Raw genomic sequence first — 59018 nt, 5'->3', positions numbered from 1 at the left:
AATATAGGGGGTGCTACAAGCAATTAGGCATTTTGTGCACCCTCTTACTCGAAGTCTCAAAATTGTCGTTGAAAGTTGCTTTGCGAGACGGCTAATAGTCTCTGACTTGGTCTTCAGATCATAAGTCTCAACCCGTTCTTTGGCTTGCTCTTTTGCCAGTTTGATCTTTCTACATGATTAAGTAGTATTCCAGGTGAATAAGAGTTGGTTTTAAATAGAATAAGTACTTAAATGGAGACGAAGTTCACAAGTTTTCCTTGGTCCAATTACTAGGAAAAGACTAGACAAACAAGAAAGAGAAGGTAAAGTGATGTACAAAAGCACAATGTTGGTGTTAAAGTTGGGTAAAGCTATGAGTGTGAATTTGAACAGGAACAAATAAGAAAAGATGAATGTTTTTATTAGAAGGAATAATAGTACGGGGGAAATCATTTTCCCTTATGGTACGGCATGTCACGCATGCCTCAATCCAACAACCAGTAAAGTCGACGTCTTCTTTTTATATGTTTTCACATCTTAACCCAATTTGGAAATGAGACGGCATTTTTGCTTTACCCTCAAGTAACCATCCCAAGACATGACTCTTTTCGTACCAATCCAACCACCAAATGTCTTCAATTGTACATTCTAGGGCGATATCATGTCTTTCCACAAAAAGGAGTGTGTTTTACTGAACCCATAGAACAACTGCTACCCATAGAAAAAAGGAGAGCCTCGTTAAATCATGGGTGTTTCACAACCAGTAAAGTCGACCATGGAGTTCCGATCTCCCATTTTACGTGTTATCGTCGGATGGAATCGGTCTTATACCCAAAACTATTTATGTAACAAGAAACCAGAGAAATATAAAAATATCCGCTAGCACTAGCTGGTTGAAGAACTTTAATTATTTATTTTGGAAGATAAATCTTGTCACCTCTTAACAAGAAATAAACAAGAATTCTAACTTATAAAGTTTAAATCCTAGATCATTGTTTGCGGTGAGGTAATGTGGATGCACCTAAGATTTAAAATTTTGTTTCATCATGTATCATCATCATCTTCATAGATCTGACAGTTCTGAGTGAAATGCTTTACTAATTTAATTTCGTCCGTTAGGCAGTGACTACAAGAGGCCATAGAAACCCTAAAAACGAAGCAAAGGTTAAACTGAGGATAAATGCATGTCAGTGGCAGTGAATAATGCAGATATAGCAGAGAAAGTGAACTGCTACTGCATTTCCCTTATTGTCTTCAGATATCTAGACATATTAAACAACATTTAAGACTTTTTTGTCTTTCTTTCTGTATTTTCTCGTCCTTCGTATAACTGACCCAAAACTTATTTGACATTGAAACCTTGTTGTTGTTATTTCTACTTTTATAATATTTATCAATATGAGATGAGCTTATATGCCGGGGCGCAGACACCTTGTTCCGAGCGGTGTCACGTGAGACTAACTTTATCAAAATTTTGCATAATATGTATGTATATATAATAAATAACATTAAAATATTGGGTATAAATATTAAAAAAATAATTCCGTTTGTTGTTACAATAATTTATTCATTTATTTACTTTTTTAAATATTGACACTGCTTGAAAATTCGTGCCTATGTCATTGTTGCTTAAATGGAGCGACGAGGACCAACCCCAACTTACAATTGAGGTATAATAATAGACTAATAGTGGTTCTTATTCTGCTTTGAGACTTTACATTTACCAACAGATAGAAGAAGGAGCTTGGTAGGAAAGAGCTGAAATATCTGAAGGGCAGTGGGTTATCTTCTTAGCTACTCACTAGGAATAAATTTTAGGAATTCTTTATATGGATTGAAAATTTTGAAGCTGGTGTCATTTAACTAATCATCGAAAGGGAAATATGCCTGACAACAATGTTTTTTCTGCAGTCAGAAATAGTAAAATTAATTTCCTTTTTCTGGACATGTTTCATGACTGTTGCATGGACAGCAAATTTACTAGATGCTTCCAATCAAGTGATTTTTTTTTAACCTACTGACATGCACAGGCATGAATCTTGTTACTACGATCAATCATCTATACACACACACTCCTCTTGTTTGAATTTATGGAGATGAGAATGCAATATTAAATATATTTGGAAACAAGAGATTATATCAGACCATTTATTTCCCCTCTTTTAGTTATTTAATACCGTCAAACCAAAAATAATACTTTACATAAGGTAGGGGACATAATGCTTTACCTTTGCAAAGATCGGAAGGAGTCAATCTACTAATCCCACTAATTCAACTTCGCAATGCATAAATTCCATTTAGGGGGAAAAGCTCTGTCAGGTGTTCTTCTGATTTTCTTATCATATTTGGTTTTCCTATCTTTTGAACGAAAGGGCAATATATTTACCATAATTAGGTTTTCCTTCTTGTAGAAGGAAATTATAAATCTCTCATATTTGGCTAGTCGCTTTTCTTGTAGGAAAATATTTGGACTTCTATAAATTGAGGATCCTTCTTTTTAATTCAGTAGCATCCACAATGTAACCATATGGGGTTTGAGAGTCATGTTTAAGGGGAGAACTTTACGGGACAAGCGTTAATGTGTCACTTGTGTGTTTGCCTCTTCGTGAGGTTGTTCTATCAATATTTTGTACTCTCTTTTATATAGTTGATTGCTCATCTCCGCCCGTGGACGTAGGTCAATTGACAGAACCACGTTAAATGTTTGTGTTTCTTTTGGTATATTTCTCGTTTGTTGTTTGATTTATCGTCGTTCAAGGTTTGCTTACTAGCTTTCGCATGACACCTGATTATTTTCGATCCTAACAAGCTCTCCTTACAAGGAATTTCTTCACTTGCGCACGGAATTCAAGTTCGAGACCACTATTAAGGGTGGAGTGTTAAGGATCAAAATAATCAGGTGTCATGCGGAAACTAATAAATCAAACCTTGAACAACGATAAATCAGACAACAAAAAAGAAATATACCAATTTATTTTTTACGTGGTTCGGTCAATTAACCTACATCCACATGCAGAGATGAGTAGTCTACTATATACAAAAGAGTAAACAATATCGAGAGAACAACCTCACAAAGAGGCAAACACAAGTGACAGACTAACATCTGTCCCGCAAATTACCCCCTAAACAAGACTCTCAAGTCTCATATGGATGAATGAAAAGAAAGAATCCTCAATTTATTGAAGTCAAACCTTTTTCTCTAATAAAAAGGACTAGCCAATATGGTAAATATGTTGTCCTTCCTTCAAGGAATAGAAAAATCAAATATGGTAAGACGGTGCAAAGATACTCTTAACAAGGTGTGATATTATTCGCTTTGGGCCAAGTCCATAAGGTTTTTCCCAAAAAGGCCTCACGCCATTAAGAGTATCTAACTCCTTATAAGTAGCTTCTTTTTCTTTTATACTTTCCATGAGTGACTTTGTTCACACACACTCAGCAATTCCACGGTGATGAGCTACTACAAGAATTAAAAGTACTTATCAAGTTATATGCTCCTCTTTCACTTTATTATTCTACGTCTTTAAACACTGACCTTTCGTTCCTTGCTACCTTCACCTTCACCAGATAAAGACTTAAAGTGATTCATAACATCCTACACTGTATATATTCTTTAACCTGATCTTCTTAGTTATCTTCTTTATCTTTTACCTGATCCTCTTAATTAAATTCTTTATCTTTCACGCGCACATGGAAATAAATAATGTGTAATTAGTAGTAGAGATAAATGTTAACAATTGAGGACAAATTTATGAGCGATCACATTGTTACCCACATAAGGATAGTTATTTGTTCAAATTGAAAGTGAATGTCAGTAGCAAGAACTGAGAATTCTTCTTTCCATTCCCAATTAAGAAAATAATATCAGGTCAAAATCTTATTCCATTTGGTATTCCTCATAAACTTCCTTGCTTGCTGTCACATGGATCTGCTCTCCGATCCGTTATCTGTTGCATCGCTTGAACTTTTCTAATCAAACACACCCAAAAATGTTTTATATGCAATCACGCAAAATTTTCCTCAAAAACTACTAGTAATAACATTGGCCTATTAAATACAAAATTAAATAAATAAAAGTGTGTTTTCTCTAAGTTTAAGTTTTTGGATGAGACGACTGCATACTTCAACATGATATCAACACAGACAGAGGTCTTGGGGTAATTTGAAAAAAAAAAGAAGAAGTTTCCACGTGTTTGACCTATCGGAAAAGAATCACACCCATATGTGAGGAGCATTATTAGAGACAAAATTAAATAAATAAATAAAGCATGCTCTCTTTAATAATTTAATCTTTTATGAGATGATCACAATAATAAGACTAACTTTAGTTTAAGCTTTTAGATAACATGATTGTGAGAAAGCACGGGAGAAAATATATTATTGATATTAGATAAAGAATATAATACAAGAGGTCTTTATTTATCGCTATACTCTATAAGGACATATTACTCATATTCCAATGTGGGACAAGACTACATTATGTACATATCTGTAAACTAACACTCCCCCTCAAGCCGGTGCATACAAATCATATGTACCGAGCTTGTTATATATATAACTAATACGGGGACCAGTGAGGGACTTGGTGAAAATATCTGCAAGTTGATCATTCGACCTTACAAACATTGTAGCAATCTCTCCTGAAAGTATCGTTTCTCTGACGAAGTGACAATCAATCTCATTGTGTTTAGTTCTCTCATGGAACACCGGATTTGATGCAATATGAAGGGCAACTTGATTATCGCACACAAGTTCTATCCGACTGATTTCACCAAATTTTAACTCCTTGAGCAATTGTTTGGTCCAGACTAGCTCACATGTTGCCATAGTCATTGCTCGATATTCTGCTTCTGCACTAGACCGAGCAACTACATTTTGTTTCTTACTCTTCCAAGACACCAAATTTCCTCCTATTAAAATATAATATCCAGACGTAGAACGTCTATCAGAAGGTGATCAGCATCTGAGTATCCAATGATCTGCTCATGACCTCGATCCTCAAACAGTAACCCTTTGCCTGGAGCCGATTTTATATACCGAATAATGCAGACAACTGCATCCCAGTGACTATCACAAGGAGAATTCATAAGCTGACTTACAACACTCAAAGGATAAGAAATATCGGGTCTAGTCACTGTGAGATAATTTAATTTACCAACCAGCCACTTATAGCTTGCAGGATCGCTAATCGGCTCCCCTGTCCTGGCAGAAGTTTAGAATTTGGATCCATCGGAGTGTCAACAGATCTTCAACCTATCATCCCTGTCTCCTCAAGAATGTCTAAAGCATATTTTCTTTGAGAAATAATAATACCTGAGCTAGACTGAGCAACCTCAATACCTAAAAAGTACTTCAATCTGCCTAGATCCTTAGTTTGGAAGTGCTGGAAGAGATGCTGCTTCAGATTGCTAACACCATCATGATCATTGCCAGTAATAACAATATCATCAACATAGACTACCAGATAAATACAGAGACTTGAAGCATAGTGCCAATAAAACACAGAATTATCAGCTTCACTACGAGTCATGCCAAACTCCTGGATAACTGTGCTGAACTTACCAAACCAGGCTCAAGGAGACTGCTTTAGACCATAAAGTGACCGACGCAAACGACATATAAGGTCACGAGACTTCCCTGAGTAACAAAACCAGGTGGTTGCTCCATATAAACCTCATCCTTAAGATCACTGTGAAGAAAGGCATTCTTAATGACTAGCTGATAGAGAGGCCAATGACGAACCGCAACCATGGATAGAAAAAGGCGGACCGGTACGACTTTAGCCACGGGAGAGAAGGTATCTCTGTAATCGATCCCAAATATCTGAGTATATCTTTTGGCAACAAGACGGGCCTTAAGTCGATCAACCTGTCCATCGAGACCAACTTTGACTGCATAAACCCAACGACAACCAACAATAGATTTACCTGAAGGAAGAGGAACAAGGTCCCAAGTACCACTTATATGTAAAGCAGACATCTCGTCACTCATAGCCTGTCGCCATCCTGGATGAGACAATGCTTCACCTGTAGACTTAGGGATAAAAACCGAGGACAAAGAAGATATAAAAATATAATGGGGAGATGACAGACGATGATAACTTAAACCGACATAATGGGGATTAGGATTAAGTATGGTCCGTATACCTTTCCGAAGTACAATCGGTGTACTAGGAAGAGAAAAGTCCGCAGTAGGAGCGACGAGAACCAGTTGAGCCTGATGTAGGGCGCGAACGACGATGATAAGTCAAGAGTAGTTTTCCTGTGACTGAGGATCTAGGAGGAATAACACTAGACTCCTCAACGATTGGTATGGGTGAAACTTCTATGGTCGAAGGTGGAGGAGGAGATATAGTAAACTCCTCAGGCTCCAGCGACCAAACCCCAGTCAGCCCCACCGAAAAATACACATCCACGTGCCCTCACGCGCCGGAAAAGGAAGAAAATATTCGGCGAGATCTGACCCACGCGCCAGCGCGTGAGCCCTGTTCCGGCCAGATTTTGAAAAAGTTCCAGTTGAACAGTCGGATCGCCTAGTAATTCCTAGTCTACCCATACTTTTTTCGTTTCATTCCAACTACTTTGATTTTTTCCGGCACTTATAGTAAGATTCCGACGACTACAATATTCCCTTATTCTGTGTCAGTGTTTCCTTACTCTGTTTTAGTGGATTACAGTTGATTCTTTCTCTTATTTGGTAAGAATTTGCAATGATGTCTTTGGGATTTGATGTTTTTGGGTCTAGAAACATGAGTTCTGGAAGTTCTAGTGTTATGATTACCTCGGAACCTTTAATAGGAAGTTCAAACTACTTAGCTTGGGCTTCATCTGTTGAATTGTGGTGTAAAGGTCAAGGTGTTCAAGATCATCTAATCAAACAGTCTAGCGAAGAAGATGAAAATGCGATAGCACTTTGGGCAAAGATCGATGCTCAGTTATGTAGCATCTCGTGGCGATCTATTGATTCCAAATTGATGCCCTTGTTTCGTCCATTCCAGACATGTTATTTGGTTTGGGCAAAGGCTCGTACCTTATACACTAATGACATATATCACATCTATGATGTGATATCGCGGATGACAAACTTAAAGAAGCAAGAATTAGATATGTCTACTTACTTTGGTCAAGTACAGACAGTCATGGAGGAATTTGAGAAGTTGATGCCAGTTTCTGCTAGTGTTGAAAAACAACAAGAGCAGCGACAGAAGATGTTTCTAGTTCTTACCCTCACTGGACTTCCTAATGATCTTGATTCAGTACGCGACCAGATTTTGGCTAGTCCGACTGTCCCCGCAGTTGATGAATTATTCTCTCGATTACTCCGCCTTGCTGCAACACTAAGTCATCTAGTGATCTCATCACATATACTTGATTCGGGCGTCTCAAACTATGAAGAATAGACAAGGAGGTCGTTTTGGAAGATCTAGACCCAAGTATTCTTATTGTCACAAACTTGGACACACTCATGAAATGTGATATTCCTTACATGGTCGTCCACCCAAAAATGCTTACGTTGCTCAGACCGAGACTACAGGTAATCAGGGATTTTCTTTATCTAAAGAATAATATAATGGTGTTGGTTTTTGCACAGCACCAATAAAAAGTGATTTGCTTACGGACAACCTTCTAAGTCGCCGAAAAATTGCACGCGAAGAGGTCTTTCTTCTCGGAAGTCGCTGGAATGATGCACAGCGACATGTTTCTCACTAATGCTCTGATACCATGTGAGAAAGCATGGGAGAAAATATATTATTGATATTAGATAAAGAATACAATACGAGAGGTCGTTAATTATAACTATACTCTACAAGGACATAGTACTCCTATTCCAATGTGGGACAAGACTACATTATGTACATATCTGTAAACAAACAATGATTATAATAATTAAGACCAGTAGCGAAGCCAGAAATTTCCTCAAAGGTGTTCTAACTTGAAAGAAATGAAAAAATTCTCCTACAAAAAGTATTCAATATATGTTATATACCTCTAAAACCTAATATTTTACCTATATACGCAGTGTAATTTTCCGACGAAGAGTGGTTGGTTGACCCGCCTTTAACACATGTAGCTCCGCCCTTAATTAAGACTAACTTAAATGGATCGGAGTAATATGAGAAAAAAAATTCATATAACCAATCTCAACTTGATTTGAAGACTACTTGTAGCTAGCAAGCGCACTTGCAAGTCCAAGATGGCCCCTCCCCCTTTTAATTTGCATTCATAAATCGTCCGCTTTAACTATAGTTTGGCCAATCTCCCTTTACTTTTCGCCTGCAGCCGTATATATTTATCACTGATTAAAGGATGTCAATATCATGATATATTGAGAGGATACAAAACGCTCTTATCCTATCCATGTTACTCCTAACACTTATGAACTACTGAAAACAACAAATAACTAACGTCAAGGAGCACAAGCAGAAGGAAAACAAAGACCTAGTAAAGGAGAAGTTGAATACGGAATCGAATTCATAATCCATCATATGATAAAGGTGTAAAAAAGTATTTCAACATTTTCAGTAAAGGGTCGGTGGAACTTGCGGCTGTGGACTGGAACAAAATTCAATTATTTCAAGGAGAATCAGACGATGGGGATATGCATGTATTGCCATTAATATCAATGGGATGAGCATTAGTACTCATTAGCCAGCATTTAGCTGCTCTGAAGAAAGTAAAGTCTGACTAAAGGACTTCCTCTGAATCTGCCCCGGGACCATTGAACTGGCAATTTTAATCACGTCCGTAACGTAGCTTGTCCTAAAAGTGTTAAGTTCTATACAATAAACTATACAAATATTTACACAATCACAAAAAATTAAAAATAGATTTGTATGATAAATATTAAGAAATGGTAACCTGCAAAAATGATGACTAAACTGTTATTACATGTTACATCACATAGTGTAAAAGTATTTTGAGATCCTCCACTTTTTCCCTGTTCATATTGCAGGGTAAATAGACCTTTTGAGTCCTTACATGAATATCAACACCTCTTTCTTTTCTTGCTAACCTTCGGTAGTACTTGCCATTTGCATACAGAAAATGACAGAACCCTATTCCCTTGCTCTCTCGCGGTATAACAATCAGTTTAGGTTTGTTATCCTAAAAACTTATAGGTGGTGAAATTGGTGTTTGATGCTTCAATTAAAAAAGGCTGTATGCTTTCCTGCACATAAGATGTACAATTAATTCACAAAATTATGTAGTTTATTATGCCGTCATATATTAATCTTATATGTTTCTTGTTTTCTCTTTCAATAGAGCCATGAGTTCTTGTAATGTGAACCTTTTTATGCTACTGCCAATTTCTCTTTCTTTGACTTTCTTGAGAACATACCTAAAAAACAATCTCTTCTGCTAGCTAGATGATTAATTAGAAAGTCAAGTTCCTCAGTGTTCGAAAACTGGCGTTCTTCATAAATATTTACATTTCTACATGCAATATGCATTGTTGAAGTGTTTTACAATCTCATCTAAAAGTTTAAGTTGTTATAATTAGTCAGAGAGATGACACTACTCTTAATTATCTAATTATATCTTTAACATCCCCTTATATGCCTGATTAATTTTCATAGGCAAAACACGTGATTTTTTTTTTTAATAAATGATTGGCAATAAGACTCGAAACGAAGACCTCTATAGGCTATCAGGGCGAAGCTAGTAATTAAGAACGAAGACGTTCAATTGATAACTCGTTCATTGAAAAATTATACTGTGCAAATTGAGTAAAAATAACTTTTTCGTTATATATAAACATTTGAATCCTCTTATATAAATTTGTTGCTCTCTAATCTTATACTATGTTGAAGTGTGGTATAATTTCAGCTAAAAGTTTAAAACATTAGCGAGGGACTCGTAAGTGGGGTCTTTGCGTGTCGATGGTGTAAGAAGCTATATTAGCGGTAATCAATGCTAGTTTTAAAAAAGAACTAGTTTAGTTACTTAGAGAAAAGCTAAAACGGACATCTAAAGCTAAAAAGAAATTAATCCATTCTCATTTCTTTTAGCAGATAAACCCAAATATTTTACTTTTTCTCTCTTTACGGAGTGAATTGCTATGGTAGATATATTCAATTTTTCGGTCCGTGCAAAATCTCTCTGCAATACAGTGCGATAGGTGGTCCTTAATCTATTGAGTGGGCATTGTAAAGAAAATGATCAGTTTGGTCCCTCCCCTTTGGAAAGTCTTCTCCTCTCCCTTTCATGTAGCTATCACAATAACATTTGCAATTGCAGTAAAAGCAAACATCATCTTATCTTCGTAATTAACTTTTCGTTTGTGCAATGATCTTTAGATTCTTCTGTCTCCTAGTACTATTAAAAGAGTTTTTATCAAGATTCCTAGATCATATGCAACTAATATTGGTTGTTAGTTATAAATATGAGCTAGCAAATGATCAAAATATAAGAGAAAATCGAGCATAGCAACTTCAAGAAACTATGCCCACTATTGTGTAGCATTATTTGTTGAAGTGTGTTATCGACATCTCATTTAAAAGTTTAAACCGTAGAAAGATTATATGTTAATTAGTAACTTAATTATATCATCAATATATCCCTTTACGTGCTGACCTTTTTTTTTTTGCATCACGAGAAAATTCTTTTTTTTTTTTATAATAGGTGGCAATGAGACTTGAATGCAGATCCTCTGTCAGCTCATACCATATTAAAAAATGAACCTTTTCGGCCTGACTCAACCTAAAAGACTATTTCATAATGTGAGGATAATTGTCCTACACAATATAAGAAGACCAATTCAACAAGGAGAACTAAACATCGCCGAACGCCCAGGCCTGGCAACTGAAACATGGGCAACATAATATGAGGGCTCAATATCGGGTGAACCAAGTATTGATGTGAGTCTTGTTTTGATACTATGTTGAAGTGCATGTGATCAGCTCATCTGAAATCTTAAGTTAACTTAATTTCTGTTGAATACAAACTTGAAGATTAATGTTGACATACTTGTGTATGTTGAGCTGAATTTTAGGTCAATTGGTTTTTTGGCCTTTTACAAATTTATTATTAATTTTATGACCCTATCTCTTTTTTTTTTCATATGAGAGATTTACTTTTACACGTAAGAGATCTAAAAAAGACATTTTCTTAAATTCAATATTATAAAAGGCCTTGTACGCCTGAAACCTCCTGAATTTGACACAAATATACAAACAAACTTGAGTTTCTGATATATGGTGAGAGACTTTTAACTAATCACAGTAGGAAGGCGTGCTTCTGTCGACCCATGTGATATATACGAATTCAACAAAAATGCCTGCCTTTTGTAGTTGTCGATAAAGCATCACGGCCAACTTTTCTCTATGTTAAATAAAAACGGTCCCCAAAACATTTGAAAAGATAACATCTTTGCTTCATTACTAATTAAGGACTTGTTTCTTACGGGTAAAATTACTAATCTTGGCAAAATAAGCAAAGGAAAATTGAGTTATTATTCATTAAGCTAGGGCCATGATAGCTCAGCAAGCGTGATGAGAATTTGATAGAAGAAATTGACGGGCACATTATTTATCTGTTAGATGCCAAACTATACGTGGCAACCTGTGGTCCATTGCTTTCTTTCTTATGTAAATGGTCGGTTGGACTCCAGCATCTAGCTTCTCTTTCAACTAGCACATCATCTAGTTTCCATATAATGTTTGTCCTCTGAAATCAAAGAGAGTTTCCTCTTTCAAAACCTTCATACAAACTTGGAACTGTTTACAGAATTGAGGAAATTAAGCACTACCCCTTCAGATAGAGCAGCTCTCTTTACTTGATTGAAGCGATCATCAAACTTATGGGGTAAGCCTGTGTCTAGTATTTCCTGTTCTTCTACAAAAAGTTAGGGCATGTCAATTTTCAAGCTTTACCTTAATATCACGTATTTCTAATTAAAGCCAAGTTAAAGAGATTTTACTATAGCTAGTTATATCTCATTCTCAGTGTGTTTGTACATGATTTTTAAATGCTTATACTTGCAATTTCATGATTTCCTTTTTCTCTTTTACCCCCTTCTTTGAGTTGCTGGATTAAAAAAAGAGGATTACTTTTATGATGATTTTTTTTCTTTTGTAGATATAACAACGATTATGACTTAATCCTAAACTGCAACTTATTTGAGATTGAGACGTTGTTGTATAAGTGAGCAGAAAAAGCTTTTAGGGTATTAATTGGTTTTACTTCTTGTCTATACTAAATTATATGTACTTTTATTTGTTTTTGTCTTGGAGTATCAAACAGAAATCACGGAGCTAGCATACTGAACAAAGAAACTTTAGTCTGAGTAACAAAACCACAGAGATATTACAGGAAAAAAGGAGTAAGCAATTTACCTTTTTGTTCAGAAGATCATATCCCTAGGGAAACTGTTTTCCCCTCAATTATGAGAAACATTATAAGATGATTACAAGAGAAGTAAACAAGCAAGAGGGAGATCCAAATAAAGATGGCAATAAGAGCACTCCAAATAATAAGGCTTCTTCTTCATCTAATTCAACAACATCATGGACAAGACTAAAAGATCCAAGAATTGTTCGTGTTTCGCGAGCTTTTGGAGGAAAAGATAGGCACAGTAAAGTTTGCACTGTAAGAGGGCTAAGAGATCGACGAGTAAGGCTTTCGGTTCCAACTGCTATTCAATTATATGATCTTCAAGACAGATTAGGGCTTAATCAACCTAGCAAAGTTGTTGATTGGTTGCTTAATGCAGCTAAGCATGAAATTGATGAATTGCCTCCATTGCAAATTCCACCGGGGAGTTTGAACCCAAATCTTTATTCTATGTTAGGAATTGGAGGTTCTCAAATTAATAAAGAGGTCGGTCTTAAGAACACGAGTAGTACCAGCATCAATTGGGATGTTCCATTGGAACCATCAAATAATGTTGCTTTACCATATAATTCTAATTTCTTGAAATGGGATCCTTCAAATTTATCCCTAGCTCATTCAGAAAATCATCATAATGTGACTTCATCATCTCATCAACATGAAGATATTCACAACTTCAATGTAATGTCTATGCCAATAGGTTCACAAGTTCTTGTTTATCCACAAGGATTACCACAATCATTTTTCCATCCACATAATATTAATGCTGGAGCATCATCAGATCAGTTTGATCCGAGAGAAATCAACTTTCAAATGTTGAGTTCAGAAAATCCCATGTCAAGTGCTAATTCCTTTAGACATTCTATTGACTCCACTAACCAATCTCATGTAAGACCTTTCCATTTTCTACCATCTCAAAATAGTGAAGGAAGGGAGCCTAACGAGGATAGGGAGTTTCATAATTCCAATTGAGATTGTTGTTGATGATCCTTTCTGTTGAAGACAGTATTAAGTATAAAACATAGTGTGCGTCGTCTTTCAGAGCTTGAGCTTTTACATAAAATGATTACATACTTGAGCATAATATCAGAGCAAATAAAGATCAGTGATCAGACAGAGTGATTTTGTTATACTTCGGATGTTTCATTTTTATGAATTAGCTTCATTAAGCTGCGGGCTATTCAAGACTAGAGGTATGTGACTCATTGCCTGAACAGTTCCATACCGGCATTATAAAATAACAAATATGGGTTCTTTTTTAAATTCTGCTGATAATTCCTATATATGAAATCCATTGGTATAATACCCATGAATGGAAATCTCCATGTTTGAGATCACTTGTTTTATTTCAATGTACACCAAGATCAGAGTTGTATTCTTATGTTATATTATAGCGTTGTAAGGATAGAAGGCAATATATATATCTTTTTGGCATCAGGCTATTCCTTGGTTAAGTTGCTATGGATTCATCGAGCTTTTTCTGAATGCACAATAATGCTAGCAAGGAGCCCTAATTAATTAGATGGAAGCTAATGATGGCTTTTTCTTCCTTGTTTTCTTTTTACAATTTCGGCATGTTTTTCATCTATAAAATTATGATTTAAGGTATATATATACAGATAATATATAGTGCAAATCTTTGCATTATTGGTGTAATTTAACTGGTTATATATGGTAATTGCTCTATTTGCCAAATTACCTTGTTAGACTTGTTATTAATTTTTTTTTGTAGGCCACTTGATAGTTTTTCTATAAAAAGAAAATTATACATGTTAGTGAATAGAACTTAAACTCTAAAATTATCTCAATTTTAGAACAATGATGAATGTGGTAAAGTACAGGGAGGATCTTGCATACTACATTTTATGGGTTCATCGAACTGATTAGCTTTTGCTCAAACCTTAGTTATATATTAAAAAAATTACTAAATAAGTATAAATCATAGATTTGGAACCCAATAAATCAAATGAGATGGGTTAGAACCCCCAACTAAAACTCATAATGCTCTGTGTTGCCTAGGAGAAGAAAAAAAAGACGAAAGATAGGAGTAGATTTAGTAGAAGATGGAAGGGGTGCCGTTGTTGAAAGAGACAAGTGAGAGATGGAGATTTGAGGCAATTGTTGGAGTTTCCTTGGGATCCAACAAAAAATATGTTGTAAGGAGGAGTTAATCCTAAGCTAAAAATGAAAAAAGATAGTTTGTGGTCCTTATAAATCATGAAAAGGAGATGACGAACTCAAGACATGTGGTACAAAAGATAATTAGGGTTTTGGAAGCTTTTTTGATCTTTTTATCTCTGTGTACGAAATAGGAAAAATAAAAGGACCACATGCATGCAATGCTTTATAGGCGGGTCCCCAGTAGGAAACTTGCATTATAAATTTAACCAATCTACTTTTAGGGTTTAGTCTTCTCCCACTTTTTTTTTAAATCTCACTTTAAATTTTGATATTTTATACAGCTGAATTTTATATATTTTTCTTTGTCTTTTTTGCTCGTCGATCAGCAATCATGTCAACACATAATTCCTTAGTCATTACAATCTCATACATATAATAATCTCTCTTTTTTTTTTTGGCCATCTGATCCCTTTTCTTTCTTCTTCTTATGTTGCTTCTCCAGAACATATCATCTTTTTAAGAAAATTAGATAATGTCAACTAATTGCTAAGTATTAGTATTATTTTGCCTACCTAACCCTAAAATCTCGTTTCAACGTGTAATAATATATACAATATTCTTAATCTATTTAAACATTATAAGTAGAAATTTATTACTAGCATGCAGCTTTTCTTTTGAGCCTCAGTCTATGATTAAATGTCCAAGTATAGAATCTAATGTTAGTTAATTAATGCTCGGAGTAGAGAAGTACACACAACAAGAACAAATCCAATCTAGTGTAATACCACAAAAGGTCTGAGAAGGATTGTATGTAAGCAGATTTCTAAATTATTGTTGACAAATTACCCTAAAGTTGAGGGGTAATTGGGAGTCTAAATATATTAATCTGCTATTTGATATCTTTCATCTTTGAAAATTGATAAACTAAAAGTCCACGCGGCACATCAGCTTAAAAAATGCTTAATTTGATATAATTTTTCGTGGATTATCTAATTATTGTAAATGAATTCTTAGGTAATCAGTGCAATATAATTTTTTAATCGGTGCAATTTTACTTGCCTTATTTTCAGGTTTAATTGCTTTTCATGAAGTAATCTGAGAGTATAAAATAAACCCTAATTTCTCTATTATTCCGTGAATTCCAAAGGAAATGCAATAATTACAGCACATCTACAGGTAAGACTGACATAAGTACCCTTTACTTATTTAGCGGAGTAGTTGATAGAAAAAGTTAATTAAGGCAGTCGGCGAGTTATTCCAGCTAAATTAAACTTTTAAGCCTGCAGTAATTAGAAGTGTAAATTAACATGCTGTCTAAAGAAAATCTCTGTGATTAAATATCACTAGCTATTTGTTTTCTGTGGACATACATGGTTAATTGTTGCTAGAATTCCTACTGCATTTGTTCTAACAGTTTTAGATCTTTCTTTAGTGCCAGACATATTCAAGTACTCTTTTCTACTTTTTCCTAGACGTGAAATCAAAGGACCCCGTTCTAGTCTAACCGTTGTGGGCGTATATAGGTTGGGTTGGCTCAGATTTTTCAATTATCAAACCAAACCAATGATGTCGAGTTTTTAAATTTATAAACCAAACCAAACCAACAAAGTCGGATTTTTCAATCAAAGCTTTTCCTCGGGTTTTTCGGATTTTTTCGGGTTTTCGGGTTTTTTTCCGGTAAAGTCTTCATAGCATAAAATATGTAACTTGTGCTCCAAATATTTCTTAAGTCCTAGTAAAATACAACTATATAATGTGTTTTTCAAGAAACTAATACAATAATATGAGATAAGTCATAGCATTATACTATAATATTCAATAACAAAGATAAAATAATAAAATTACATAAAATAAATATTGCTAATTAATAAGCCATAATAAAAATTAACATAATCTAAAAATACTATATAGGTCATGCTAAAATAAGTATAGCTAATAAGTACTAATATTAATTATATAACTAAACACTAAAGAAAAAGATAAACTAAGTTATGCATTTTCATTATAAACCAATGTAAAACTAAAATAATTATCCAACACTATCGTCATTCCTAGTATTAAATTGAATTTCTTTTGTTAGCATTAGTATTGATTTGAACTTTGTTTGAGTTACTACATTTATGGCTATAAAATTTATTTACCATTCAAGAATATTAAGTCTAAACTTGAAATAATATGTTAAAAGATAAAACTGTGAAAATGTTTAAGAAATATTTATAAATTACATTACAATAAATATTTATATGTATAAAATATTTTAAAAAGTTATATAAATATACTATCGGGTTGGTTTGGTTTCGGTTTGACTTTTTTTTAGTTAAAACCAAACCAAACCAATTATGGTCGGGTTTTATTTTACAATACCAAACTACATCGGATTTTTTTCGGTTTAATTTGGATTATCGGTTTGGTACGGTTTATTGATTTTCTTTGTACACCCCGACTAACCGTCCTATTTTGTAGCACATACGAGTAATTTGATACATACAAATATATAAAAGGCCTTTATATTTCATTTCGAGGAGGAAACTAACATATGGAAGTATCTATGTGATTAATGTTAATTCTATAATGTTAGGAAAACTGCTCTAGACAGCACCAATGAGTTTAAACGAAAATTAGCAACAAGAAAAAGAATATATATATATATATATATATATATATAGGAAAAAAGGTTCTTTAGTGATTCTTGGTACAAAATAGTTTAATTTCTCTAGACTAGACTATATTATACAAAAATTATACTATCAAATCACTTTGAGTAGTGATTGGAAAAACAAGACAAGTAACCTTTTACAAGACATGTTAAACAAGACTCATAATTAGTCTGAGTAGTAACATGTTAAGTGATTTTGATTGTGCTCAAATTCATTTAGACTATCAACACATATAAGATAAATAATGTGAAATCGGGCATGCATAGCCATGTAGCCCAATCTACAGCTAGAAATGTCACTATATAAGATATGCACAGAACTAGGCAATCCTAGAAATATTTTGCTCACAAATTTAACGGGTAAAAATCAGCTACCTACTTCTTGCAATAGAAAATGATCTAGTTTATTTTCTTTAACTATTATAATGGGGGAAATTTAGTAAAAGAGTCTATACGGTGCGGACGGAATTATGGTACTACATGAGAGGGTAGATATGCAATTGCCTAACCTGCTTCTTTCGGACTGAAACTAATCAACTATAATGTCTATTCCTTGTTGAGAATATAAAGACTTAATCTCAATTAGCAAGTTATGATTCTCAGATTCATCACAAGATTTAGGGTGTGTTTGGTACGAAGGAAAATATTTTCATGGAAAATGAGTGGTTTTATCACTTATTTTTCCTTGTTTGGTTGGTGAGTGAAAAAATATTTTCGGAAAATATTTTCTAATGTTTGGTTAGGGAGTAGAAAATATTTTTTAGAAAAATAATTTTTATGCTACTCTCCTCACCCCCCCTTCTCCCAAGTCCCCATATTTCTTGTGCTCTAACCCCACTCCACCCCCACCCCCACCCAAAAAAAAATACCCAACATTTTCAGGACTCTATTTTTTTCAAGATTTAATTATTCTTCTAAAAATTCACACAAAACCAAAGGAACTAATGTGTTATTTTACTTTTTTACGCAAAAATAACATTAAAATTTACGCTCCATAACAAAAAAAAATACTCTTTTTTTAGTTGAAAAGAAAGTACTCTTTCTACAACATGAAAATAAAATACTTATTTTGTTGAAATAAAATAAAATACTTTTTCTAGATCATGAAAAGAAAATACTCATTTTGTTGAAATGAAAGAAAATACTTTTTACTACATCATTTTGTTTAAATGAAAAAAAATACTTTTTACTATATTTTGTTGAAATCAAAGAAATTTTTTTTCTACATCATGAAAAGAGAGTACTTCTTTTGTTAAAATAAAAAACTGTATTTTTTGTATATCATGAAAAGAAAGTACTCGTGTGTTGAAATGGAAAAAAAAAAAGATACTCTATCTATAACATGAAAAAAAAGTATTATTAATAACATTTCTATTTAGGGTGGGAGTTGGGAGTGGGGGTGTGTGGGTGGGGGTAAGTAGGGTGGAGGGTGGGTTGGTGGGGATGAGGAATAGGGTGGGAAAAGTTGAAAAACAGTTTGAAAAATATTTTCCCTTCTCGTGATAGGGAAAATTTTAAAATATTTAAGCCAACCAAACATGAAAAAATTGAAAAATATTTTCTTTCATACCAAACACACTCTTAGTGTGATCTAATTAACTTTGAGATGAGCGAGTTCGACCGTGTGTGTGTATATATATATATATATATATATATATATATGGATTAAAATAAAAATCTGCAGGTCAATTTGAACGAACGAGTTAACCCAACCAGCTCCATGTCGAACTTAAAATTATTTTAATTTGTTTATTTTTATAATTTATTTAAACCCAAAACAAAGTAATCAGCATTTCTTTATCAGGATACATCAAATAAACCAACACTCCAAAATTTTATTTTTTCAATGCTTTGATAAGTTTTCATATATATGAGTCAATTTATGCTACTTATGCCGCTCAAATAAGCCCAAGTTTTTAGATGTGCTAATTTGAATTACGCTCAAAATAACCGACCAACTCGTTCAACCCTCCCAAGTTTAATTTGATGTGTTGTTTTTTGGGGTATTATCACTTTTAGCCCGCGTAAGAAACTATTTACATCTGGTAGCCGTAAAAGTATATAAAACTTATATAATTTTTGTATATACCATACAAAATGTATTATATATATATAAATTTTATATATTTTTTGGGCTATTATTTTTACAACGGCTATACAATGTCATTTTTCCGTTGTTTTATCATGTGGCCAGACTCTGGTTCCTGGGAGCCTTCGGATCAACAAAAAATGAAATTAGAAAAACATCGTAACCTGTTTTTATGGTCAGTATGACCAGCCTCATGCGGCAGTTAGGACATAAACTGTGCCATTTCCTTTAACTATTGCACCCATTCTTTCAATTATATAGTAGCTTTGCAAGTTTTTTTGCAAACTAGATGTCCAACATATATATGTTAGAGGTGCCTATATGCTCAATTGATGCAGCATATACATATGTATCTCTGGCCAGAAAATTAGAGACCAATTATTTCCTTAACTTCCTTCCCCCGCTTTAAAAACTGAGTTCAGCACTTAGATCCTGATGCACAATTAAAATCCTTAACCCCCTTAAGGGCAACGTAAAAAACAATTAGAAAACGAAAGTCCCAAAAAACTGGGTATGTTGTGCATTATTTAGCTCCCGGCGAGGATCGAACTCGCGACCTTTCGCTTACGAAGCGAACGCACTACCACTATGCTACGGAAGCTGGAACGCTAGCTCCGTTTCATTAGTTAAATTACATTTTCAAATTTCAATTTAATTCCATGGTTTTGATTATAATTTGACCTCTTTTTTAATTTCGTTGTTTTACTATAAATTTACTCATATAGTACTTCTTTTCCTAATCCAATATAGACTGGTGTGAAAATAGTAGAGACTAAATTTTGTTGTCATATATAAGAAAAGTTGTCTTGATATATCTTATCCTTGTACTAAACTAGGACTTGCATTAGTTAATTCTCTATCATACACGATGTTTTAAAAGACGTGAGCGTAAGACGAGATATTTTGCATATGCCTCAGCGAAGCGTAAGCTCCGAGGCACGGGGCGTAAGCCCCATAAATATTTAATTTTTAATATTTTATAAGATAATATAATTACAATAAATATTTATAATCAGGTAAAATTGCATAAACAATGAAGAATGATATATATATATATATATATATATATATATATATATATATATATATATATATATATATAGATTGTTTTGACTAATTTTTGTGTAGATGTGCTTCATCCCCACAAAAACTAGTCAAAACAATCTATTATACGCTACTTAGAAGCTCAAGTAACTTGAGTCGAAAAAAATAAAGTTTTCCACATGGAGGAACAAAAAGGATGACTAACCTTCAATTTGAACTTTGAACTTGCTGCTATGAAGAAGAATGAAGTTCTCTTTGTATTTGTAAAATAAAAATTGAATATTCGTTGCTTTTGGGAGATATTAGCAGCGGACAAGATAAAGAATTGGGAAAGACCATGAATTGGGGCTTCAATCAATAAAAAAATATCTTGAATTTTAAATTTAATACATTTCAATTCCTTTTTAAAACTTTTGAGTAATTACCAAGCTCAATTTTGAAAATATGGGTATTATATGAAGTACTTATTCAAAAAAAATTTATTTTAATTTGAAAAATTCTTTGGGGCTTATGCCTCACTAAAAACACTCGCCCCGAATGCTTGGGCGTACGCCCCGAATTGATGGGCGTACGCCTCTTGAGACTCTCGCGCCCACACCATCGCCCCGGAGCATTTTTGGTACGCCACACCCCAGGACTCGCCCTAAAAACGCCTTTTAAAATACTGATCATACATACTCGGCTCTTTCGTAGGTGTAGGACTCTAATCCCGTAATGATTAATTCCTGCACGTAAATGTTCTCAACCAAGGAAACAAACTATCGCTTTCAGAGAAATAAGCGAATGAAAGACTTGCCGGAGAAAGAAATATGTAAGACTCGAGTACTTAAAAATATTAATTTTTTGTTGTTAAATATTACCCAAAATAATTTTCAAGTTAAAATTGATTAACATTGACTCCTAAAGTTAAATTAACTAAACTTACTAGGGGGCATTGTATGGGTCAAAAATCGCTCTTTATAATATTTGAGGCAAGATAATACTAAAAAAAATAATTCTCGAGTCGTCGATAGTCGAGATGGGCCAAGAAGTAGAAAGATCCGCAGATGAAGGGACGATGAGAGTCGTGGTCGAGATGTCAACAAGGATCGAGGTCGAGGTTGGATATTGATGATAGGAGCTGTAATTTGTCAGGATAGGACATTAAAAGGGAATATTCTCGTGGATATTCTCTACTCTTGTACTATTAGGGTTTCTTAGGAACATATCCCATATATATAGAAAAAGAGACAATGATGAGGGCATGTAATATTCACTTGTAAGAACTCACTTTGACAAAAAGATTCTTTCTCTCTTGCTAAGATACAAATATCACATTTTCACTAAGATTCTTGTTTATACTATCCCATACATTTCCATCAGATCCGAGAATAACTCGAATATTCAAGGATTTGTCTGTCATTTATCATTGTCACGAGGAACATCCATCTATTTCATCCTTTATTGGGTGAATCATTCCTCCTATTTACTTAAATGTCATTTATTGATATTCATTGCTATTGAATGCTACATTATTGCTCATGTTTTTAGAACAGTTATTGCATGTTGTGTTACTATTTGACCAAACCCATATATTGTTTATTGCATCCCTGAAAGTTTTATCTAGAAATATTATTGTTAACTAAGTTTAGCCCCTAATTACATAAATTTAATTATTTGAACCAAGATACATATTTTTTTGTCAAATAATTTAGCGCCGTCTGTGGGGATTTCTTAGTTAAAACTTTTAGTTTCTTCTAGATCTACAACTAGCACGGGTCACTAACGTAAAACAAAAGAAGAAAAAACAAGATCTCCTTTCTTTGTGTACACAAATTCCTACATGGCAGGTAACCGAAAAGAAATGACGAGAATAATAAATGACCTCCCAACCAACTTTATGAACGTCATCAATGAAAGTTGTGAAATGGCATACGAAGGCGCGACGCCCAGTGCCTCCCCTAGGCGAGATGGGTCATCGCCCCTCACTGCAGCATCATAAAATCTCATGGTAAGGGAGCCTCCACATCTGTGGGGGAAGAAACGCCCCTAGCTGTAAAAAAGCTCCTCGAAGCGTGGCTAACTGACACGCTAACCAGCATCCCCAACAAGCCCGCTCGGGATACGACTACAGAAAATGCAAGGACTTGCACGATACAACAAACGGATGAGCAGTGCAACCAACCTTTTCCTCCAACTATAGGTATTACTCACAATGCCATTGATGTGCAGGTGACAATGCCCTTGCAGCCATTCCGAAAAGGATGGAAGAAATGGAGAATGAAAACAAAGCGCTCCGGGATCAAATGAAAGAACACCAAGAAAGGGTCAATAAAATACCGGGCGCCCCTAAGCTGCTGCCGAAAAGGGATGCTGGCCAGTTTGTCAAACAACCATACAGTGATGACGCAGCTCCACATGCTATTCCAAAAACCTTTAAAACGATGCCCTACCTCAGGATATATGACAGTACAACCTACCCTGAAGATCATGTGACTCATTACGTCACCGCCGTAAAAGGCAACGACCTCGCCAAAGAACATGTGTCTTCCATCTTGCTGAAGATATTCGGCGAAACTCTCACATAAGGGGCATTAATCTGGTATTCTTAGCTACCAACACGCTCCATAGAAACCTTTGAAGAAATGGTCGACATGTTTGTAGCAGCCCGCGCCGGAGCTAAGAAGGTCGAGGCAAGAGTGAACGAAATATTTACTATTAAACAATCTCTAGGAGAGGGATTGGGGGACTTCCACAATGCTTATTGTGCCGAGGTCCGTGCTGATGAGGACGACCTCAATGGGATAAACCACCGACTAACCTCAGTACAAGCGGAATCAAGAAGGATCGAAGAGACAATTCTAGAAGAGATCATCTAATTACGCAACCTAACAGGGAACGACATCAACCATATATCAAAACGGTTGTCGCCCCCTCCCGCCGCTACGAAGAAGGTCCATCCAGACCAAAGATGGGAACCTGTCGAAACGACAGAAGTATGCCCCCTATAATCTGCTCACAATTTTTGTGTATCACCTATAGAAATAGTCTACGCCGTGAAGAAGCTCGAGCCACAAGTGAAGTGGCCGCTAAAGATGAGATCGGACCCTAACACCAGAAAATCTGACGTCCTTTGTGAGTTCCACCAGGAACGAGGGCACAAGACTGAAGAATGCATCACCCTAAGGCAAGAAGTCGTTAATATGCTACGACAAGGACACCTTAAAGAGCTTTTAAGCGATAAGGGAAGAACCAATTTTGCAAGAGTATGCGAATATCAAGGGCTGCCTAATCCACCCTCACCAGATCGTACCATTAACATGATCATCAGCGATGATGCCTCTATCAACAATGTGAAGTTCACCACCACCTACAAACTCAAGGGATTTATCAACCGCGAACGGTACGATAAACTTGAAGAAAGTATCATCTTCGACAAGTCAAACATCGATGATTTGTCTTTTCCTCATAATGACGCCCTCGTTATTACTCTGTGAATGTTAGATTATGATGTTAAACACATTATAATAGATGACGGGAGTGGCGCATGCATTATCCATCGCCGAGTACTTACCCAAATAAAACTTGAGGATAAGATAATATTGCACTGCATCACGTTAACTGGTTTTAACAATGCAGTTGAATGGACGTCCGGGGAAATTACACTCCTCGTTTTGGCCGGCGGTGGACTCTGGAAACAACATTCCACATCATGGACCAAGACACCGCGTACAACGCCATAGTGGGACAACCGTGGATACACCCCATGAAGGTCGTCCCCTACAGCTTATACCAAGTCGTCAAATTCCCAACTCCATGGGGAATATTCAGCATACAAGGGGAGCAATGTATGTCCCAGGAATGCTACTGCATTGCTTTAGATAACACATCTACCCAACAAAGAAAAAGAGGCATAACAATCAGCAGGGTCGAGATCGGGGTATGAAGAGATCAGGGAAGGCATCAAAGATCCTGACATAGTCAAAGTCGGAGGATCGAACATAGAGGATCTCGACCCTATTCAATTAGACCTCAACAAAAATAGCAAGAAGGCCAATATCAGTTGCAAACTTTAGGACCCAAGTAAATTTAATCAATTCTAAAAAGCTAACGCATATTTGTTTACTTTCACCATGAAGATATGTCGGGCATCCCAAAGGAAATCACCACATACAAATTAAATGTCGACCCCTTCCACCCCCCGGTGAGGTAGGTCAGGCGTAAATTCAACTCCACAATCAATGACGCAGTGCGCGAGAAAGTGGAAAAATTGTTGGAAAATAGTTCCATCAGGGAGTCGAAGTACGCATTCGTTCTCGCTGCCTCACATCGACCAACTTATTGATGCAACGGCCGAGCATGAGCTACTAAGCTTCTTGGACGCTTACTCAGGCTATAATCAGATCCCCATGGAAGAGGAAGATAAGGAAAAACCATGTTCATCACCCACCAAGGAACGTACTGCTACAGGGTCATGCCCTTCGGACTAAAGAACGCGGGGCAACTTATCAGAGGTTGGTGACAAGGATGTTCAAGGATCAACTCGGTAAAATAATAGAAGTATATATATACGACATACTGGTCAAGTCCAAAAGAGGAGAAGATTACATTGACCATCAGAAAGAAACTTTCGACATATTCAGACGGTACGGAATGAAACTAAACCCAAAGAAGTGTGAGTTCGACGTCGCCTTAGGAAAGTTCCTAGGTTTCCTCGTATCACAGCGAGGGATCGAGATCAAACCTGACCAAATCAAAGCCATTGAGGTGATCTCCGAACTCTTGACCACCAAAAAATATGTTCAAAGGTTGATTGGCCGCATCGCCGCCCTATCAAGGTTCATCTCGCGGTGCCATAAATTCTTTGGCGTACTTAAGAAAGATAATGGACTCCAATGGACTTCAGAGTGCGTCCAAGCTTTGAGGGAACTAAAGGCATACCTGTCTCTGCAGCCCTTGATTTCAAAACCAGAGTCGGGGGAGCGTCTCCTCATTTTTCTAGTTGTATCCGAGGTAGCTGTAAGCACAGTCCTAATTCGAGAAACCAAAGGTACGCAATCTCCCATCTATTATATTAGCAAAACACTAGTTGATGCTGAGACGAGGTACTCGCACCTCGAAAAACTGGCTTTAGCCTTAGTCGTAGCTTCACAGAAGCTTAGACCATATTTCCAATGTCACCCCTTCTCGGTCGTCACGACATTTCCCTTAAGAAGTATTTTACATAAAACCGAGTTATCGGGAAGGCTGGACAAATGGGCCATCGAGCTAAGCGAGCATGATATCACGTACGAGCCACGAACGGCGATAAAGTCGCAAGTGCTCCCTGACTTCGTCGCCGACTTCAGCGCAAAAATAATGACTCAAGTCGAGAGGGAAGCCGTTCAAACTTCCCTCCAAACACAAGACTAGCCGCAGCCACCAAAAGCATCATGGCAGGAGATAAAAACGTGGTCCATCTACTCAACTCATCCCTAGACCAAGTCGAGGTAAGAACCATTAACTTAACTTGGGACTAGCGCAATCGTATTATCGCATACTTGCAAGACGGAACACTCTCGGGCAATAGAAAAGAGGCCAAGAAACTAAGAATGCAAGCAGCTCGATACAATATTCTCCACAACGACCTGTACAATAGAACTTACGGTGGCTCTCTAGCGAAGTGCCTGGGCCCAAACCAAACTCGACGCGTCCTTGAAGAAATCCACAAAGGTCATTGCGGGGCTCATTCCGGCATTCGAGCATTGGTCAGATGCCTCATACGGGCGGGATGTTACTGGCCCACCATGAAAAAGGAGGCCACAGATTTCTTGAAAAGATGCGAGCATTGCCAGAAGTATGCCCCAATAATTAACCAAGCAGGCGAAAACCTCCACTAGGTCACCTCACCTTGGCCGTTCATCAAATGGGGAATGGACATCGTGGGCCCCCTTCCGGCAGGGTGAGGTAGTGTACGAATCCTTTTGGTTTTAACTAACTATTTCTCTAAGTGGGTGGAAGCAGGAGAATTCACACAAATATGGGAACAAGAAGTAATCACCTTTATATGGAGAAATATCGTATGTCGGTTCGACCTTCCCAAAGAAATCAGTTGTGACATAGACCCTAATTCACGAAAAAGAAAACCGCCAAATTTTTCGAGAAATGGCATATCAAAAGAATACTCTCAACGTCGTACCACCCCGCTGGAAATGGGCAAGCAGAGTCCTCCAACAAATCGATACTAAACATCATGAAAAAGAAACTTGAGGACGCTAAGGGACTGTGGCCGGAAGTACTACCAAAAGTATTGCGGGCATACCAAAAAACTCCGAAAACAAGCGTAGGAGAGACGCCCTACTCTTTGGTCTACGGGAATGAGTCAGTATTACCAATCGAGGTAAGAGAGCCTAGTCTAAGGTACTCCGATGATAGCAGTGCAAGCAACGACAAGAGCAGAAGGCAAGAACTCGACGAAGTTGACGAACGAAGAGATATGGCCTATATAAGAATGATCACCCAAAAACAGCAAGCAGAGCGCTATTATAACAAGAAAGTAAAGTTCAGGCAGCTCAAAATCAGGGATTACGTATTGAAAGCTAAAACTCAAGCCAACAAAGATCTCAGGGGAGGCAAGCTGGGAATAAATTGGGACGGTCCGTACGAAATCACAGCAAAAGCAAATAAAGGATCATTTCAACTAGAAACAATAAAAGGAAAGCTACTACCAAACAACTAGAATATCAACCACCTCAAATACTTCAACTTCTAAAAGAAAAAACGCCCCCAAGTCGTACTCTTTTTCCCTCACTCGAGTTTTATCCCGATTGAATTTTCTCAAGAAGGTTTTTAACGAGGGGACGAAGGGAACACTCCAAGTTAAAGTATGCGAAGGCAAGGCCGTGATCACTATTTCATTGCTCGACCTCTCATAACTCTCCAAATCGACCAATGAATGGACTAGATAGACTGGGACTAGGATTGGAACGCCAGCCAATGCCTAAAAATTTGTAATTGTTTCCAAGTATGTAACAATAGCAACAATGTCAAGGCAATAAACTTTACACTTATCAGCATATCTTCCTTAAACTCGGGTTATGTTCGACTTCGCTCAAACTAACACCTACCGGCCCTCGGCCATAATAAAATACAAGTTACGTTTGACCTCGCTCGAACCAACACCTATCGGCCCTCGGCCTTAATTAAATACAGGTTACGTTCGACCTTGCTCGAACTAACACCTATCGGCCCTCAACCATAATTAAATATAAATTACGTTCTACCTCGCTCGAACTAACACCTATTGACCCTCAGTCATAATTAAATACAGGTTACGTCCGACCTCGCTCGAACTAACACCTATCGGACCTCGGCCATAACTAAATATAGGTTACGTTCGATCTTACTCAAACTAAAACCTATCGGCCCTCGTCCATAATTAAATACAGGTTACGTTCGAACTCGATCGAACTAACACCTATCGGCCTTCGGCCATAATTAAATACAGGTTACGTTCGACCTCGCTCGAACCAACACCTATTGGCACTCGGCCATAATTAAACTTAGGTTATGTTCGACCTCATTCGAACAAACACCTATTAGTTCCCGACCGCGATTTAGCGAAGAGTCACCACCAAACAAGTCGACGACCTTGGCCATGTCTCAACGCACACAAAAAAAAGAAAAAGAGCAAAGCAACCAAACAACAGAAGCAAAAGACATACAAGCAAAGAAAATAAACCACAGGAAAGGAAACAGATGCAGAGAACAACCTTGGCATTTCATACTTAAACATTTTCTTTACAAAGGCTCGTGAAGACGCCGACAATAATACACAAGTTCACAAAAAAGAAGAAGAAAAACTACGGATCACCACCGTTGTGACCCCCTGCACCTTCACCACCCTGACCATCGATGCCCAGGCCGTCTTGATCCCCTTCATCACCGACACCTTTGCCCTCAGGGTATGCAGCATCATACCAAACATTCTCCTCAAGCATATCCACTCCCTCGTCATCGTCGGCCTCAGCCATGGCAGGATCATATCCATAAGTAATCCGAGCCTCATGGGCCTTAACACGAACAACGTCAAGGGCGGCCGTTGAAACAGAACCCGCCTTTTACAAATCTCAAAACATGTCCAGATGAGCCTCAGGATGAATCCATTCTTCATATAGGTCCCAAGAAATGTTGGGAATTCCAAAGTACGAGAAGAAGACAGTTGTGCAAGCAGTTGGGCCTTCTAAACTTCTAAAACGGCCACCCGATCATAGAGGAAGGAATTTTCTTTCTCCAACTCTCCGATACTCTCCTCTAGTAGATCCTCTTTTACCTTCGCTGTGGACTGATCAATCTCTCTCTCAGCCCGTAGAGTCATATTCGCCAACTCTAGCATCTTTGATTTCCTCCAAGCCTCAAAACGAGAAGACTCCGCCTTCTCAAGGTCGCTCTGCTTCTCGGCAACTTCACCATTAAGGACCTCCATCTGAAGCCGGCATTCTTCTAATTGCCTGCATAGCTTGACCACTTGTGCCTGAAGGTTGTCGCACTAGGCCTCTACGACTCTGCTGACCTCAAGCTCCTCTTCCTTACTACTCAACATCTCTATAAGGACGCTACACTTCTCAATAACTCTCACCAACTCGTCATCCTTCTCCTTCAACTCATCACGAAGGGCCTTGTAGCACCCCAAAAAATTTTAAAGTACTTAGGCCTTATTAAGAAAGTTGGTGTGCGCTAATTATATTATTTTATGTGCAGACGAGGACTATTAATTTAATGGATATTAATTGGATATGATAATAAGTATAGGATGCATATTATAAGTGATGTGGGGTCTAAGGAGAGCCCTAAGTCTAAATCAAGTTGGAAATTACATGATGGACTAAAGTTCTAAATGAGTACGCTCAAGACCAAACTTTGGACGAGTATATCTACATATATATATATAAGGAGTTATATGATGTAAAACCTATCAAATGAAAGATTATCGAGTCTAGTTTCTAATGCTTCAAACCGTTTATCATTTGGACAAGTTATGACCAAATTACCAAAGGCTGGCGGAGGAGTCTACGGATGCGAAGCATCCGAGGCCGCGTTCGAAAGAGAGGCTAGCAGTGAAGTGCTGCCATAGCGTCCAGGTCCGCATCCAAGCTTCAAAGATGAGTGAAGTGGGGATGCGAAGCATCCAGGTCCGCATCCGAAACCCAAAAATTTGGGCCTATAAATACAAGGTCGGGGGAGGGGAGTATTTTGAGTATTTGGGGGTTAGGGTTCTTGAGGTGAAGGGGAGATTTTGAGCTCAAATCAAGTCCAATCAACCAAGGTAAGTTGTTAATGATGTTTTGGGTTGATTATTACTCAATATACATGAGTTCTAACATCATTCTTGCATCCAACCTCCAAATACTCATTCTTGCATCCAAATATATTGGGTTGATTATTACCCAATATACATGAGTTCTAACATCATTCTTGCATACAAATACTAGATTTCTTCATCAAATCCTTAAGAACACAAAAATCACCAAAGTTATAATTTTTCAAGATTTATCTACTAGAGGTAATTCCAATGCTTCAAACTCGTTTATTATGAGTAGTTAGAAGTATTTGAAGCATTTGTTACAAGTTTTAATGGTTGAAAGATTGGATTATAAAACTCTAGTTCATGGCATAAATAGTACTTTTGATAAAATAAAAGAGAAGATGAATGGTAATCTTGACGATGAAATTTATGAATACAATAAACCTATGGAAATAATTGTTAGCAAAATATGGAAGTGATCAACTAAGTAATCACCTGAATTGTATATTTTGCAAATATTGATTATGGAAGACGATGAATAGTAACTTGGTGGCAATGGACAATTGATGTAGTATCATTAATAACTCCGAATGGGTATTAAAACATAAGAATGAAGTTAAATAGTCTAGCATATAAAACTATTTGGCGATTTGAGTTGTTGGAGGCTTGTAACCAACTTGTGAGCCATATATTGATGTTGATCAATATCTTAGGTCATATTTTGATGTAATTAGGATATCTAATTGTAGATATCGATTTGTTGGTGATATTGAGCATTTTAATCAACATTGGAATTATGGAGGGGGATTGAAAGCTTGTGAATGTTAATAAAGCGAAAGCGAGGTAAGTTGATTAAAACTTACTCTTCTTGAGGGACTTTCTCTAAAAGCATGTTTGGAGTTAATACTTAAGTTGTTTGCAAATGTGCTTTCGTGCTTGTGGGGACAAACAAGTACGGATGTCTCCATGTACTAGAATATTATGTTGCATATGTAGTGTCATGCCGTTTTATATAATTTTATTTTAAATTTTGTTGGCAAAGTGACACTCAACGTAAATGTTATAAGTTTTTATCAAAACTTACGTATTGACAAGAGTATACATATTTGAGTGCTAAAGATAAGTTTTCATGGAAAGTATTTCTTTTGAAAATTGACAAATAGAATAGCACTTGTGGTATCTTTTAAAGATTGGTGTTAAATTGCTAAAGGCTTTAACATGTAAAAGGTTATTTATTTAAATTTTGTTTAAAGGATTTAGATTTTCTATAAATGCTCTGATTTGATAAAAATAGACCATTTGAGGCTACTATGCTATGAATCTATTTTGAAGTTTCAAATGTTTTGGGAGTTACTTGTGTTCACCGAGATTGACATCGGATATATCATGTTTGTTGTCATGAAACTACACGTGCCAGTGTAAGCGTAAATGGCCACTTTTTGGTATAGACTACGGAAGAGTGCTCTCCCGAGAGAGAGTACTATTTTGTGCTATTATTAGCATGGCTGAGTCGATTCGTACGGGACTACAATGAGATGACCTGAGCAAGTAGGGTATATGATACTTGCCGCTAGGTACATAACCTAGTTGACCTTCTAGTGTCGGTGATGATATAGTACTCCCAGTGAAAGGTAAGGATGATTTTCTTATGTGTAGGCCTAAGGAGCCGAAAGTGATTTCGATGACTTCAAGCAAATGGAATGATTCTGTACGATTTTATCCAAAATCTTGGATTGATGTAAATGTTTTAAAAGTTTATATTGTGGGTTATATTTCACTTGATTGTTATTTAAAATAACAAGGGTCATGAATTGATAAAATTTCTTATTGTTTTATATCAAATATTGGTGCATTGTTTTTATAAAGTTTGTCCCAAGAACTTGAGTTAAAGAGAGTCTATGACACTTATTGAGTACCGTTGTGGTGTACTCAGCCCTTAGGCCCCCCCTCCAGGGCCATGCTTACTTTACATGCTTCAGGATGATGTATGATACTTGGCATGTGGTCAGGCCAGGATGATTCTCTTTCCGAGGTATTATGAAGCACCACTTTTATTTCGTGGTAGCTATCTTGTTCTTCCTTATTTTATTTTGTTGGAACTACTCCAACTGTTGGTTCTATTCTTTGGTATAGAGGCTCCATAGATAGTTGTGAGAGGTTATAATAACGGGGTTGTACACGACATACATGAAAGTATATTTATTTTACTTAGTCTCATTGTTATTATCATGAAAGACATCATGTGTGATTTTGAATTGGAAAATATTTTATCATTTAACTTGAAAATGTATATGATTTTAAAGGAGCTTCCGCAGTTAAATTGGTCTTCATGGATATGATTTGGGTGCATCACATGGTTTGGTTCGCTCGGGTCGGGTAGTGTGCTGGGTGCCGGTCACGTGGATTTTGGGTTGTGATAGGCCTGCAAATTTTCGTCCTCACCAAACCGCCTGCGGAACTTCGATAATTGCCACAGTACTCGAAATATTTTCTTTTCAACCTTACAAATATTTCCGAGTGCTTCTCCTCCCTTCGGGCACTTTCAATCTCCAAAATCACAGTTTGCAAACACGAAACAAAAAAAAGAAGTAAAGCAAACATGAAAACGCCCCTACTAACAAAGGAAAAAAGAGAGGGACAAAATAATAAGCACTCTCCTTGAGAGCAAGACCATCTATACTTCTCGACAAGGTGACATCGTCTAATTCTAGAAGGATCTTACCCTCTATGTCGGAGCAAAGAGAGCTGAGGGCAGGTACCATGTTCTCTGTGTTCTTAAGCAAGTCGCGGTCCATAGGGATCGCAATGGTCCTTGTAGACCCCTCCAGCCTTACCTCCAGTTGGGTAAAACCCTCATCCATCATCTTCAGGTCATCTGCGTCAACGTCCGACCCCGACTCATCACCTTCCTCGGACACATCCTTACCTCTCTCGTTGGTTGGCATAAAAGTATCAGTGGCCGGCTGAGAAGTCGATGCCTCCTCTCGTCTTGAAGTATCGAGAATGTCGGCAATCGATCCCTCCACCTCTACCGCCATAAAAGGCATATCCACTTCGGCTTCCTCAAACCTCGGATTCCCGGACTCTGGCTTGATGTCATCCCTAATGATAATGGCCACTGCCTCGCATAGTGAAAAATCACCTACCACTGAGTCAACGGCCCGGACAACCCCGTTACTGGCATCCACTGATCTTCTCTTACGAGGCATCAAGTCCCTATCGCCTGACAATGATTCCTCTTCTTCATCTATGAGACGTTACAAAGGAGAAATCGAAGGCTCTATGGCCGAAGTCTCTGCGGCTAAATAATGAAAAGATACCGGAGCAGAAACATGAGGGACCGATGAGTGAGCAGAATTAACTGCATCCATAGAAGGGGCGGTAGCCAAAGATGCAACAGCTTTCCTCTTACAGAACGCGAGTGCGGGAGCTCTAGATCTCCTTGAAGATCCCATGGTCGAAGCTGAGAAGAATACGAGGAGAGAGGAAAGTCAACAAAAATGAACAAAAGAAAAATAAACCCAAGATGCCAATAATAAGAGGAACTTACCAGTCGAGATAGAAGCAGGTCCACACCTCTTCAAGAAACCCGACCACTCGCGAATCCCTACAATATGAGGAAGAAGTCTACCAACCCAATCAGAAATGTCGGTGACCGAAGAAGGAGGCGTAGTCTTGGCTACACAAGTAAGGGACATAAAGTCAAAACCCATGGTCGGGCACAAGGAAAAAACACCGTCGATATTGGCCACCATGTCTTCGGTCTTGACGAAAAAAAAGTTGAACCAGAATTGGCGGTTGGCCTTATCATCCATCTTCACCACCAAACATTTACCCCCTCAATGGAAAATATTTACCATCGTCCCCCAATAAAAACTAGGAGCAAAGAGATGTATCAAATGTCGAAGCGTCAGTTCGACCTCGGCCAGCTCGGCACATTTGGTGAGCATCCGGATAAGTTTGTAAACATAAGGCGCGAGCCAAGCAAGGCAAATGCCATAATAACGACATAATTCCTACGCCAATGGGAGAAGAGGAAGAAGAGTGTAGCCAACTTGGAACGGGTAGCCAAAAAAGACACAGTACCAGGACGGTGAGTCATCACGGCGTTCCACCCCGCCAGAATCAACTCAACATGATTGGGAATATTGAATTTAGCCCTGAGCTCTTCCAATTCTTTCACCGTCATCACTGACCGAAAAGCCCCAGGTTCGGCGTCAGGGGACTTGGTGAAATCAGACAGGGAATCAGGGTTGTGTGGAATTATCTCTTCCACCAACGGAAGGCTCCGTCGTCAGCGGTGGCAGGAACACCCTCCTCATAAGGAGAATACGCCACTGCCAAGGGGGAACATAACTCCCCTCTCCGGACTCAGAAGGTATGTTAGACATCGTTTTCAATAAGAGAATAGGGTTTCGAAAGAAGAAGAAGAAGAAGAAGAAGAAGAAGAAAGAAGAAGAAGAAGAAGAAGAAGAAGAAGAAGAAGAAGAAGAAGAAGAAGAAGAACGAAGAACAGGATAAGCCTCAGAAATAGAAGAAAATGAGTGCTCTACAAAGTGAATAAGGCAAGCTGGTGGTAGCGGAGAAGAAGGAGTTTGAAAAGTTCCAAAATCGGAAAAGCTCCCCTTATTTATAAGTTTGAGAGGCACCCGAATCGAAACCTTATGGGACATAATTAGCACGAAACTCGAACCGACAGAGCCAATCAAGAACTCCACTCGAATCGATGCAATGCATAGGGAAAAAGGCGTCATTATGACGCACGTGGCTGTTCATTTCTTCAGGTATCTGAATCATACAATTCTGAGGAGCATTTGTAGGTGGCTGTTTAAGTCCGCCCCAAATAACGTTCCAGACTTCCGAGGTGAAAAAGGACTTTTATCCCTTAAGTATGCTAATGGTCAACATCAGTAATAAAGTAAATTTCTTTTTCTTTTTTCATAAAAATATTGTACTTTTAATATTATAACTCAATATTTTCTAAAAAAATTACATAAACCTAATTTACTAAAAAGTGGGGTCTCCAAACTTAAGGGGCTAAAGCCCTAGCTTCACCCGTTTGGGCCTATAGCCGCCTCTAGTATAAGACTATAAATTATGTCGGAGGCTATGTGTTATTTTATACGAGATAAATATGAAATAAGAATGGAAATATTAATAATACATGGATGAAAATAACTAAAATAACAAGACTGAACATCATAATAAGTGGAGTAACTTTTATTTTGTTTGAAAAGTAAATACATATTGTTAAATATACTAATTTCTAATACATCAAACCAAACATCTAACCGAATTAATTAATATCTGAATTATAATCTTACACTATTAAATCTTGCATTATTAATCCTCAGATAACTAATCCTTCATAATTTGTATTTAAACCAAACGACAGCTTATTGCTTGCATTAGATGGAAGAAATTCTTTTTCGGATGAGAAAAAATAGATATTTGACAAACTATACAGTGTGGCCCAAAAGAAGAAAAAAACGAGATGTAAAGCCTAAATTGTCCTTTAAATTTAATTTGAAGTTGCATTAAATCGCTCTATATATTCATCAAATTTGTCCAGATTTTTGACGGTCTCTAAACACATGATCGATTCAGTGATCACGCTACCCAGAAAAGAGGGGACGGATTCGAAGTTTCAAGGCCATAATTTGCAGAGAGGAAGAGCTAAACTTCTGTGCAGGGATTAAAGGATTTCTATTTCCCTCGAAATTTCATACTTAGACGTTTGAATTTATGCGGTTACAATGCAGATGAGGTTTTACTGGGTATAAAACTAGAAAGTAAGTGGAGTAGTAGATCAATTGAAGTAAACGCAAGTACATATTATATAAACAAAAAGAAAGAAGAAACTGGAAAGTGCTCATTCTTTCCTATTCTTTATTTGGGCTTTTCGGTATGAAAGTATAGATTACATATTCAAGGTCAAATATATCTTGGATATATTGTTTGAAATTGCATGTACTTTGGCCCATTTAAGAACCGAAGCAAAAACATAGGAACCCAAGCAAATGTGAAGAATCTCTTTCTGCAAATAAAACAGCAAATATTTCTATTTTCCTTTGCCTTTATTTAATTTTGCCTTGATAAGCTGATAGGTAACTTTAGCTAGCATCTCATATGTCAAATATTGCATTTTGTATATGAAAGAAAGGAGAAAAATGTACATACTTCTACATTATGGAAAAAGAGAGCACAAGAAACTTGACAATTTACTTAGTAAATAGTTGTCTACAATGCCTTCTTGGTCTTATCTGCTGCTCTCTGGCTTCATCACTAATTATTTCTGTAATAAGGTCTTTATATATTAAGCGCTCGACATCCAAAATCAATGCTGGAATCTCACTTTGACAATTTGTCCAATCTTCTGGCTGATGCCTCATATCTGCATTTAGAATACTTATCAATTCATCATCTTCAGAGTCCATGCTAATCTTCTTAGCATTAAGGTGGTCTACGTCTGACTTCAGTTCCCTCAGAAGCTGCTGTCCACTGAAACGATCTCGTCCCTGCAATAAACAGCTTTCGGAAGCTAGTTTGCGGACAAGGATCTCATCGACTGTGTCAAAGACGTTCTTTCTGTGCATTTTCTGATTAAACTTTATCCGAGCACTCTTTTTACTGTGTCCATATTCTGGCATACTGTGTTCCTCAGTCTGTTCCAGGATATGAAACAGCTTCGGATCGATCAGATGGCCGGATGATTGAAGCTGAATGGCCGTGGATACGGAGTCCACGTCCTTGAGAATGCCAGATGCCAGTAGTACCTTAGTGATGTATCTGTGATCAGGATTATGATTCTGGCTCAAGGATTCAAGTCGGTCCATATTTGCTTCGTGGTCGGAGTCCAGTAGCCTGAGCTGGTGAACCAGGTCCTTAATACGGTCGAATCTCTTGTGGTTGGTCTTGGTGCCATGATCTATCCTTGTGCCGTACGGTGAATGATCCTGGTAATCTAGGTACCATAACTCATCTGCAGCATCCTCAACTGTTCAAGTGGAAAGGACAAAAAATGATTATTTGGTCAAATCCTGCTTGTACACCAATAGTTGTAACATAATTCTGCTGTGGTTGGCCCATCTCTTCCATGCTTTAGGTACACCAATTTTATATGTATATGTCTACTTGGTCCAGCTTCTGTTATTCTTTAACATAGTGAAAATGCAGATAAACATAAACATGTAGGTTACCCTCATCGTAGGATCCTGTTGTAACTTGAGTTGATTGCATCATGTAATTATCCTCTTCTGATTTAAATCTCATATTCCTTTTCTATTTCATGAGATATTTACTCTGTGTAAGCATTTGAACACCTAGATAACTCTTTTAGGTGTACCTTTTGCATTTTGAATTTAGGAAAAGCCTAGAAATTCTTAGGGGTGTTAGAAACCTTAGCCAAATTATGAAAGTAAATTAGAGCTATTAACATGCTTTTTGTGAACTAATTATTGGTTGCATGTTAGAGAAAGAAATATTTCAGACTAGCTAATGAAGTTATTTGTTTTGAGCATTCACATTTTCATTTTTCAACAAAGCACTTTGTTAGATTTCCCTTTTTCCATTTTGTTCCGTGTGTGTTGTATTACTCTTGGGGACCATGCTTTATGTTCTCCTCTTAGTGTTTATTTCTGGACAGTCATGATTGTTTGTAATTGGCATCAAGGGCAGATGTTTTGTAGATCTAATGGTATTCATACCTCTAAATGCAGTTGTTTTCTTCTTCACAGGAGATGGTGAATCTTCTTCATAGAATGTGGCATCAAGCACGGAGACAGGACTTGGTTGTTCAATTGTAGCAATTGCAAGTTCAGCCATTGGTCTGTCTTCATTGAACCTCACCATGTCACTCTGTATCCAAGAAAAAGTGAAAGTCAGTAATTGGACATGCGTTGGATAAATAGATATATACATGAAAATAAGTCACTTACTTTGTCTTTGGCATCCTCTAATCTTTTAGCATTAACCTTAAAGGAAAGATTCCTGCTTGTGACTTCTCCCTCTGCATGTGAGCTCAAACTGTTGTTGCTTTCTGATTGCACAGAAGCTGCATCACCTTGCTCGCTGAAATTTCTTGTGCCACTGCTGATTTCACTTAATTCCTCATCAACTCGGAGCAGATTGTTGGGTTTTGCTTGCAGTCTCCTTCTTGAAGAGCCTGGTTCTGTGGATTGCTTAATCGATTGCCTTCTGACCCTGCTGAATTCTTGTGATGTAGTGGTTGGACAAGATTGCTTCTTCTTCTGTTGTGGTCTTGGACTTACAGTTCCAGAATTCCTTCCTAATGCAGGATAACTTCCTTCCTTTTGTTGTCGTAATGTTGGGTTTTGCACTGCCCTTGATCTTCCTTCTTTTGTCTTCTTGCCCAAGGAAGGAAGACGCCAACCAGAATCCCTGACATTGTTCGCTCTAGGTGTCACGTCTTTCCAAGTTTTCTTGTCAGCTGTTTCCTCCCTGGATTGTTTCAGAGTCATATTTAAAGATTCTGACCTTTTTGGTGGGTGAGTTCCCTTTATGGTTGGAGATAGCAGGTTGCATTGCTGCCTTTTCTGCACTATTTCCAAGTTCGCGTCAGAGTCCGCCTGCTCTTCTGTTTGGACCTTTAACCTTGCTTTTGTCTTCTGCATTGCTTCAAGAATCTGTTTCAGAGCTCTGAGATCCTTCCCAGATTTTCTAAACTCAAGTTCAGTTATCCTTTTCTCCATTTCGCCATAGACAGAGGAAGATAACTTTGGAGTCTTGACCGAAAGTTCCACATCTGTGTTTATTGCAGATGACTTGTGGAAGGTTCTGTTGGCCTCATGTTGCCTCCAGGGAGCAGGTTCTAGTGGAAGCCGTGAAGTTGACGCTGCTCTCATGATTGAATTGGTAGATTTCATTCGTGGGGAGCTGAAATCCTTTTCATTAAACTGTGGTGACCGTGTGACTTGATTATTCTTGCTCTTTTCAGCTGTTTTCGTTGATACGGAAACAGAATCATTGGCAGGGAAAGACTTAGGCATCACTGTCTCGGTTTCATTTGAGGGAATGGAATTTGGAAAAGCTTCCAATCCCATCAGCTTTGCTACAACGCTGGAAGATCTTTTATGATCTCCTAAAAGAAAATTTGATCTGGATTCAGAGGCAGAGCTCCTGAAGGACTGTTCTCTACTGTCCAGTGACAGTCTGGGAAGATCCTTTAGCCTCATCGAAGAACGCATCGCTTCTCTGGATTCTCTCTCATCATAAGAGAAACGTGGATGATCTTTTGGTGCATGCTTTAGGAAACCAACTTTATCTTCTTTTGAGTTGCAAGGTGCTTCACGAAACTTAGCAGTTACTTGCCTTGTTCCATCAGATGGCTTCACACAGTTTGACTGCTGAAATGGCCTCGGCGAATCTATGTGCTTCATCACATGGACTCTACCTTCCACTTTGGTGATGGTTTTTACAGATAAACTACGGGCTTCCCTGTGCATGGAGTCCTTAACAACATCCCGGAAATCAGGAGATTGTCGGCCAGAATGAGATGAAGAACTTGGCTGTTTGTATGGCTGGATTTTTGAAGGAGTTTCTGGCATGTTACTTTGACTGCAAGAAGGTTGCTCTTGTTGTGAACTTTTACTTTGTTCAAGTTTTGAGGAGGCTTTGGAAGACTCACTTGAGAGCGACACTTTGCTAGTGCTGGCCGCCTCCCTTCGAATCTTTTCCTGCAGTTACCGATTACACTTGGTAAGTTTGTTTTGTGTGTTAGTTTTTTGATGTCTTGATGAAATAATTAGTTCAAAATCTTACCGTAGGTGGTTGCACTGTACATTTGGGCTCCATCCTATCCGTGGCACCTTCAGGACACATGAACCAACAGTGAATTTTTTAATTTAATTAAACTAAAGGGTCTAACTATATGATTTATGAGAGTTTTATCAAGATAACGGTGTATGCAGGAAAGATTTTTTGTGATTCAGAAGATTTAAGCTAGTGAAAGCGCACAAGTATAGCATTATGCTTCAGCAGGATAACATCCATGTTTTTGTATGCTCCTCTAATTTACTTCAAGCAGTATATCTGCATTTGGATAAGTAACACGAGATTGTTTTAATTGTTTATGGAAGTATACAAGAAGGCCAAAAGAACCAAAATGCCGGTACTTGTAGTAAAGCATATTCTAAAGGTAATTGCTTAGCTTAAGCAGTCCATTCTGAACGTTAAGGTGGCGTTTATTTGAAGTTTTTCAAAACTGAAATTTGCAAATTTAAGGACCCGTTTGGCCATGAGTTTTGCCAAAATAAATTTGGGATTTATTTGGCAAACACATGTTTGGCCATAGATTTTGCCCACATTTTGGCAAAATCCCAAATCCAAATCCAAAATCCCAAAATCACCTACCTCAATTGCTGATTTTGGGCCAAAACATGACCGTTACATTTTTTTAAATTTTTAAATATTACCCTAAACTTTTATAGTTTGTAAAAAAGCCCACATTTATTACGACCAACTAAATATTTGATGAATATGCTCCCTTATCAGCTCAATCCTTTGTGCATCTTACTTTTGCTTCTGATTTGTAGGCTAAATGGCTTTCTGAATACTCATATCAGTTAACTTTTTCTTTTTAATTAGGAGCCGTAATTCTCTAATGGGATTTCATTGTAATTAATGATTTATATAGTTCATTATAAAAATGATAATTTTGTACCAAACTTATTTATGTTCAGGACTATGGTTTATGATAATGGTACTATTGGGTATTTGTGATAGTTTTTAGAACTTGTGGGGTATAAATCATGTTTCATGTTTTTTCAGATAAAAAGTGAAATATGTTTTGAAAAATCATGTCCAAACACATTTTCATCTTCAAAGCAAACTTCACCCAAATCAGATTTTTCAAAACAAATTTGGGACTCTATGGCGAAACGCTAGCTTAGTTTTTAAAAGAAGTATTTGTTTGACTTGTTTTCTGAAGACTTGAAAAACTGTCTGGAAATCTTAAATTAATTTATTTTATCTACTTTATTTTGCAAAAAAGAAAGTTTACAAGCATTTTCTTTGCAAAACTGAGTTCACAAACTTAGTTTTTTGAAAACTTCAAAGAAACACCAAGTATTGCTTTATTGATTCCTTGAGTAACTTCTTATACTTCCAGCCTTTCTAAACCAATGCGATATCGTACTATCTTGGAAATGAAAATGTCTTTGTTGGTTTATTTTGTTTTTCCCTCTATTATTGCTAATCTATCCATAATTAGTGATTTGCTTTTGCCTTACATCTCTTCTCGGAGCCAGGTCCTCAAATTTTACCCTATTTACATATTTACACTTTTCTAAGATATTATTCCCTCGTCCCAAGAAAAATGATGAGGATTGTGCAAAGTATTTAATATTTGGAAAATGAATTTTGCATATTCAGAAACTTCACAACTATACAGATCACAATTCTTTAGAATTACGAATATTCAGGAAATAACCTTAGTCACAGGAAATATAATTTGACAAAGACAGTTCTGCACAAGGAGCTTAGAAGGAGAACAGAACAAAATTGACATAATTTAGAAGCTTTCAGGTATTGATTTATTCACTTGCAAGATTGCAGATTAGTGAGGGAAAAGTACCTGTAAGTAGCCTTTTGTGATTTTGACCGTGGAGACGTCTGCCATTGAGGAAATGGTGTCGATCGAACAGCTGAAATAACCCATTCATGCATCCAATTTGCTTCTGTAGATCTTTTTGGTGGTCCTCTGTTATAGAAGATAGCATTCTTGCTGACATTTTTTGTTGCTTTCTCAAAGCCCAAAAATGGGACAAATCATAAGGCCTTTTGCACTTCCTATAAACAAAGCAGAGGATGTTAAAGAAAAAACTTCCATATTTCAGCAAATTAACAAAAATGTTGTCTGTGATAGTTAAGATAATGATAAGTCATTTTCTTGCATGCATTCTTTCATTACATTTTACAGGTGAAAGACTCACCAGTGCTGCAGTAAACTTGGGGGGGGGGGGGAAGAAGCTTTTTCAGGCAGAGTGAGAACTTAGAGCAGTGTTGACAGAAGTTTAAATTGAGAATAAATGCAACTGCAGAGTAGCAGTTAACTGGAGAAATCTCCAGACCCAAGAAGAGATGTTTTTGCACAGAACAAAATGGTAGAATGTTTCTTGCCTAAGAAAGACTATGTCCTGCTAATATAGAAAGAGGAGTGCGTGAAAGTTGTAAATGTTAGTAAAGAATGTGGTATATGCAGTATATATATATATATATATATATATATATAAATAGAGGCAGCTCGTAGCTGGCTTTGAATGACAAAGAAGATGGCGGGCAGAGCGGGAGAAAAGAGATAACTAATTAATCACATTAAGCTCGTATTTACACCAAATCATATTCCTTCTAAACTCTGTTCGGTCACAAATTAAAGTAAGAATATATATTATACTTATTATTTCGATATAAACGGGTAGATAAATATTTAGATGGAAAGGGGTTATGTGGGTATGAAGGGGGTGGGTTTGTCTGTCTAGTGTGGGGAGAGGTGGGTCATTTTCTACACACTTTCATGTGGACAAAATAATGAGTAGAGAGGTGGGACTCTGAAGGAGGATTGGGCGGGGGGGGGGGGGGAGGGGGGGCTTAAGTAGACTGGATCTATCTTTTTCAAGTCACTACTAGTTGTAATACATACATGGGCATGTGGAGTTTGTCAGATAAAATGCAAAGAAAGTGGATTTATGTACTGGCAATGCCTCCCTGAAGTCTTAAGTCCTTTTGTTCAACCTTACTCAATTTGACCTTATTGCCCTCCAACTCTATGAACATGATCATAATCATGATGCTGCCATTTGGCATTGGCAGATAATGCTTTCAAATTTTTTTGTTGGGTTTTTCATTTAATAGTCTTAAATATATTTGTTGTTCAAATTATGGCTTGAGTTTTCACAGGCTGGCTCTGCCTAAATATGTCTATCATGCTTTTATTTGGCACTCACTTGTTTGCCTCGAAATATTCCTGGCGGTAAAAATAGTCGAGGTGCGTATGAAATGATTTAATTTGAATATCCATTGTTTTTTTTTTTAAAAAAAAAGAATAAATGAACAGCTTCTTCCAAACTTTGAAACCACTATATGGAAGAAATTAGCAAGAGGAAAATGGTGCATTGGTTCAAGACATTCAATCGAGTGGCAAATGGACAAAGGGCTTTGATATGGATGTTCATCTTTTATGTACGAAGTTTTGCAATGATGGTTTTGATATGGATGTTCATCTTTTATGTACGAAGTTTTGCAATGATGGTTTCCTTGTTCCTTTTCATAGTATAAATTTCTCTTCAATTTTCTTTTAACCCATTTACCAGAACTACTATATCTAAGCTCATGTGTCAGTGGTTTCTACTTCCTATTGCTGAGGTAGATTTTACCGTTGTAAAAGTTTTTCATGACAAATAAATTTTGAAGAATTAACAACTTTTAGGCCTGCTGAAATAATCTTCACAAGTTTAGTATAGTTTAGCTGGTTATTGTAGGTTATTTATCATCTTTTCGGAGTTACTCATCCCCACTGTAATTTAAAAATTACTTACAGTAACTTTTAAATGATCGAATGATGTATCATCATTAAAAATTTCTAAAGCTATTGTATTATACTGATAACCAGTTTTTACGCAGCCCACCAGCTTTTACGAATTTCATTTCAAAACTATAGATGGCGCTTCTTTTTTTCTTTTTTGCTTTAGTAAATTGGCGCTTATTTTAAAGAACCCAACAAAGACCAATTAATATTTTGCTTTGGCATAAGGTGGGGGAAGGAACGGATCAAAGGGGAATATTGACTATTGAGTGCAGTCAATGCTTGGTTTATTTTCCCCTTTATTTTATTTTATTTTCGTAGTCCTTTTCTTGTTCTTGACTATAGACATAAGTTTATTATTCGATAAAAAACATTGATTGTATTTTCAACTCGATGAAATGAAGAAAGAAGTTGAAATAACTTTATAAATTCTAGCTTATGCATTTTTTCTAATAGTAAATTCCAAGTAATTTACCTCGGTATACCTAAATTTTGTAAATTTTTTTCCTTTTCTCACTATGATGTCTAATTAAAATTCTTCTTTTTGTGTCCTATGCACATATGCGCTTGTTCAAGTAATGCACAATGTCCAAACAATACTACTTGTCAAATTGGTACTGTTTTAAAATCACTCTTTTTGGTGCATTGACCACCAAAACTATAGTTGCAGCTATTCTCCCCAGCTCGTGAAGCTGTTCTCATTCAACGTTATAACACGTAAAAACACCAAAATTCAATTTTCTATGTACTGCTTGTCCAAACAGCTGGGTCTTGGGATTGCTCTTTTTGCTTTGACCACTAAAACTAGAGTTGCAGTTAGTGCTCTTGTTCTTATTGAAAGTTCAAAGACAGACAAGAGCGTTACACTTACACCAGATTTTACTAACTTGGTATCTAATTTCATGAACTGTTAGTAGTAAGTATTTATTAGCTGTTATAAACGCGTTACAGAAAAATCCAAAAGGTTAGATAGGTCTGGTACTATAGTCATATATACTATACTAGTCAGTAGTCAACTACATACTACAAGGTTTCAATTCCATAGCTACTATTTTCTCTAATCTTTACTTGGCTAGCTGGTGTTTGTACTGCAAATTTGTAGAATTGACATATGCCTTTCCAACACATTTAATCCTTGTCGAGTTTTGCTTCCCTCTTTCGTACTTCAATATTTAAATGCTTCTGTGCCTTTGTCACCGCTGTTCTCTTCCTAAGACAGTGACTCAATTCAGATTGCCATCTTGGTATACTTAAGCTAGCTATTGGGTTCGAGCCGTGAAAATGAAAAAATTCTTCGACAGAGAGTGTTTTAACCTTCTTAGTAGGCATACAAATTTGGATTGTTGGGCCAGTAAATTGTAAATATCGAATGCTTAAACAAACAAACAAACAAAATCTATAATCTTGACTCTCTCTCTCTCTCTCTTCTGAAATTCGTAATTAGGATATGCATTAATTTCAATTCGTCCACTATCTTGGTGAGAAATTTCATACTCAAATTGTAGAACGATATTTCAGAAGTAAATTTGATGTCATTTAATTTTAAAATCAGTTATATTTTATTTAGTGTTTATGCATATTGGCACTGTTTTCTGTAATGCTTCATTAATTAATTCTTTATGTTACTTATTTTTAGACATTTATTTATTAGGGATATCAACTTGATAATTAACCATCCTTGTCTAGTTTTAATGACTAAATTATTTCTTTATTTTATATTTTCATCACCGCAATAATTTTAAGTAAATATGGCAACGTTACGAAAAAATTCAAGATTATTGAAAAAGTTACAAAGTGAATAAGATTTTTAAAAGTGTTTTTCTTTTTTTGGTAATTTAAGAGTGTTGTTTATACAACTTCCGCGTCTTCAAGCTGTATCACCATTTTTTAAGAAGATTGTTAAATTAATCGGGTCCACTAAAACATAACAACCTATCTGTTTATATATACTAGGAGTACTATATACTACTAAACATGGTTAGTAGATATTTCGTGCATATTTTATAATTATTAATTTCATCCGTGCGAATTCAATTATATATGGTCGGTATAAGATTGGGGGTATTTTATACAGAATGATGGACCCATGGTATATTCAATCTCATTATTATTTATAGCATAAGACTATAAAAGTTGTAACGGACCCTATTGAGAATTTCATTTTTGGATGTTAGTATAGCTTGATCTTATTAGTCTTTTAGCTTGGAGATAATATTGCAAAAGTACAATGCCGTGTAGTATTAATCTGTACCAAATAAAGCCAACTATTATTGTTAATTTTGAGGTCGTTAAACTATAATAATTGAAACAATAATGATCATCTGCTTCTCTTTTTTCTTGTCTTAACCACAATCATATATTCCAATTCCTGAATTGGTAAACTTTCATTTGTGGTGTGTTTAATTGACAGCATAATTAAAGATAGCATGACTCTTACCTATATTGTAACATGGCTGCATGTTCTGCTGTTCTGGAATTGTAGGGTTATCTTTTTAATTAAACCTAATTAAAACCATGCCCAACCCCCTCAGGCTAATTAAAGAAAAAAACGAAATGCTGCTAGAGTAAATTATGTGGAGTTAATATAGCACTATTTAGGTGTAACTAAGGTTCCAATTTCATTAGAAGGGGTTCCAAATGAAGTTCGATTAAATTCCAATGAAAAATTATACTATGTAAATAGGGTAAAGACGTCTTTTTATTGGCCTGTGTACATTGTCGAATCCCTTGGCATGAGGCAAACTTGTAGCAAGTGTAGGAGCAAACAAGGATTAAAATTCTTTTAGTGGATCGCTAAGTTCATATTCCAGTTGTAACATTCTTGTAAAAAAAAAAAATTAATTTCCTAATTAACATGCCTGGCTCTGCCACTTTCCATAACTCACCGCACTCCGAAAATGTTTCAAAGCAAAGTAGACAAAGAAAACTATAGCAAAATCCGTATACCTAATTTCTTGAAAAAATCGAAAACCTTCATAACCACTCAAAGTTCAAAAGAAAGATACGAGCTGCTAGTTTTACCTAATATATATAAATGGAGGAAAATTATTTGAGGATGTTAGATAGATATGCATGTGCGTAATTAAGTGAGATATTGTTTTATGCATGATGACTGCTTATTAGTTTACATAGTACGATGAATGCGCACCTACATTTGAAAGTGATAACTATATGTAATATTTTCACATTTTTCGTTGATTTTTTGTGTCCCTATGAAGAAACGCTGACGTGTTTGAATAAAAATTTATTGCTCTGGTTCACTTTGTATAATATCGAGAGTTTATCGTAAACAGTCTTTTTATCCGAAATTATCCTCATAAGACAAGGGTAAAATCTGCATACATACTATCCTCCTCATAATTCACTTATGCGATTGCATTGAATTTGTTGCGTTATTGTTGTTCACTTTGTATCATGCGATCCAGATTACATAGTTACCTTCCAGATGGTCAACTCTTTTTTAAGGCACTAAAAGTGGCTGACTTTTATTATCGAAGAAAAGGAAGTAACAAAGATAGAGAGGAGAATTAAGCCAAAATTTTCTATCAATATATAACTTGATAGAAAAGAGGGCCCTCATTTCTATATTTTGATGAAGAGCATTTAACTAATTTATGTTCTAAAACAGTTTTTAGTAAATAATGTGTTGCGTGTTTCTTAATTTTCGTTTCAAGTTTTATCATTGCTTACTTGATTTTGTAATTTTCATAATTTTGAAATTTGAGTTGATCTTGGATGTCCAAGACGTTTTTTAGCAGTTTTTCCTTGATCATCGCAAAACTTATCCATAATATCTATTCATTTGGCGACGTGGTTGCTTATATACAATAAAAGCAGTGTACATATACATTCGACTAAACTATATGTATCAATATTAGTAGATGCAACAGTATTATACATATACATGTCATGAATTAAAAATTTGAATCTTTCTCTATCTATAACTCATTTTGTCCCAATATATTTGACGATATTCTGATTTTGATAGTTCAACAAATTATATTTTGACCGTAACTTTTTATATATTTTTTAAATATTTTAGAATATTAATTATTGTGACTTAGGGTACTTTTTACGTAGTTTTCAAATATAATAATTTTATTTCGAACAACTTACAGATTTTATGTTCAAATACACAGTCAAAATTAAGAAATTAAAATCTTAAAAGGCGAAAAGTACCACAGAAATTGAGACAAAATGAAGTATTAATTAAAATTTAATACTCCCTTTGTCTCATATTATGTGTCGTGTTTCTCTTTTATATGCCCCTTAAGAAATATTAATTAGAAACAAGCTTGGACTATTCTACCCTTATTTATGTCTTAAGATATAATCTTTCTTTATCTAATATTTATTCTATTTATCTGTTATCTCCATCTTCAAGAACAATTATTACTAAAGGTAAAAAAAAAAAATCAATCAATTTTATTTTGAACTTCTAAAATGACAAATAATTTAAAAAAATTATTTTTAGTAACTACGACGGTTACTACGAGACGGAGGGAGTAATGAGTAGTAGTATATAAAGAGGGAACTAAAAGGAATGATGGTGATAGTAAAGGAGTTATGCAATATCACATGCAATGAGGGAAGAGAAGGCATGAGGGATGTGGGAGTTTGATAGAGCAATTGTTACCCCACACCTATAACCTATCTATCTATCTATATAATTGTCATCTCTCTTTCAAACTCTTCTCTTTATACTATGTTCCAAGAAACCTTCTGCCCCATTAGTCATCCATGATTGCCCACATGAATGCCCTACTTATCACCTTTCTACCATGTGCAAACCTTAATTCTTTATTAACACCATTAATTAATGAATGACATCTACCCTTTCTTTAATAATAATTCATCCAATTTGATGGATTCCTTAATTACACTTGTTAACTAAGTAAGCATATCAATAAAGTGGGTACAGACTTTAACATGATCTTTTCATTTGGCCAAGTTTTGATGCGCAAAATTACTTGCGGCCAGTGAAAAACAACAAATAATCGATAAAATAGTTAAAGTACTCACAAACTAACTAGTTTGGACACCATCTTTATAAAAACAATACCTTTTTAACTTATTCAAAGAGTTTCAATTAATATGAGAACGACTTTTCATTTCAAGGAAACTGTTTCACATTCTTTTGGGCTAAGCAAAAAGGTAGTGGCGAAAAATTATTAAACAAGCCATGCTTCTAATAGGGTTGGCATTTGAATGTGTATATTGTACTATACAAAGTCAAGATTCCATGTTGTTATCAAAAACATGATCACATGAGAGAGGGGAAAAGAAGCAAGAAAGTTAATAGATCTGAGGTTGGCCTATAAGGAATCCACTTTTAGTATTTTTCAAATTAACTTCATAAATGAAGTACTAAAATAATTCACGCCTATGTATACTGTTGGTCCAATTTGCCAATACAAGGAATGGAACTTAAAAAGTAATGTTACGTCTATCAAATACACCTTTGTTTCAATTGTTCACCCTCCCTACCTACCCCCAACCAACAACCCCCCCACCCCCCACCCCCCAAAATGGTATCGACTAATGCTATTCAAGTTAGAGTTATACCCATTATACATGTCAGTGTATAGAATTTTATATTATTATATCACTTAAAAGCTAAAAGATAAATATAATGTTATTAAAATTTACACTATATGGATCAAATGAGAAGGTCTTAGTGCTCGATTTGGTTTCCATAATAGTTCTTAAATTTTCTACCAAACGTATATATCAATGGACACCTGGCCGGTTTCCACATACTAAAATCACATTGATCTCTGTATCAATTGTACGTTAACTAGGAAAAAGTTTCAAAAACAAAAAAAAAATACCATCATGGATGTTATATATAATCTTAATACACTACTTTTTCTAACTATCATTTAGCTGCCACTTTTTAATTCGTAATTCCTGTTTTACCATTTTTTATATTTCAATTCCATTTTTAATCCTTGTATTGCTGATCCAATTATATTTTGTCCGCGAAGGGGAGAAACAAATAACCCCTTAAACTTTATCTCCCTACATACTTGAAGATCTTTTTAGAATCACTACTGGAGAAAAAAGACTTGTCCTTGCGATTTTTATCATTGGAATGACAAATTTCTCTAATAATTGCAAGGTTGACTTTACTGATATAAGGGTAGAAAAATAAAAGGAGAGGCATGTTAGATAATTCAAAGTGAGTGAATGAGTTGATGAGTTTTTTCATTCATAAGAATCAAGCAAATCGAGGAGAAATAGTCCACCAATGGACCATATGGGGTGTTTACTTGGACCATGTAGCTACTTTTACGGTCTTTTATTTAACAGTTGGCCACCTTTTAAAAAGGAAAAAGTTTTAAATTTATACATGGATCATAAAAAATTGTTCAAGCTTTGCCCTTAATTACACTTGTGGTCCATTTAAACCCTTATTGTTAGCAAATTTTTTCGTATTTGTCTTGCCATTAGCCAGCTAGCTCTAACATAAAATGGATAGATGATTCATCCTACGTGTCTAAATACTTTGGAAAAAAGTCTAAATTTATCTAAACTCAACATTTGATTATAGTTTAAAATTGACCTTGTTCCCTTTCTAAAATTATATCAATGTTATTTTTGTATTTTTAACACTTTCGAATTTCAAATCACTAATCTAATTTTGAAAAAAATAATACAACAACATATCCAGTGTAATACGGCAAGAGGATTTTGAGGAGGATAATATATAAGCAGACCTTACGCATAACTTATGAAGGTAGATAAGTTATTTTTTATCCAAACTCGACTCAAGAATAGTATAATCATAATATAGTTGAAAAGAGAACGCACTAACCACAGACCCACCAAGTGGTTATTTGTGTAAATAGCCACCATGTCTATGAGGGTGCAATCAAAAGGAGTATCCAAATACAGATCATTGGGAATCCGAATTTAGTCATCAAAGTGCACATGCAAAGTTGGTAAAATTTGCAGAGCAAAGCACTCCAAAACACAAAGTGTCCTATATATATATATATATATATATATATATATCCATTCCATACTGAAATCCATAGTGGTGAAAACCTTCCTCCCATATCTCCTGTATTTTGGGATCTGCGCTTCTGCGAAAAACAACTCACCTTACCTGTTTGAATATTTTCAACTAGACTTGTTTAACTTCTTATCCACTAACTAGTTTTGAAGTTCTTAAATTATTACTATTTGAAATGTGCCGATTGGCTCTTTTTTCAAATCTTCAAGATGTTGCATCTTCCTTTAATCAGTAACTCACATGATCTTAGTATCTTACCCACTGCCAGTGCCACGTTCTATTTTATTCAAATGATATTCCTGGACATTTTACTATTAATTTAGTATTCCTTCCGTATCAAATTATATGTTAAGAAATATTAATTAGGAGGAGCGCTAGATTATTATACTCTTATTTATGTCTTATGATTGAATATTTATTCTATTTACGTGTTATCTTCATCTTCAAGAACAATTATTATTGATGGTAAAATGGGAAAAATATAATTTATTTTGTCTTGAACTTCTAAAATATAAATAATTTTAGACAACTATTTTTAAAAAATAAGACAGATAATTTGAGATGCAGAGAGTATTTACAAATATAAATCTTGAGGGTAGGCAATAGCGTCAGGAATGAGGTAATGATAGTGTGAAAATCAAGTGTCAACCGTAGTTTCAACTACTATTGTAATTTGTAATGAAGATGGAAAATGATGAAAATGTTGAAAACGATGAAAATTATACGTAAAATCAATGATTGACGGCCAAAAAAGTCATGATGTAGCAGACCACGATGATGAAGTTGCATTTCTTCAATAATTTGGAGAATGTGGATGTTGCTATATATATCCTTTGAATTTTCCGCCATTCTTTTTTATGATATTACGCAGCTACTTACTGCACCTAAGACAAAATTCATTTTTTTTATTTAACTATTTGGTATTCGAAGTTCATTTTACCTAATTAATCTAGATTTGTGCTGAATAATACAAGAGTAAAGCGAAAGTTCTCTACTTTTATGGTCCTAGAACTTAACTAAGAATAATGGAATTTCAATCATCTTATCACATCCATTGATGGTAACAGAATTCGGAAATTATATCTAAAAGAGTTCATTCCTTAGCTCTTTTGCCATTTTGCACCCTGGAATTCATGCACCATGATTCCGAGGGTATCAAAAGATTACAGAGGAAATGTTCAAACCGCAAAAAATAAAAAATGTGCACTAGCCCTTTCCCCGTTATCCAAAGGGTTAGCAGGTGAACCTAACTAACACTCCAATCATTTGGGCGTGTAAGAAACATTTACACAATCAGCTCATCTAAAAAGTAAATTAATACAGGAACGTGGGAATCAATAAAAAAATACTTGATTTTTTCAATAGTGTGCCAATGTATATAATTTAAATCCATAAAAATATTTTATTTTTTCAATTAATATAACTTGATTTTTAGTACTATCCACCCAAATCGTACCCGCAAATTGCATAACATAGAGCCATCAGTTGGTAATTTTTTGGGGCACATAACAGAGTTCAATTAAATCATTAGTTAAAGGAATATAATCATTTTTTTGGAATAATAGCCCTGGTGCTCATTCCTTGCCCGTTTAGTACATACAAGTACACAACTCTTCTCTTTTTCCTCTTTTTTTCAAAAAAACAATAATGATATAAGAGTGCATGCAACTCCAAAGGAAGAGGAAGAATTGTTTTTTTAAAAGTTTAAAACTATATTCCAAATAAATTAACATGCTAGACAAGTAATGTACTATGACCTACTCCTTTACAGAGCTAAATAATCAATATGATACACGATTGAATGGGCTCATTTCTTCCTTCCTTCCCATTTTTGGCTGCTTGTAAAACATCTTCCCTACTTGGACAAAATTATAGCAAAGCATGATAAGGCCTTAGGCCCATGCAAAATCTCCTTGTTCATATAGATAAGCATAAACATTTACGATGTGGCACCCTATCATTATGTATATACTTTTTTAAACAATTATTATACATGATGAAGTTGCATTTCTTCAATTATTTGGACAATGCGGATGTTTCTATATGTCGTTTGATTTGTCCATCATACTTTGGACAATATTACATACCTAATTACTACCCCTAGACAAAATTTAGAAGTTGTATATTTTGCGTGTACAAATAAAGTCTCTGATATTTTTTTAAAAAGAAGTATATTTAAGGTAGTAATACAAATTTGAGGTCTTTTGGAGAATTGTAAAATGTAGGCGTCGGCTCAACTGTATCTAAAGGAGTTCATCTTTTCACTCTGTTCTATTTTCCTTTCTCCTTCTGTTATTTCAATTTGTGATACATTTTTTTCCGTTTTGCACCATAGAATTCATGTACCGTGAGGTTATTGTATAGGGGATCAGAGGTTTACAAAAGTTAATTTAAACCACAGTCTTGCTTATTAAGGCAAAATAATGTTTAGTAGAAGTATATAAAAAATCACTGAGTCGTGTTGGAGAATGGTTAAATTCTAGCTCTTAATCAGAGATCTCGCGTTCGAGTCATAATATAGAAAACCTCTGGATAAAGAATGTTTTACCTTGTTAGTAGGCTCTCTCTATGAATATTGTCACACCTCATTTTTGTCCCCCCCCCCCCCCCCCCCCCCACACACACACACAAAGATAAATATGAATTATGGATGGTGGGTTAAAAAAATTTTCCAATTAAAGTGACAAACTTGATTAGAGATTATTTTATTTACAGAGTCGCCACTTGGAATTGAGTTTTGGGTGTTCCAAGTCACCTTTTATTTGAATCCCTAGTCAAAGGAAGGTTTGACTCTATTATTATTGGTCTGCGAAAACAAAGTCCGGATAAGGAATTCTGTTGACCGGGGAGAAGGTGTAAGGCATTCCCCGAGTCCCGTGGTTCTAACACGGTCGCTTTATTGACTACAATTTGACTTTGATTAAATTTAGACATAACATGATTTATTGATTTTCATATTTTATCTATCCGTTTTTAATTACTAAAATATGAAATCATCTTTGAAACGAATCACGTATGTGAATCTGTTTTGCTTATTGTGCCAAAATTATGTTACGCATACGTGTACAAAATTAATAGCATTTTATTATATTAAGATTATTTTAGCTAAAGTTACGCAAACAAATATTTCGATTATAATTTTAAAAATCATAATTATGTCACGCGAACATATACATAATCGTGATAAATTAATTTAAAGCACGCCTAAAACACTTTATCGGTGTTCATTATTCCTATTAGATTTGAGGTTATTGTAAGGCATGAGAATTATGAAATTGTGGTGGAGGGAATAAAGTAAATTATTTATGAAAAAGTGTGCCAGCTATATCATTTATGAGCTTGGGCTTGGCTTGACTAAATCTTTTGGCCCAAAACCGGCTAAAAGAAACTGGTTCAATACTCTACTCTAAAACCAGTTGATCGAATGATCTAATTACTTTTTATAAGACCAAACCCCAAATCTTTGGCTTAAAATCCAGATTGTGCATAGCAGATTCATCATAGTTCCCTTTATGCAAGCAAACAGAAAATGACTTACATCAATTTGTGCAAATTCCAAACAGAAAAAGAAAGAAGAACGAAAAATTAATAAATAAAGAAAAGCTCAAACATTCAGTACACATTCACAGGGAAAGTTTCGCTCATATCCTTGCAGCAAAAGAAAACCACGACTTCAATTTTAACAAACTTAAACACTTCCAAAAAGTTAATCATAAAATGAACTAAATAATCAAACTCATATAGCGTAATAAAAGAAATTCAATCCACTTTTCTCATATTACCCAAATCAAAGTCATTTATTCATATACTTAAGAATCGATTTGAGAATACAGTGGAAAAACCAAACCTTAACTGCTGAGAAGAAAATCGGATCAAAACAAAAGAAGACCGACAAACCAGAGCTGTGGGCGAGAACCTCGAACGACTTTGAACCTGACGAAAAAAAAACTCGAATCTCGACGGTGAAGAAGACCAAACTGCTGCGCGTACTTGAACGGCTTTGGGGCTGTCTTTGCGGTATTGTTTTACTGTATTTTTTGGTGTTTGGGGACTGTTTCTATGGCTTTTCGCAACTGTTTGTGAGGTGTTGTTTCACTGTGTTTTTTTACTGTTTGGCAGCTTCTCTGGGGGTTCTTAAAGCTGCGTTTTGGATAGTTTTCAGACTGTTTTAAGGATATCTTTTCAGCTGCTTTCAATGGGGTTTCTTGGGTGATTCCTCTCCCTTTTTCTTTTGTGTGTTCTCTTTTATAAGAGAGATGAGGGAGAGAAAATTGAGTTCCAAGCCAGACGGGTGGGTGTGAGTTGTGTGTTTTAATGGCTGAAAATAGGGTATGGGATTTGTGAGTGGGGGACAAAGTGTGGGGGACAAACGTAGGAGGGGGGCAAGCGTGGGGGACAAGGGAAAGTGGAGTGGGGACAAAGTGTGGGGGACAAAGAGTGGGGACACGCGTGGGAAGATGGAAGCGAGAAATATTCAAGCACGGTAAAAAATTAAGTGCTCACAACATGCCCCTCTTTGCTTGGAAACATTAAAAGTTTTCAGGCAAAGATAAAGTGAGCCGTGTGACTAAATTTTGACCACATCGTTATTCAAAAGAGGAAGAAAATAAAAGAAAAAGGTGCAACCAAGTCCTGGTTTTGGACAGCCTACATATCTCGGGTTATAAGGGAATCAGGTCGCGTGTAGTTCAAGAAGAATGATGGAGTGATGAGTTCGAAAGTCGAGCTAGGTTCCGTCGAGGCTCCGGTCCGTGGCCCTGTTATTACATCAAAATCTAAAGGAACTAAACAAGCCTATCAGCTATAAGTTACAAGATTCCTATTTATAAGTCTTCTGAACCTTGATCTTGAGTCTTGACTGGTTGTTCATGCAGACTCTAATCTGAACCTTGATGCTTGCTAGTTGTAGGTGCTAGTTCATTCTTCTACGGCTTCTTCTGAGCAAAACGGGAAATGTGAAGCTCGTAACTTCAGTCATGTTTTGAGCAGTCCATATCATTTCCATCTACTTCTGCATTTGGATTCACTTTTTTTTCTTTTCTTTTCTTTATTTTGGATTCAGACTTCTTCTTTTGTTCATCTCGAACATTATGCCTCGAGGTAAAACCTGCTCAGACATCACAACAAATAAACGAGCGAAATTTTTCTGCCCCAGTTTTCACTAGGAAAATTTTGTGAGTTATTGTAACAAAATTCTAAACTACTTCTTTATTGAAAGCAAAATAAAAACAAAAGTAATGGTGTACCCTGAAAAGGTCATGATGATTTTTTTTTATTGTCCCAAAAGAATGTCTCAACTAAGGATTTGTGTACCTTATGTTGGAAAAATGTGGTCAGAGAATGGGATACCCTATATTGGCAATGATACCAGGGAGTGGTGTATCCTGCATTTAAAATCAAATCAACTAGGGAGTGGTGTACCTTATGTTGGAAAACACAGCTAGGGATTGGTGTACCCTATACTGGTAAGGAGATCAGGGATTGGTGTACCCTATGCTGGTAAGGAAATATAATCAGGGGATTGGTGTACCCTCTATTACTGAGAAGAAAATGTAAACAGAGGTTGGCACCCTGTATTACTGAAAAGAAAATATAACCAGGGGTTGGTGCCCTGTATTACTGAAAAGGAAATGTAACCAGGGGTTGGTGCCCTGTATTACTTAAAAGGAAATGTAACCAGGGGTTGGCGCCCTGTATTACTGAAAAGAAAATATAACCAGGGGTTGGCGCCCTGTATTACTGAAAAGGAAATGTAACCAGGGGTTGGCGCCTTGTATTACTAAAAAAGAAATGTAACTAGGAGTTGGCGCCCTTTATTACTGAAAAGGAAAATGTAACCAGAGGTTGGCGCCCTGTATTACTGAAAAGGAAATGTAACCAGAGGTTGGCGCCCTATATTACTGAAAAGGAAATGTAACCAGGGGTTGGCACCCTGTATTACTGAGAAAGAAATGTAACCAGGGGTTGGTGACCTGTATTACTGGAAAAGAAATGTAACCAGGGGTTGGTGCCCTATATTACTGAAAAGGAAAATGTAACCAGAGGTTGACGCCCTGTATTACTGAAAAGGAAACGTAACCAGGGGTTTGCGCCATGTGTTACTGAAAAGGAGATGTAACCAGGAGTTGGCGCCCTGTATTACTGAGAAAGAAATGTAACCAGGGGTTGGTTCCCTGTATTACTGGAAAAGAAATGTAACCAGGGGATGGCGCCCTGTATTACTGAAAAGGAAAATGCAACCAGAGGTTGGCGCCCTGTATTACTGAAAAGGAAACGTAACTAGGGGTTTGCGCCCTGTGTTACTGAAAAGGAAATGTAACCAGGGGTTGGCGCCCTGTATTACTCAAAAGGAAATTTAACCAGGGGTTGGCACCCTGTATTACTAAAAAAGAAATGTAACCAGGGGGTTGGCGCCCTATACTACTCAAAAGGAAATGTAACCAGGGGTTAGCGCCCTGTATTACTGAAAAGGAAATGTAACCAGGGGTTAGCGCCCTGTATTACTGAAAAGGAAATGTAACCAGGGGTTGTCACCCTGTATTACTGGAAAAGGAAAAATAACCAGGGGTTGGCGCCCTGTATTACAGAAAAAATACTGAATCCCCGGGGCGAAAAGGGTCTACCTGGTTTAAACTACAAAAAACAAACCTTGGCGAAGAGTACTTCTACTCGGAATATGAGTTGTATCCCCCTAGGCGAAAAGTTTCTACCCGGGTTAAACTACGTAAAACAACCTGAGCGAAAAGTACCTCTACCCGGAACTATGAGCTGGATCCCCCTAGGCGAAAAAGGTTCTACCTGGGATAAGCCACGTAAAACAATCTCGGCGAAGAGTACTTTTATCCGGAAACTATGAGCTGGATCTCCCTAGGCGAAAAGGTTCTACCTGGGTTAAGCTACGTAAAACAAACTAAGTGAAGAGTATTTCTACACGGAACTATGAGCTGTTTCCCCCTAGGCTAAAAAGTTCTATCTGAGTTAAGCTACGTAAAACAACTTGAGCGAAGAGTACTTCTACCCGGAACTATGAGCTGGATCCCCCTAGGCGAAAATGTTCTACCTAGGTCTTCTGAACCTTGATCTTGAGTCTTGACTGGTTGTTCATGCAGACTCTGATTTGAACCTTGATGCATGCTAGCTGTAGGTGCTAGTTCATTCTTCTACGGCTTCTTCTGAGCAAAACGGGAAATGTGAAGCTCGTAACTTCAGTCATGTTTTGAGCAGTCCATATCATTTCCATTTACTTCTGCATTTGGATTCACTTTTTTTTCTTTTCTTTTCTTTATTTTGGATTCAGACTTCTTCTTTTGTTCATCTCGAACCTTGTGCCTCGAGGTAAAACCTGCTCAGACATCACAACAAACAAACGAGCGAAATTTTTCTGCCCCAGTTTTCACTAGAAAAATTTTGTGAGTTATTGTAACAAAATTCTAAACTACTTCTTTATTGAAAGCAAAATAAAAACAAAAGTAATGGTGTACCCTGAAAAGGTCATGATGATTTTTTTTTATTGTCCCAAAAGAATGTCTCAACTAAGGATTTGTGTACCTTATGTTGGAAAAATGTGGTCAGAGAATGGGATACCCTATATTGGCAATGATACCAGGGAGTGGTATATCCTGCATTTAAAATCAAATCAACTAGGGAGTGGTGTACCTTATGTTGGAAAACACAGCTAGGGATTGGTGTACCCTATACTGGTAAGGAGATCAGGGATTGGTGTACCCTATGCTGGTAAGGAAATATAATCAGGGGATTGGTGTACCCTCTATTACTGAGAAGAAAATGTAAACAGAGGTTGGCACCCTGTATTACTGAAAAGAAAATATAACCAGGGTTGGTGCCCTGTATTACTGAAAAGGAAATGTAACCAGGGGTTGGTGCCCTGTATTACTGAAAAGGAAATGTAACCAGGGGTTGGCGCACTGTATTACTGAAAAGAAAATGTAACCAGGGGTTGGCGCCCTGTATTACTGAAAAGAAAATGTAACCAGGGGTTGGCACCTTGTATTACTGAAAAAGAAATGTAACTAGGAGTTGGCGCCCTTTATTACTGAAAAGGAAAATGTAACCAGAGGTTGGCGCCCTATATTACTGAAAAGGAAATGTAACCAGAGGTTGGCGCCCTATATTACTGAAAAGGAAATGTAACCAGGGGTTGGCACCCTGTATTACTGAGAAAGAAATGTAACCAGGGGTTGGTGCCCTGTATTACTGGAAAAGAAATGTAACCAGGGGCTGGCGCCCTGTATTACTGAAAAGGAAAATGTAACCAGAGGTTGGCGCCCTGTATTACTGAAAAGGAAACGTAACCAGGGGTTTGTGCCCTGTGTTACTGAAAAGGAAATGTAACCAGGGGTTGGCGCCCTGTATTACTGATAAAGAAATGTAACCAGGGGTTGGTGCCCTGTATTACTGGAAAAGAAATGTAATCAGGGGATGGCGCCCTGTATTACTGAAAAGGAAAATGTAACCAGAGGTTGGCGCCCTGTATTACTGAAAAAGAAACGTAACCAGGGGTTTGCACTCTGTGTTACTGAAAAGGAAATGTAACCAGGGGTTGGCGCCCTGTATTACTCAAAAGGAAATTTAACCAGGGGTTGGCACCCTGTATTACTAAAAAAGAAATGTAACCAGGGGGTTGGCGCCCTGTATTACTGAAAAGGAAATGTAACCAGGGGTTGGCACCCTGTATTACTGGAAAAGGAAATATAACCAGGGGTTGGCGCCCTGTATTACTAAAAAAATACTGAATCCCCGGGGCGAAAAGGGTCTACCTGGGTTAAACTACGAAAAGCAAACCTTGGCGAAGAGTACTTCTACTCGGAATATGAGTTGTATCCCCCTAGGCGAAAAGTTTCTACCCGGGTTAAACTATAAAACAACCTGAGCGAAAAGTACCTCTACCCGAAACTATGAGCTGGATCCTCCTAGGCGAAAAAGGTTCTACCTGGGTTAAGCTACGTAAAATAATCTCGGC

At 36.4% G+C, this 59018-nt stretch overlaps 2 protein-coding genes and 1 non-coding gene across 4 annotated transcripts; 1 reads left to right on the top strand and 2 right to left on the bottom strand.

Annotated features, from left to right (window-relative positions):
- Positions 1–11584: 11584 nt before the first annotated feature.
- LOC104115037 (transcription factor TCP13-like) lies at positions 11585–13745 on the top strand. 2 transcript variants are annotated; one of them, XM_009625606.4, is made up of 2 exons: positions 11585–11783; positions 12222–13745. In XM_009625606.4, the coding sequence occupies exon 2, from the start codon at positions 12381–12383 to the stop codon at positions 13278–13280; it is 900 nt and encodes a 299-aa protein (XP_009623901.1). In that variant the 5' UTR covers positions 11585–11783; positions 12222–12380; the 3' UTR covers positions 13281–13745. The 2 variants fall into 2 exon arrangements, with proteins under 2 accessions (XP_009623901.1, XP_009623902.1); XM_009625607.4 differs by having other exon boundaries at positions 12212–13745.
- A 5958-nt stretch (positions 13746–19703) lies between these two features.
- On the bottom strand, positions 19704–19775 carry TRNAT-CGU (transfer RNA threonine (anticodon CGU)). The gene has a single exon. It is a non-coding gene; the product is annotated as a tRNA-Thr (tRNA).
- Positions 19776–35514: 15739 nt separating this feature from the next.
- On the bottom strand, positions 35515–41230 carry LOC104115038 (protein LONGIFOLIA 2-like). Its single transcript, XM_009625609.4, has 5 exons — positions 41074–41230; positions 39261–39307; positions 37418–39175; positions 37187–37337; positions 35515–36477 (listed from the first exon to the last, which is right to left on the bottom strand). The coding sequence occupies exons 1-5, from the start codon at positions 41228–41230 to the stop codon at positions 35702–35704; spliced, it is 2889 nt and encodes a 962-aa protein (XP_009623904.1). The 3' UTR covers positions 35515–35701.
- Between the last annotated feature and the right edge of the window lie 17788 nt (positions 41231–59018).

This window comes from Nicotiana tomentosiformis, chromosome 2 (assembly GCF_000390325.3).
Source record: "Nicotiana tomentosiformis chromosome 2, ASM39032v3, whole genome shotgun sequence".
NCBI classification, from domain to species: Eukaryota; Viridiplantae; Streptophyta; class Magnoliopsida; order Solanales; family Solanaceae; genus Nicotiana; species Nicotiana tomentosiformis.
Note: the sequence above shows the minus strand (reverse complement) of the source record. Positions and strands in the feature narration are given on the sequence as shown.

What these genes read in the sequence shown, in the direction of transcription:
- LOC104115037 (XM_009625606.4), top strand. Translation starts at nt 12,381, where the DNA reads ATGATTACAAGAGAAGTAAACAAGCAAGAGGGAGATCCAAATAAAGAT.
- LOC104115038 (XM_009625609.4), bottom strand. Translation starts at nt 41,230, where the DNA reads ATGTCAGCAAGAATGCTATCTTCTATAACAGAGGACCACCAAAAAGAT. An exon ending in GTACAGTGCAACCACCTACG is followed by an intron (nt 39,176 to 39,260) that starts GTAAGATTTTGA and finishes CGGTAACTGCAG; the next exon opens with GAAAAGATTCGAAGGGAGGC. An exon ending in TAGAGGATGCCAAAGACAAA is followed by an intron (nt 37,338 to 37,417) that starts GTAAGTGACTTA and finishes TCTTGGATACAG; the next exon opens with AGTGACATGGTGAGGTTCAA.